This window comes from Zea mays, chromosome 7 (assembly GCF_902167145.1).
Source record: "Zea mays cultivar B73 chromosome 7, Zm-B73-REFERENCE-NAM-5.0, whole genome shotgun sequence".
NCBI lineage: Eukaryota > Viridiplantae > Streptophyta > Magnoliopsida > Poales > Poaceae > Zea > Zea mays.
Genome location: NC_050102.1, coordinates 14,731,590 through 14,803,678, shown reverse-complemented (window position 1 = coordinate 14,803,678; position 72,089 = coordinate 14,731,590). Strand labels below are relative to the sequence as shown.

General features: G+C 47.1%; 1 protein-coding gene across 1 annotated transcript; it reads right to left on the bottom strand.

Annotated features, from left to right (window-relative positions):
* Positions 1-21,293: 21,293 nt before the first annotated feature.
* On the bottom strand, positions 21,294-27,162 carry LOC100216710 (uncharacterized). Its single transcript, NM_001359483.1, has 21 exons — positions 26,986-27,162; positions 26,258-26,377; positions 26,055-26,153; positions 25,795-25,932; positions 25,569-25,703; positions 25,301-25,480; positions 25,005-25,211; positions 24,794-24,913; positions 24,587-24,706; positions 24,369-24,491; positions 24,186-24,290; positions 23,958-24,102; positions 23,632-23,796; positions 23,282-23,520; positions 23,165-23,197; positions 22,987-23,068; positions 22,692-22,852; positions 22,417-22,602; positions 22,147-22,329; positions 21,844-22,022; positions 21,294-21,721 (listed from the first exon to the last, which is right to left on the bottom strand). The coding sequence occupies exons 1-21, from the start codon at positions 27,037-27,039 to the stop codon at positions 21,625-21,627; spliced, it is 2,871 nt and encodes a 956-aa protein (NP_001346412.1). The 5' UTR covers positions 27,040-27,162; the 3' UTR covers positions 21,294-21,624.
* Between the last annotated feature and the right edge of the window lie 44,927 nt (positions 27,163-72,089).

Below are 72,089 nucleotides of genomic sequence, written 5' to 3'. Positions count from 1 at the left end.
TCCTGTTCTGGCGCAGCCGACCGTTAAAGGTTTGGAGCCGTTGGCGCACCAGACACTGTCCAGTGCACACCGGACAGTCCGGTGCCCCCTTCAGACCGTTGGCCCGGCCACGCGTCACGCGCGGATTGCGCGGCTGACCGTTGGCACGGTCGACTGTTGGCTCACCGGACAGTCCGGTGCACACCGGACAGTCCGGTGAATTTTAGCCGTACGCCGCCGACGAATTCCCGAGAGCGGCCTTTTCACCAGAGCCAGCCTGGCGCATCGGACACTGTTTGGTGCACCACCTGACACTGTCCGGTGCACCACCGGACAGTCCGGTGCACCCAGACTGAGCAGAGTCTTGGCTGCTCGAGCCAAGTCTTTTCCAATTGTCTTTTCTCTGATTCTAGCACTTAGACAAATATGTTAGTACACAAAAACCAATGTACTAAGTCTAGAATCATACCTTTGTATTGATTTGCACTTTGTCCACCCTTTGGCATATACTCATTCCCTTAATGTGTGTTGGGCACTTAATCACCAACATCTTATAGAAATGGCCCAAGGGCACATTTCCCTTTCAGTACTCGATGGCCCGGTACATGTTGGGTTCCGAAGCGACAACGTGGCGGTGACGTTGAAGGAGATGGTGGAGTTAGACGCCGGGTCGGCGGGCGCCAGCGCGAACCGCTGCAGCATGGCGTCGTCAACCGTGGCCTTGGGCGGGAACACCATGCCGAAGGCGAGCACCAGGACGGTGATGAGGCTAGGGTTTTTTGGATCCGAACAAGAGAGGAAAAACAAGGATCGCGAGCGGGTGTGCATCGGGGGGAGAGTGTACGCATCGGACGACAGAGGGCTTCTAAGGCGTATCGGACGGTCCAGATCGGTGGAAGGCAGAACATGTTAGAGGCAGCCTACCCCTTACCGCCTTAATATAGTATATATATATATATATATATATATATATATATATATATATATATATATATATATATATATATATATATATATATATAAAGAGCTCTGGGCTTCCAATAATAGAGGAAGCCCAAGATAATCAATATGCACATTGGGTTGAACCAGACCTGGTCAGCATTTCTCAGTCACGGCGTCGTTATCCCCTTTCCGCCATCAGCCCAGCCACGTCTCCCCCGTTTCCCGGTTTCCAAAACCGTCTTCGCGCAATCAACAGAGAGAAACCCTCGCGAATAGGAAGGAAACCCCAGTGGCCGACGTCTTTCCTTGCGGCCGAGGCAACTTGCCAGGCGATTTCCGCCGCTCCAATCCAGCTGAGCTCCTTCAATCTCCGAGCATTGGAGCCCGATTCAAGAGCCATTGCTTTCCCAAGAAGTTCCAGGTAATCCATCCAACTTGAAATACATCGAGGTTTCCGTCGATATTGAAGCATTTTTTCGATTGAAGTGGGTTTGATTGTAACCCTTATTTTTTAGTTGTGCATGATTTATATCTGATTATACATTTCTCTAATTGGCTCATTGCATCGCTCATTGCATCTCTCTTTTGTTCAGTAGCCCCGATCTTAGAGCATCTGCATTCCTTCTAGATCCGCTGTATCGCTCGGCATTCAAAGACCTAGACAAAGGCTGTGGATCAGGTATTTATTCATGAGTTTGCAGAGAGTACCTTTACACAATATTAGTAACACGTATATGCTTATTGGTATTGATATATATGCACATCGTCAATACTGTTTATGCACATTTGTACAGATGTTTATGAACATTGGTCAAGATATTATGCATAATTGCATTGTTCTATCTACTTGAATCATTAGTTTACACACCTATTTTATTATATATAATTACATACAGATACTTTATTTATGCAATAGTTATTTATGTTTGCATATAAGCTAAATGTGTATATTATTATGAACCAGTTATTAAAATATATTGTATAGTTAGTTGATGCAAAATAGACACTTATTTTATCATGCACCAGTTACAATTATATGAAATATTAAATTAATCTTTATGTTTGTATATAACCATGGTTCATTAAATGTTGTCATATAAATGGAAAAGGTAGTTTAAGTTATGTAACTCCATTTAGTATTATGTAGTACGCATTGTAGATAGTTATAGTCAGAATTCGATTTTTTTGCATATATTCATGCATAAATCATTGTATTTAAAAACAATTTTTTTCAACAGATATATTCAGTGTTCAACCATGAGATCTGTTGATCGCACTCCAACTAATGCAAAAAGACTAACCATTGAGTAAAGTCAGGAGGTTTTTTCCGTTGACATTTCCAGACAAACTCGATCTAGCAGCTCAGCACATCAAGCTGATAATCCACATAACCAGCAGCAGACTGATCCACAACCAGCACCAGTTTATCGTGTTCGCAGAAAGGCACTAGCTTGTCATGTAAAAAGAAATCCTCCTTCAGCTCCATCCACATTCTCCGATGATGATTTCATGGATGCTCCATCTTTGAAGCGCCAATTCAGATCAGCCTCACCTTCCCCTTCAGAAAAAAACCGTGCAAAGAAGATAAAAGTCCCTTCCCCACAAGTTCCGATTGTGACAAGCAGTTCAAAGTTTGATATAGATGTCAAGTCAAATATCATTACAAAAACAAGCTCTCCTAAACAGAAGACTCCTAGAAAATCCCAGGTACTATGTATATATTTCTGTTTATTTATGTGTTAATTTTGGTGCACAATCAATTTTGTATTTCTCCCACGTTACATTTATATATATATTATTATTTTTGGTATGTTGTTTATTTTTGTTAGTGTTTTAGACTCTAGTTATTTACAAGCATCTAATAAATATCACTTGTATGTATATATAGTATCCTTAGTTATAACAATATATATACATTGTGTATTAATGCGTATTCATTTATGCTTTCAGAAATTGAATATCTGTATTCCTTATGATGTTATTGTCTCAACTTGGATAATGAGCGATCGACAGCGGGATGCAGTCGCTAGGTTGGGATTTTCCAGTATATTTGATTTGCGAACTGATGCCTTAGAGAGCAGATCTCTCATCAGGTGGTTGATGGATAAGTTGGATTCACATGACATGACCATACACCCAGGTGCTGGCAAGGAACTGAAGATAACAAAAGAGACGGTTCGTCTTATTTTGGGATTGCCAAGTGTTGGAGGGGGCAGGGAGTTTACTGATTGGTATGGTGAAGTGGATGCTGCTGCAAAACTGAGACGTGATCTCAAAATTTGTAAAGAAGAGTTTGATGTTGTCAAGCTTCAGGACAAGATAGTGCTTGACAATAATGATGAATTATCAATCAGATGCTTTTTTCTGATTTTATTCAATCGACTTCTTTTTCCATCTGCTTCATGGGGCATTACAAACAATGAGATACTAATGACTTCAAACATGGCCCGGATGGCTGATATTGACTGGTGTCAACTAGTTTATATTGATTTGTGTGATGCTGCCAGTTATTGGCACAAAAGGAACAAAACAAACATTACAGCAACAATATATGGATGTTCACTCATTGTTCTAGTAAGTAATTATTTGTTTACCAAGCATATATATGATATGCAAATATTTGTTTTGTACTAATTATATATTTTTTGCATTCTTTTTTGTTCAGATTTACTATCTTGATCACTTACATCACCCTGCATCACCTGATAACAAATATGGTACTCACCACATTAAGTTTTTTTATAATGAGACCATAAGAGATTTGGCTAGGGGTGACAGACGTCCCCCCATAAAACTGGTGAACCATTCGGTCATGTAGCGGTTAGACATAAACATTTTTTGTCCAGTTATGCAGATGTTACAATTCCAATAACTGCTAACAGTTGTAACTTGGCTTTATACAGTTCCGTAGCCGTTCAGAAACATGTTATGTCGTTGCACCAGAACGGCCCGTTTCTGACGTTTTCAACATATATGTGCCACATATCAAGCATTTGATTGGCAACAAGCTGAAATGTTTGCCCTCCCAGCATCGACCAATGTTTGAATCAATGTTTGATGCTCATGACAAGGAGGTGGATAAGTACTGTGATTCTCTTCAGCTGAGCCATCAGATGATTGTTTTTAAGCAGATTCAACTATCTGAGACCTTTGGTGAAATGATCGATGAAGTTCTGAGGGCTGCAACGCAGCGCGATACATAGCAAGAAGGTTTTAATATTTATGTTTAATTTTTTAAAAAATTAATCAAGCTCACGGATAATTAAAACTAAAATTATATTTAGGTATACGATTTCAAATATTTTATTTTATGCAACATAGTATACATTACTTATGCATTAATTTATACTAATACATCACCAACACCTTTCAATTGATTTTATTTTGAAAACTCTCACTTATTTTATGCATCCCGATAGTATATTGATGCAGTTTGTGATAATATGTATGTTTAACCATTTTTTTATTACTCTACATTTATATTTCTGGTACATTTCAGCTACAACTAATTTATTATTATATTGTCCAAATGTAGATATCCCACCCACTACCTCAATGCCTTCAACAAATGCTCCAGTATCCACTCCACCTGTTCGAACCCCTGATAATCAGCAACACGATCAGGAAATACATGTTCCTACTGATGATATCAAAGTATCAGAACAGGTAAGTTTTTTCATACAAACTTTATATATAAATCATATATTAAATATAGCATACAAATTATCATTTACTCCAATTTCATATGTTTCTATTACAGATTGTCAGTGGAAACGTTTGTGAAAAAGATTCAGTTATGGATGTCCCAATATTTGACAAGACTCCACAATCAAATGTTTGTTTTACTTTATTCACAGTTATTATACTTTCAGTTACAATTTATGATAGTAACAATAATATATATGCATGTTTTTATTTATTTTATTCACTAGGCTCCCACAACCGACAATCGTGTTGTTTCTGAATTAACACCACCCATAAATATTGTCAGTATTTATTACTTCATCATATTATGTTAATAGTAGTAATAACCTATGTCTGATTACGTATATATTAATAATTTTATTGTTTTTCAGGAAGGACAAAATATTGTTAAACATGATACTCCCGTATCTGGTGCACCATAGTTTGACAAAACCCCATTGATAGAAGTTAGTCATGTCATGTCATCTTCTTATATTTTTTTATATATGTACACTACAATACATAATTATTTATGCCATTGATTACTAACAAATATATATATTAGGCAACTATTGAACTTGTTGCAAGGGATATTTTCTCAAAATCTGCAGTTGCTGAACCTCCCCACGTATCACGTGAAGAATGTGCTCGCCAACTATTTAAGTTTATTTGTTCAGGACAACTAGATCCGAGCATGTATGTATTCGTTAGTCAAACTTCAATTAAGTATAATTAGATGATTTGCAATTAAAGTTTCATTTTTTTCCAGGTCTATCATTGATTTTGGAGGATATGGAGGTTCTGTCCTGAATGTTGTCCAATCGTTTGGCCCTAATAAATGCCTTGAGAACCTTTTCATGCAGGGATTTATCGACTGTATTCGTGATGATGATTTATTATACAATTCAGATACCATAATCAATACACTAATACTAAATGTCAATGTTGGGGTATTTTTTCTCTTCAACTTTGTATCATATTTCAATCCTTATTATATAAATATATAATACTAATCAATATATTTTTTTTGCTAGACCATTTTGAATATCGAGGAGTTCGAACAACACAGTACAAATCCCTAGCCCTTCTCAACATCAGTTCTTAAAGAACAACTAGAACGGACGCTTCCTCCAGATGAAGTTCTGAACCAAATTAAATTGGTGAGCCTCAATTAGTATTATTTGTAAGAATATTTTAATATACATTTGGTCATAAGTTATATTTTACGTTATCTTTATTTTTCCATAGACATATTATTGTTCATTCATAAACTTATGCATATATGTTAACAGATCATGGTTCCTATGCTACGTCGTAGTCACTGGACCCTTTATGCAATCAACTTTCAACTTTGTCGAATAGACATTTTAGATTCAAATCCTTATGGGCCATTGCTTGGAGGCACTTCCTGGAAACAAATCCACAATGATCAATTGTTGATAAATGGAACGAAAATATCTTGGTCCAGATTAATAATGAGAAGACTTAGCATTGCGTTACATGAAGCTCGACCAGATACAAGTCTACCAAAGTTTGGCAACTACAAGATTGGGCTTCTTCCCAATTGTCCAACCATGTTACCAGGAACAAATGATTGTGGTTTTTTTGTCGCAAACTTCTTTCGATGCTACGATTTTGATGATGGCGACTTATCAGAATTTGTTGTTCCGGTATGTTACTAAATTAGTGTTTTGATCATGCATATATTACTACTGCATACATCTTCTTAGCATTAATTCAACTATTATGACAATTTCAGGATGAACCATTGGACCAACGTGCTTTTGTTCTGCATTACCTGACCTTTCATCGCAACAACAGGGTTTACCCCTTCCCTGCAGAACTGATGCCTTTCAAGTATGTTCCAAGGAAACGTCGTGGTTTGAAAGCCAAGACTTAGATATCATAGCTGAACAAGATTCCCTCTGGGATCCCCAAACTGTTTATGTTACTTCTTAAGTCACTTATGTCAAGTGTTGCTCATGTGTATGATACTCCCCATGACACTTATGTTTGTTGTGTCCAGTGTTTATGCTACTTCGTATCAGTATTTATTTCAAGTGTGTAAAATAGAAGTGGTACCAGAATGCCTAGTGATGCTATATGTTATGAACTTCTATGCTTTACATTTCCAGATTGTCAGATTGTTAATCGTTTCCGTCCAATGGCTGGCGTATTTCTATTATCATATTATCCTTAATATTCAAGTTTTATGCAACATATATACTTATTTTATATACATTAGGTTCCTTTTACACATTTACCATGCTAATTATGCTAACTGTGTCCAGTGTCTATGCTACCACCTTTATGGTGTAGATGTAGTGTGAAACCCGAATTATGTACTCCCAATTGTTTAGTTATGTTAAGTGTATTGAGTTTATATACCATTCCTGTCCAGATCGGCCGATTGTTAAACGTTCAATGCCAATTTTTTGTATATATTTAGTTTCATAATTTGTGTAATGGTCTAGTTTTACGCAACATATTATAGTATTATATCAACGCATTATATAACCTAGTCATGCAAACTATTAATTTCCAAAACTAAAACATAGGTCATTGTGCTATTACAAATTTATACTACATCGACCTCTCTTTAGTCACACTTCAAATTATTCACCCAATTCCATATGCTCAGCGGCTTATTCATTTTCTACTTCTTCATCAATACGATGTTTTTTAGCAGTCGATGTTTCATTTCGCTGTGGCGTAGTTGTTTTATTGTTTAGCCTTGATCCGGTCGGTCGTCCTCTCTTTCGATTAGCCAGTTTTGCTAGGCTTGCCCTGTTCTCTTCCACAGACAGACACGTTCTGCTGTTATGTCCATCTGCTATTCCACACAATTGGCATCTCCTATTCTTCTTTTTTTCTCCTTTGGCACCTAGTTTCATAATCCTATCTTCTGTATTTTTTATTGTCCGTCCTTTTGGTCTTGCACGATCCGGCATACTCAGATTTATAACATCCACATTAAAATTCAACCTCTGTATAATAAAAGAAGTTATTAATTAGTATACACATATTTACATAAAGTATTTTTCTACCAATCAGCAAAATCAGTTCTCAATGCTCACCTTCTTAGCTTCTAAGGATGCACCAATCTGTTCCATTTGGTCGTGTGCTACGTGACACGGAGAACTTGTATCACCAACCTCAGGTGGAATTCTCATGTTGTCCACCTATATAGCACAACCCAAATACATCATCATTTCCATGCAGCATAAACATCTATTTTCATTATATACAAATGAACACTAATTTTTGAATATGTACCTGGTTACCAACTGTTATTAATGTTAACGCATGTTCACATCCAATCATGGTGTTATGCTCATCCTACAAAATAAAATTTTTTCTAGTACATTGATTTTATATATTCATTACATACAATACTTCATGCAAGATTATATATTTATCCTTTACATATCATTTTGTGGCATGTAATTGAATTGTCATCTTCCATTCCATCGCCAGCATTATTATTATTTACTTCTCCTTCCTGGTACAAATAATATGTTACCATGCATACTATATGTTCGAAATAGTATAACATTTAAAAAACTGGAATCTTATTACCTGGTTTTCCTCATCATCACTAACATCACATGACTCATTACATCCAATGTCTGGCTCTAATCGGCATAGAATGCCATCGAGCTCATCCAACACATCCATTGCCTTGTCGTACCCTGCTTTTGACATACACGCCTGACGAACAACTTTCATTGTTTTCGTTAGCAACATTTTCTGTCTGTATGATTTAGTAACCCCATCCTTTCCACTGAAGCTCTTATCAATTCTTTCAAACGGTACATCTTTTCTTGATGAGACAGTGTACCTTTGCAATATATACTTTGAAGGTATCTTTTCAACTTGTAGATGCATGAAGGCTCTTAAAAGATGAACACACAATAGACCTTAAAACATGAACACCAACCATTATTTTTTTAATGATATACATTAATTTGTACTACAATCAACAAATTATTTAGTATGAAATTTTATTCTTTTAATCAACACAATATGTACAAACATATATGTTCCCACTATTTGCACTCGCATGTATACTCCCCAGCTTCTATGTCCGCTGTTATCTTGAATTGATGTTGTCCCCACACAATTTTATTAGATCTTTTTGTATGTTGTACGATCCAATCTTTATCACAACTGTCTGTGTCCTTCAATATTCTGTATGCAGTGGCGTATTTCCTTGATTCCTCAAATCTATTCATAACAGCTCTGGTGTATGCCCTAGAGACTCTCACTTCGAACCTATACAATGTATCTGTTGTCCTTGGTCCCTATAAGACGTTAATATCATAATTAAACAACGTATTTACATAAACATGTATGCCATACATTATTGATAACAAACACGACATACCTTGCTCATCAATGCCTCCTTTGATTCTTTCATTTTCCTGCTATGCAACATTTTCATCATTTGTTTAGCGAACTCATGCAGAGGGGTGTTCGCATCTACATGCGATTGCTTCACTAATCTGTTCATGCTCTCACTTCGATGTGTAGATACCATTACCCCACAGAAGTCATTTTTAAAAAATGTTGGTATCCATTCTTTCCTTATTTCATATAATTTGCGTAGAGTCATATCTTCATGAAGATTGAATTCCTCTAGCATCATTTCCCAGGCACATTCAAACTCATGAGGAGTTAATGGATGATGTATAATAGATTGGAATGTTGTTTTAAAATCCTTATCAGCAAACCTTGCATATAATTCATTTAAGAAAGGCATAAATCTGTTATGTACATGCCATAAACACAGTCTGTGAACTGTTTTCGGAAATACAGTTCTCAGAGCAATTGGCATTGCAGGATCTTGATCTGCAATTGATCACAAACTATTATTTTACTTTCACAATAAATTATTTGACTTTTTTGCATAACAAATTCACATACCACATACCTGTTAGCATAACTCTCGGACCCTCGCATCCCATACATGTTTTGAATGAATTGAAAGCCCATTCAAAAGTCTGAACTGTTTCATCTCCCAACAAAACAAATCCAAACATTGTACACTGCAGATGGCTGTTAGCTCCAATAAACATGCCCAGTGGTTTATCATATATATTTGTCTTGTGTGTTGTATCAAATGTCACAGCATCACCATAATCTGCATATTCCCCCTGCATACTTGCGTGTGACCAAAAAATAATCACTATTTTCCCATCATTGTCTAGCTGAAAATCACAAAAAATTGTGGATTCTGTTTCTTGCATTCCGTAAAAAAAGCCAAAAGTTTGGCTACATCATTTGCGCAGTTTTCTCGTCTCCTTGCTGCCCTCCTACATTTGTATGTACAAAAAATGATTATACAAACATTTACTATAGTAATATTTATGGCACTCAATATATACATAGGCAACATAAAAATATTGCTTACATGTTTTTCAGATCTTAGGCAGTTACCGGTACGTTCTCTGGCCTATCATGCATGTCTGATATAAAATCAACTATGCAATGCTGCGGCACTCGGCTATCATGCATTGCATCAACAAAATTTATGAACTCAGCATCCCTACTTTTGTTGCAACGTAAATGTTGTTTCTCTGCTTCGTCAGTTATGAACTCATGGTTATGCTCCAAATTCACCAGTTCAATTTTTGCAGCTACAACCATTTTTTCATCATCATATTTTTTTTAATTTCATTTCAGCCTTACATTGCGCACGCCCCGAATTCCTATTCCTCATCCTAGGTGTATCATTTGATTTTGGTGCACTTTTACCTTCACGTGAACAATTTATCCACTTACTGAATGTCTTCTCTCTATATTTCTTCAATAGAAATCCAACTTCATATGCATACCTTTTATAGAATTTATATGCATCATCAACATCCTTGAAAGTCATCCCTACTGTTGGCACTATATTTGGATCAATGTTTTTTCTGCAATTCATTGACATTGTTGTTTGTACCACGGAATATGATCATAACAATCTAATCAATCAAGAATCAAATACAACATTTGGACTTACATGTGAATGCAGTATTTGAGGCGTATCCATCTCCCTGGAGCTAATATTGGACATCGGAGGTCGAACCCTTTGTTCTCCTTCCTCCCCTATGCTCATCTCGTCGATTACAGGCCCCAGTAGAGCAGGAGGTGGTGTAACCAGTAAGTTACCATCAACTACTCCCTCTGTCTCTGGATCAAGACGAACACCATCTCCTACCATCGTCGGCGATTGTCCAGAGCCGGCCATCTCCACCGCCAACTAGTTATGCAGTCTTGGGGTATTTTTTCGAATGAAAGGAAATCACGGATGCTATACTAAACAAGTAACCGCATCCACGTTTCCAGGGTATTTCCATTATTTCCGAAACCGTACCGATATTATAGCAATGTACATGTAATACAAATATCCCTAACACACTACTTACGCACAATGACTCAATGTTTTACGCCAAACGGTATATACTATATATGCAACATTTATAGCGTATCTGTTTTATGCCATATCTTTCAACATCTTATTCGATGTTATCTTTAACTCTCGCCATTATACCCCATGCAAGATCCATTAATTCCGCGCCTACGTAACAGAGTAAGCACGTTTGCATGATGAATATAATCCCTATAATTCCGCCCACTACCATATGTTTACCGCCTAGCCATTAACCAACCGCGTCATGGCGCCGTCTGTCCTGCATGATGTCTGTCTCGTCTCCATTAAAACACACGCGTGCTTGGTTTAGAGGTCCAGACCCCATAACCGACCCGGGCTCTCTTTAATATCCGAAGTCCAGGGCTCCCGTTATACCTGCCCTATATATATATATATATATATATATATATATATATATATATATATATATATATATATATATATATATATATATATATATATATATATATATATATATATATATGTGTGTGTGTGTGTGTGTGTGTGTGTGTGTGTGTGTGTGTGTGTGTGTGTGTGTGTGTGTGTTCTCCTATAGTGGCGGACCTATAAATTGAAATTGGCCAAGACCGGAGCCAAGCCACCATAAAATCTAATATATAGTACCATGTAAAGAAAAAATATACAGTGAAACAACATTGTCATAGATGTTACATACAAGAGTTATGATGTAGTTCCTTCCAAATGTATCATGTCAACATCAACATTGGTGCTTCTTGCTCGAGAACCTTCAAGGAAATCATATTAAAAACGCGACTTGGAAGATAATGTTGAATAAATTCAATAATACTAGTAATTGATAACATACCACTAGTACGAGGTAGGTTTACCCTGCGGGTTCTCATGCCTTGAAAATAATCCAATGTCTTTGCATCCTCAATGTTTGTAAATATTTCCCTCTCAATATAACACACTATATTGTATGGTTAAGCCATTCGTCTCATGTCTTATTCTGCAACTCAGTTTTAATGACATTCTAGCTGAAAAAGCTCTCTCCACAGATGTTGTTACCACTGGTAAAATCAAAGCTAATGCAATGATACGATATACCAATGGAACAACAACATGCATGTCACTCTCAACCATTCTCACAATAAGATCACCTATAGGTCATTGCAACTTAGAAAATATAGATCTGCTCTCATGTCAGTAATGAATATCAGTGAGGATTAAGTCCATAATCTCACATTGTGGGGACATTTATGCTTCCTAGCAAGTAGATTGCATATTTTCATCAAAATATTTGTTATTTGCTTGCTTTGGTTGTGTTGTCACCAATCACCAAAAAGGGGGAGATTTTAAGGAAAATGGACCTCGACCCATTTGACTAAATGATTTTGGTGTTTAATGATCAACATAATCTGTGGACTAATGTGTTTGCTAGTGTTTGTATTTGTAATTCATAGGATGCTAAAGTTACTTGGACTAGGGCATTGAGAAAGTAACACTTCAAAAGAAGACATTATGAAGACCATAAGAGAAAATCAACAATTATCAAGCAAAGTCCAAGTCTTGAAGTGTAATCACTCGCGGACCGTCCGGCTGAGAACAATAGACTGTCCGGCTGCACACCGGACTGCTCGGTGCCACACAACGGATTGTCCAGTGCACTAGGGAACTGCAACCCAACGGCTAGTTCCTAGTGGCACTGTGGAGGAGAGCCACAGGACTGTCCGGTGCAAGGCTGACATGCAACTACTGCAATGGTCATATCCAACGGCTACAGGGCACTGGAGTGTCCGGTGCCTACCACCGGACTGTCCGATGTGACGCGGAGAGCAGCAGCTTTTCTACAACAGCTATATTTGAGTTAGTGTCTATATATACTTTACCCAACCGGCCATTTGAATGTGTGGGAGCCCAAGCAACATACCAACACATGTTATAAACATTTCCAAGTGCTCATACACTCAAGTGCTTAATAGAATCACTCGGTGATTAGCGTAGGTGCTTTGTAAAGTACTTAGGTTAGTAAGACCACTTATGCGCTTGCTCTAAGTTGTTCCTAGTTAGTTGAGTGACTTTAGAAAAAACCCACAAAACCCCTTGGCTCTTGTGTGAACCATTGTAATTGTACCGAGTGGGGCGAGAGTCTTGCGAAACAGTGTCAATCGCGTTTGTGACACGACTGCCACCATGTACCATAGGGAACGAGGCCCACGACATTTCGTCTAGAAGCTCGATAGTGGAGACGACGGGAGCATCCGAGAGGATCTAGAAGCGGAGCATCACTTGCGCATAGAGAAGACTCGCGGCTCTCTACGGAGTTACTCGTCCATGGTGCTTGGCCCTCGCGTGGGCTACCCATTGCGTAGGGGCACCAACGAGGATTAGTCAGGACCTTGCGTGGTTCTGGATACCTCGGTAACTGTGGATGTTTTTATGATTTATGCAATAAGGAATAGTATTAACTTGTGGTTTCATATAAATGAAGGACAACTCTAACCGACAATATTAACTTGTGGTTCATATAACTGAGATCTCGTTAGAGTATGCATTAATAGAATGAACATGCTAACAGATAGTATTAACTTGTGGTTTCATATAAATGAAGGACAACTCTAAAAAGAAATCATATGTGGCACTAGTCCCAAAAGCATAATACATTGCATCTAAAAATAACATATGTCACAAGTTTTCATGTCCCTCGGTTCCATTGGCGACCATTATTGTAGCCTTCGAGGCATAGTTGTTCGCAATCACGACCAGCCTCCCCGGCAGGTCCCTCTGTTTGCGTTGCCCGCCCCATAGGTCCACTTCTAGCAAAGACAGGGGTGAAGTCGCCCCGCTCAATGATTTACCTGAGGTTTGTCCTGAGGCCCCCTTCTCGTCTAGGTCCCGGAGAAGAAAGAGTGTTGTGGTGTAGCATTTCGCGTAATGCTCTTCCAATGAAGGGTAGGAAAGACTCGAAGCATTTGATTATAGAAGAGAAAAAGTAGCATAGCTGGTTTTGCAATGGGAATTCCCGCTAGTTACTTTTGTCGAGTCTATTGTTCGTTCGTCCTATCTCAATTAGATCCTGGTACGCTTCCTGTTCTAAAACTCACCAAAGGGAAACGAGAAAAGGAAAGAGAAAAGGAGGAAATAGGGAGAGAGAACCAGGGTTCAACCGAGGTCCCTCCCCTGTTTATCGAATTACCGTGTTCGATGTCGAGAGCATTTTTCAAAAGGCATGCTTTATTTACAACTATTCGAGGGTTTTAAAAGAAAGACACGCATCCACTCCGGTTGGGCATCTACTACAGGCTCTTCACCAAAGGCGTTACATCTGACGATCCCTCTGACTCCTACCATGTGTGGCGCCCCACCTTGTCGAGACCACCGGTGGAGCCACGATGGCCGGGCAGCCTTCGTCCCCTTCACCGCCGAAGGGTTCTTCATCGTCGCTTCCGGAGGGAGTCCGTGTAGAGTGCGTCAAAAGATGAAGTCCCCCCCGCAGCCGGTCATCCCTACGAACTCCATGTCGTCGAAGCCACTTCTGGCACTGCGCGAGCGGAGGCGACGGCACGGGCACTCTCCTCGCCGATGCCGCCGGCGCAGTCATCGTCTCCTTCCTGCTGCCCCTTCCTACGCTGACCATCAGCCACGACCGATTCGCCGAAATCATGTCCTATGTCAACAAAACACGATGCGAAATCATGTCGCACAAGCAGTAGGAAACAAATCCGACTGGCCTTTGCTGAGCAGTGCTTGTTGTTTGTTGTGTTTCTGCAGCCACCCTATCGGCAGGATACGCAGTACCGAAACGGCCTTGGACTCCAAGGTGCCCACCGTCGCCTCCTTCTCATCCAGAGGGCCAAACTTGATCAGCCCAGGGATTCTCAAGGTTGTTAATATACAAGCAAATAAAAAAAAGACAACATTGATGCCTTGTATATGTGATGTGCTTTGTTTACATTCCCTGGAATTAATGTGCAGCCCGACCTGTCGACGCAGGGGATCGACACCCTGGCAGCATGAACGCCGCTGTCGCCGGTGTTCGGGAACCTCAAAGACAACAGGTTTGCGGCGTACGTCAAGTCCTTCCACGGTTCCACCCCGACTGGTCATGTCAGCCCTCGTCACAACAGGTAATTAAGCCACACACGTACTAGTCACCGCCCGCCCCCGTTACAACGAAACTGACACCTGCCTACGGCGAACGAATTAAGCTACGCCCATGGACCCGTCGTGCAACTCGGGCAGCGGCGAGCTCGCCTACGGCGCTGGGCAGCTGAACCCGCCGCGGGCGCGCGACCCCGGCCTCGTCTACGACGCGCTCAAGGCCGACTACGTCCGCATGCTGTGCGCGGAAGGGTACAGCTCCACACAGCTCCGGGTATACATGTCCAACGGTTCGTGCCGGGCTGGCCCGGCCCGGGCACGGCTGGGCCCGGCACGGGAGGCACTAGTCCAAGCCCAGCACAGTTCACCCATCGTGTCGGGCCGGGCTGGCCCGTGGGTGTTTGGGTTGCCCAGACCCGGCACGCCAGATATTAGATGGGCCGGGCCGGGCTTAAAGCACGGTAGGCCCATCAGTTCGTGTCGGGCCCATGCCAGAAATACATAGAATCTTATACATAGATCACATAAAAAACATCTTGAATACACATATATTGAATCTTATACATAAATCACAATTCACATAAAAACATATTCAAAACATCACAGAACTCAGAACATCACAGAACATATGCATTTAGGTAATATAAAATCGGAGCCTTAGTGCAATGTTGCCTCATTAAAAACCTTCCTAGGTAAAAACTCACACCTCGTGAGAAAACCTAGGAAGGAAAAGAGTACAGCCAGCTCCTTATAAAATTTATAGTCCAGTTCATAGTCCATGTTTATTACAAAACAACATACATTGATACAAAAACCAAAAGAATTTCAAGCTTTTTCCTTCCTTCTCCCCCCTTGATCATCTTTGCTTCCTTCTTGATCCTTTCTCTTGCTCCCAGGTGATAATTGATGGTCATCATCGAGATACATAGCTTCAAAAGCTGCCTCAAGGTCCTTGGTTTCCTTCTCCACAGTATGTTGCTTGTGTTGGTCAGCTAGTTCCCAATCCTTGATGCATGAGAGCACCTCCACCATGTCCATTGTCAGCCGTCGTCGCCGCTCCTCGAGCACCCTGCTAGCTAGACTGAAAGTTGATTATGAAGATATAGTAGAGACAGGAACAGTCATAATATCTCTAGCAAGTATAGAAAGAATTGGATAAGTTTGATTATGTCGTTGCCACCAGCTAAGTATGTTAAAATCTGGACCAAACTTAGTTTCAGTATCACTATCTAGGTAAGAAGTGAGCTCAGATATAGAAGATGAACCAACAGGCCTAGTTTCTGAAATATTAACAGTACAAGTACCAGAACTAATATTATAAGTTTCATCATCACCTTATATATCATCCCAAGCCTCTGTAGCCTTACCTGAACCAGCACCTAGCATTGGTTGAGTATTCAAACAAACTTCACCGAATTTGGTTTCATAAATCTGAAACATCTTAGTTAGTTTGGTATGAATAGATGATGGGAATCTACTATAATATGTACCATTTAGAGTAGATAACCTCTGAAGAACTTTATGAAACCCTCTCATCTTAGCTCTAGGATCAAGAATGAAAGCAAAGGCATATAGAATGGGTATTTATCTCCAATATTTCAGAAACTTAGATTTCATAGGAACAACTGCATCTCTTAACAATTCATGGTTCTCATATGCATTAAGATGCCCAACAATTTTCAGAATATGATGCAGCATCAAGGGCGAAGTAGGGTAATAAACACCAGATAATGCCACAGTTGAAACATAGAATAATTGAAGAAAAGATAACAATTTTTCTGCAATAGACGAGTGATTATCACTTAGTAAAAATGACCCATCAACTTTGCTAGGATGGTTGGTTGTGACCCAAACAGAGAAAGTACTTTGATAAGGAACCAAATGCTTGAGCATAAGAAAAGTGGAATTCCATCTAACATCCATGTCGACTCCAAATTTACGAGGGCGGACACCAACACTAAGGCAATATTGTTTATAAGATGCAATACGTTGATTTGAAGAATTCAAGAATGTTATTGCAGTTCTAAAATCTTCAAGATATGGTTTCAAACGTTTCAAACAACTCTTAATAATCAAATTAATTATGTGGCATCCACAACGCTGATGCAAGAAAATAGCACTCAAATCATATTCATTTCTACTAGGCATAGGAATCAAATGGCCAATGTAACCAGAAAATACTGGTTTTAGAACTTCCATAGCAGTTTTGTTAGATGAGGCATTATCGAGCACAATAGCAAAGATTTTATCAGTAATTCCATAATCAGTAGCAACCATTTCAACCCGCTCAACAATGTTAAGACCTGTATGAGCTACCTCAATTGGTCTAAGACCGAGCAACCTCTTTTCTAAACACCAATCAGAGTTCACAAAATGAGCAACAACACTGATGTAATCCTCTTTTACCTTTCCAGACCAAATGTCTGATGTAAGTGCAACAGATGAAACAGATTTGAGTACATTAATAAGTTGTTCAGCACGATTATTAAAAAGCCTAATCAAGTCTCTAGCAGTGCTTTGCCTAGAGGACTTAACAAACCGAGGATTATGAGCACGAGTAATGTATTCTTGAAATGCACTAGATTCACCAAAACAAAGAGGTAGGTCTAGTCTAGCAATCATACGACACAGTTCAGTTCTTGCAACAGATGGAGAGTACTCCCAATGCACAACAGATCCATCATCGTTAAACTTAAGCATGGATTGAGATCTACCAGTTCTTTCTTTTTCTTTCTTAGCAGGGCAAAGTTCTAGGTGACGGATCAAATGTCCAGTCCCAGAAGTAGATTTAGCAGGCAGTGTGTGCTTGCAGTGAAGGCAAATGGCGGAAATCCTTACCTCCTTACCTCCCTGCTTCTCAGTAACTTCCTCAAAATGCAACCAAACCTTGGAGGTCGGTCCCCTCCTCCTGGAGCGCTTACCAGAGGCAAGCGCAGATGTGCTAGCATCGGCCGTCGCCGTTGGGCTGGTGGATCCGGTGCGTGTATCTGCCATGCCCGTTGTTCTAGCAGCGGCACCGGTGCCATCAACCTCAATGGCAGCAGCTGAACTGCTACCAAGGAGGAAACATCGGGCATCATCTTGCTCATTCTGAGCTTCAAGTAGCCGTTCCTCAGCCTCTGCGGCTTTGACAAACTCGTCATCCATGGAATCATCATCCATGGACATTGGAACACCCACGCAGTCGGCGTCTCCGGCTCCCTCACGACAAGCGCTGACCTAAGATCTTCATCCAAAAACAATGTATACAAATGAGAGGGACACCACTACACCAGATCTACCTAGTACGGTTCAGTGAATCGAATTAATACCACCTTACCTGCGCTACCGGAGCACCAGATCCACCGACTGTGTGGTTGAGAGATGAGACCGGAAGGGGACGTCGGTACCGGAAGACGAGGGGAGCAGAGACGCGATGATGGAGATGGAGCAGAGACCGGAAGACTAGGGGAGCCGAGAGGGAGACGGGGTGGATGTGGGTGAAATACCTGAGACACGGCGAGCCCGTGGAGCAGCGAGCCAGCGACACGATGTTGGCGATGGAACACAGACCGGAAGACGAGGGGAGCCGGGACCGGGAGGGAGACGAGGTGAAATACCTGAGGCCCGTGGAGGCGGAGCATAGACGCAGCGATGGAGCAGAGACTGGAAGCCGAGGGGAACCGGGAGCCGAGAGGGAGACGGGGTGGATGTGGGTGAAATACCTGAGACACGGCGAGCCCGTGGAGCAGCGAGCCAGCGACACGACGTTGGCGATGGAACACAGACCGGAAGACGAGGGGAGCCGGGACCGGGAGGGAGACGAGGTGAAATACCTGAGGCCCGTGGAGGCGGAGCACAGACGCGGCGATGGAGCAGAGACTGGAGGCCGAGCCGCCGAGGGGATCCAGGAGCGGGAGGGAGACGCGCCGGCGCCGATGGAGCAGAGACCAGGCGGCGGCGATGTACTCTAGGGTTTTCTAGAATCGCCGTGAGCGCCAGGCGATGGAGCAGAGAACAGCCGCCAGACGTTTCTGGAGGAGTGGAGGGTTTTCTAATCGCCAGGGGAGGCCGGGAGGATAGGGTTTTCTCCACTTCAGTCGTGCCCGAGTCGGGCCTGTCCGTTTAACGGGCTCGTGCTCGTGCCTGCACTGTGGGCCGACCTATTGGCCCAAGCACGGCACGAGGGTCGTGTCGGGCTGGCACGGGCACGGATATTGTCGTGCTGGGCCGGGTTTGGGCCGTGCCGATCCGTGCCGGACCTCGTGCCGCCCAACGGGCCGGCCCAATATGGACATGTATAGCTCCGGGCCATCACGGCCTCACCGGTTCCAACGCCACGGCCTGCAGCGGCGGCAGGAGGGGCGCCGCCGGCGCCAGCCTCAACTACCCGACGATGGCACACCACGCCAGGCCGGGCAAGAACTTCACCGTCGGCTTCCCGCGCGCCGGGCTCCGTGTACACCGCCAAGGTCGCCAGTTAGGGGCCGTTCGTCAGAGACGCCGTCGCGCCCAAGAGGCTGGTGTTCAGCAGGCTCCTCCTGAGGCTGTCGTTCACCGTGACGGTCTCCGGCGCCCTGCCGGCTGCCAACGAGTCCGTGTCGGCCGTTGTCGTGTGGCCGGATGGTGTGCGCCGGTTTATGAGTCCGATTATTGTGCACACTGTGCCAAATTGAGGGCACTGCTCTGCTCGGGACACTGGCATTGCTACAGCTAGCAAAATAAACAATAATGCTGGTGACAGTGTTTAGATGTGTCGTTGGGGGGAAAAAATCCGGCAGTCCTAGATGTACCACCAATACAGGTGACGGCAAATCTTGGATTCCCAAGATCTCAAACTGCAATGCATCTGAAGGATTATTCCACTGGCATACATTGGGTACCCGTTACTATTACTATGATAGATCAAAGAAAAAACGCTCGATCAACCACCAGTCACATGGTGAACAAAACCACCTACACACCTTGTTAAACAACCACCAGTAACTTTTCTCCCGGCTTAAAATTGAAAGTAAATGTAACCGTCTGCACGTAAAATGGCGTTCAACCTCTCTTAGATAAGTTTAATAATATAACCACTATAAGAACTTTACGGTCTATCTTATAGTGGATATGTATAATGGTTAGTCTTTTACAATTACTACATGATCTACTTGTTTGATTCTCGGGTATAAACTGTTTGTTAGTTTGTAGACCGCTTCTACTCTATGCTCTCTTTTTCATATCAGCATTTAATCGTCTTATAGCATGTTATTATACTTGTGTCTGTAGCATCGCAGGTTATCATAGTATCATACCATGGGGTTTCCGGCAGCGCGCTGAATCTACAATTTGCGCGGTCCCGCAATTGTTGTTTCGGCTTGATCAATAGGCTTCTAGCTACTAAACGTTTTATTTTTAGTCCACTTCTATACGAATTGTTTATATTAAAATCATCCAAATCAACCAATATAGAATCCACCCAGTTATCTCGACGAAAAGAATATGTCGCTTCCTAAATCCGGACGCCTTCATCTTTATCCACACATAAGTCCGAAGTACCCTATGTAGGGATGATAATAAATCATAATCCAAATATTTCTTCAAAATAAGTTAAGACATTTAATTAATTTTAGTTCAAAAATGAATAGGAATAGAGTTTGATCTTAATCTGATTTGATCCTTACAATTTAGTGTAAAATCTAAAACTCATTACCATCTCTACCCATATCTAGGAAATCTCATCATATCTAGATTATTGTGACAGCTAAATTATCTAGGAATCCAAATTTTCAAAAAAAAAATATTTTCAGAAGAAAAAAAAAACTGTACCAAAGAGGCCCAAAACTAGCCGGGCACGTTGCGCAGGAATCGTCCTAGCGTTCCAATGCTGATACCCAACAAGGCAACGATGCTAGGCGGCCATTGCAGCCACCAAGAGAAAGGACTTGCACATGGGTTCACCAGCACCAGGCCATTTAACAACTGGGCACGGACCGACCAACGAATGAGTGGCAAGCCAAGCCATACCATGACACGGACCATCTCTCCGTCTCAAGCATGTGAGCCACTGATGCTGCCCATGCCGCAACGGTAAACACTGCACATGCTCATGGCATATGCATGCCTGTGCAGCTATCATGCCATCGCTGCTACCACTTCAGATTTAGAGGAATCAGGAATAGCACAAAACCAGCAAGCATCAAAAACCCAGAGAGCAGAACCAAGGAAAACAACAAACAAGAAAGAAAGCAAGCAAGCAAAAATGTACTATATCATCAATTCATCATCATCTACTAGAGGCTACAGACTACTATACCTCATCTCTCAATATCAATGCCTGCCGGTGGTGCCGGGGGTGGTTAATGCCACAGCATACAAGGGGTGAGTTGAGGGTAGTATGGTCGAGAGTTGGCGACAGAAGCACCACACCGACATCATAAATATGACCATCATTCATTTCCCGCGAACCACAGCCAATATATAGGGGTTCCTTCCTTGATCCTTATTGCTACCTAGTACAGATTGTATAGTATAAGAAGAAGAAACCTCTATAAACCCCGTCGTCGTCGGTCAGCCAGTCACACGGTGTAGGACTGCTGGATGGTCTCGATGTCCAGACCCTTCTGCTTCACCACTGACTCCATCCTCCCCTTCAGGGTGCTCACTTCTCGCAACCTGCAACAAAATCACCAAGGGCCGGGCACAGCAGGACAAGTCAGTGGAGACGCTCAAGAAGACTGACTACATTTGAGCTATAGATAGATGGGGTGGAAAGGGGTATCTGAAATGGCATGTACCTCGCCATCTCGGCTCTCCTGCGGGCCTCTTCCGCGAGCTGGTTCAGCTCATTGAATGTCGTCTTGTTCTCGAAGATGGATGCCTCTGGCGGCTGGAGCCCATGGAGAGTCCTCTGCGCATGCGCCCACTTGCGCTCCCTTTCTTCCGTGCCAAAATTCTTCTTGCTCGTGAACGCAATCTGAACGTGTACACCAGCAAGACAGATGGTTACACACGTTTGTTTGCAAGGCAACAAAGCACGGATAAGCACGCGCATTTGACAGCCAGAAAACTGAGCGTCGGAAGTCAACAATTGTTCTTACCCTCTGCTCAAGGACGAGGTTCCATGCCCTCCCACTCAGCGCATAGCGGATGAGGAACTTGATGATGTCCAGCGGGAAGTAGAAGACGATGTTGTAGAGCCAGATGACACCGGCCCAACCCCATCCAATGCCCTTGATCGCAGCGAACGCCCAGTTGGCATATACAGCGATCAGAGTGGCAATCTGCAAGCACCACAAAAATGTGAACGAAACTAGACGCGGAAAGACGGCATGTGCAGTAAGGCGTGGAGCTGGGATCGGATCACTCACCAGCTGAGCCACCAAGAAAGCAAAGACCAGCAAGAACCCAGGACGCTCCACAAACGACCAGCTGCGCGACCGCGTCACGAAGATAAGGGCCTGACTGATCGTGCTGACTTGAAGGTACACGGCAGAGGCGAGCTTCTGAAAGTCATCCTGGGCGGTCTTCTCGAGGCTTTCGACGTGGAACAGTCGCTGCAAATTAGCAACCATGACAAGGATGAGCGCACCGCAACTATCCCACGAAACTTTAAAATAATGCTAAACCAACCACCGGTCCATACCGGGAAGAAGTCAGTCTTGTATGCAGCCCAGAAGAAAATGACAGTCATCATGGCCAAATAACCACCAAGAACTACTCCAGTTGCAAAAATCTCAGCTAACTTCCAACTGTCGGGTTGTGGAGATGGTTTTACTCTGTCCTTCGAGATAGTCATAATGGTACCTACTCATGTCGCGAGGTTGATGTAGTTAGGTAACCTAATATGCTACTTACACTAACAATATGAACCGAAAAAAAAAGATCAACTACATATTTTACTCTCATCATGAACTGTGACTAACTAAACCGAGGCTTACCGTCATTGAGGATGGCAATGATCAGGACCATAAATGGTGGGAAGTCAAACTTCCATATCAGCGCAAGAAGCATAAAACCAAGCTGTTACAACAAAGTATCTAGGGGTCAGATATATTATTTGTCCAATCAGTCAACCGAACATCATTTTCTAAAAATGAAGCAGAAGTACATACATACCACAATACGGATGGTAATCGATACAGCATAGATCTGCGAACAAAAATAAACTTTGAAAATACTGGACACAGAAATGGAATGCTAAAATACTAAAATGGAACTGCAGAATTGACATACCGTGTAATTCTTCATCCTTTGGAAAATTGCCCGACTCGTCAGCACAGCACTAATAATCACACTAAGGCCAGGTTCAGTTAGGACAATGTCAGAAGCACTACGAGCTGCATCAGTAGAATCTGCTACTGCAATACCAATATCAGCCTTCTTCAAAGCTGGTGCATCATTTACACCATCCCCAGTCATGCCACATATATGTTTTCTTGCTTGCAAGCGTTTCACGATCTCATACTTGTGTTCTATCAAGCAATAATAAAAGAATTAGACATAAGTACTGCATATAGATGCTGAAGAACTGTTGAGCCTATCAAACAAGAGTTATCGAGAACAGGTAATCTGCATAGTTGTACCTGGAAAAACACCAGCAAAGCCATCAGCCTTCTCAATCAAATCATCAATTGGCAAGGAAGCAATTGACTCATCCTTATTCTGTCCGAGTAAAGCAGAAGAAGGGTACATATTAGTACCCATTCCCAAACGACGTGCAGTTTCCTTCCCAATAGCAAGTTGATCACCTGAGGCGGGGAAAAAAGGTCAGTCAGTATTACAGTACAGCGGTTCAGTAGCACTAGCCAAATTTGCAAACATATTACTACCAACAAGCTGGAAAGGAATGGGATGAAACTCCAGATTTAGAGCAATCAACAAAAGGTGGACAGTGATAAATATGGCAAACCTGTAATCATCTTGACATTGACACCAAGATTGAGTGCCCTTCTGATAGTTTCTGCACTATCATGGCGCGGGGGGTCAAAAAGAGGCAAGAGCCCAATGAACTGCCATGGTCCTCCAGGACTCTCTTTCCTACCATCTGGCACTTCCTGTACATGAATTTTTGTCAGTCAAGTACAATAGACATCTAGTCAAAGAGTGTAGCAATAGTGCACGTCAAAGGGTCATAAACCTGGTAAGCCACACCAAGTGCTCGCAGACCACGCTCAGCAAATTTGTCGATCACAGCTCTGACCCTTCTTTCAATATCCGACTTGTTGTGGGCAAGATGAAGGATCTGTTTAACTTCCACAGTTAATAACAGAACGATTGTCACAAATCTAGAGTTCCCAATATGTTTTAAGGAAAATAGTACCTGCTCTGGTGCTCCCTTGCTAACACGATGCATTCTCCCCTCTCCATCAAGGTAGGTTAAAGCAGTTCTTTTATCAGTTGGGTTAAATGGAAGAAAATGGATCTCTTGAACACCAGCACGAGCCTTTTCTCAAACAATCAGAAGAAAGAGAAATAGTTAGAATAAAAGTAAAATTAGCTGCAGCCTACACACCACCAACTCCTGACAAATCTGAGTACCTCCTTTGGATCAGCCAGCATACCAACTATTGTGGCATCTATGGCATCCTGATTTTCTGTGCGAGAAGCTCTAGCAGCCATCAAAATTACTGTATCTTGGTCAACACCTCTTTGGAAAACCTGATACAGTTAACAAGCAGTTTACAATGGCTGCAATGATCCATACGAAGAAAAGCTATTGAACTTCTACTAGTAACAACAGCCTACCTCAACAAGACTCTTGTCCACAGTCAACTTGTTTAAGGTTAATGTCCCAGTCTTGTCACTACAAAGAACATCCATGCCAGCCATTTCTTCAATTGCTGTCATTCTCTTAGTGATTGCTCCCTAAACAAGCATGCAGAACTTCAGTATCCAGTTCCTTTATTAGATCACATGAGAAACAAAGATCATTTTCCCCCATTGTACATGTGCATACCTGTTGAGCCAAGCGATGAGCCCCTATTGCCATGGTCACAGAAAGGACAGTGGGCATGGCGATTGGAATTCCTCCAATCAGAAGCACCAATAGATTGTCGATTCCGGGTCGGTAAGCCCTGTGTTGGATAGCGTACATGACGACAAGCTCCACGAGCATTCCCACAGCAATTGAACAGATGCAAAAGTTCCCTATGGCAGTGAGAACCTGTATAGTGAAACAACAAATGTTCGTCACGTCAAAAAATTACAATGACCAAATTGAGCAAGTTCTGAAAAGCAGGATTAGAAGCTTGCCTTCTGAAAATGACCAACTTGGTTTGTTGAATCGACAAGATGTGCGGCCTTGCCAAAGAATGTGTGCACACCAGTGGCAATGACAACGGCCTCAATCTCACCCTGTTTGCAAGTGGAGCCAGAATACACTCCATCACCAGGGCCTTTGGTGACTGGAAGGGATTCGCCGGTGAGTGCAGACTGCGAGCAACTCAGAAGTCAGGAGAAGCACAATTTAATATCAACCCAAAAAAATCCACATAGAGAGGAACGCTTCAATTTGCATTACCTGATCGATTTTCAGTGGATCCCCTTCAAGCAGACGAGCATCAGCTGGAATGATGTCCCCAAGCTTCACACTGATGATGTCTCCTGGCACAAGGATAGCCGATTCCTCCTCGGTCCACCGGCCATTTCTGAGAACCTTTATCACGGCAAAACCGAAATCAGTATATAGCCTCCAGGCAAACAACACAACTTCGCAACCACACAGCAAAACAGGATCCTGTCAGTACCTTGGCCTTGGGGGCGAGGCGTGCCATGAGAGCAGCAGCGGCATTGCCCGCATTGTTCTCCTCAATGAAGCTGATTGTGGAGTTGATAATGAGCAGAGTGATGATCCCCACGAAGTCCTGCCAGTCGGGCGGCTTGTTCTGAAGACAAAAATCAGCAGAAACAAACATGAAAACCTCTGACGCCAGTCTCCAGAACGCCCGCTCTGAGGGCTGAAGGCCATGTCCACACGGTGTGGAAAAAAAGAAGCGGCAGAACTTACTCCCCCATTCGCGAGCGCGATGGCCATGATGGCGGCCGCCTCCATGACCCAGGACAGCGGGTTCCACATGAAGCCCAAGAACTTGAGGAACTTGCTCTCCTGCAGACACATAGACACACGCACACATCCATCATGTAAGCTTGGTGCGAGACGGAGCACCAGGAACAGAAACGCATGGAAGCCAAGGCGGCGGGTCCCTTCACCTGCTTCTCCTCCAGCTTGTTGGGCCCGAAGATGGCGAGGCGCTGCTCCGCCTGCTCCGTGGTGAGACCCTGCGGGCTGCATCGGAGGTTCTCGAACACCTCCTCGATCGGTATGTTCTCCTGCGCAGGCGCAAAACAGCACCGCAGCAAAGTGGTGAAGCAACAGACAAGAACCACCCGAGTTTAGTGTTATCGGGAGACCCGCGTAAAAGAAGATCAAGAATTGGTGCGTTGAAGCGGCGGAAAACCACACGCACACAAAACAAAAGGCAGACATGACGGTAAAAAGAAAGAAAGAAAGAAAGAAAGAGACCACAAAAGTAACAGCCGAGCAACTGGGAAGAAGAACCTGGGTCGAACGTAACCGCACTACCGCAGCGAGATCAAGCGCCGAAACGCCTCGTGGACGGGGGGGCAACCGGGAGCGAATCGCGGCCGCCGAGTAGATCACGGAGCCCCGCCGAGATCGAGCGGGGAGCACGAACGGGAAGAGAAGCCAGTAGTACTAGTTCACCGCCAGCGCCAGGCACCCAAAAAGAAAAACTCCATCCATCCGCACTCCGCAAGCGAAAACGAAATCCGCGAAACGAGGGATGCAAGAACGGAGCAGGGAGCACCTAGCAGAGCAGCAGCGGGCGGCGGCACTGAGCCCGAGAAGCAACCGCGAGAGCAGAAGAAGGCAAAACGGGGAAGGAGGAAGGGAGGAGGGATCAGAGAGTGGCGCGTACGAGATCGACGGCCTCCTTGAGCACGGCGTCTAGGTTGGACGCCTTGTCCTCCATCCTTTCCCCTCTGCTCGGCGTCCCGGAGCCCGGAGCTTCGTCTTCTCAGTGCCGCGGGCAGGCGGGCGGCCGGGCCGGCAGGCGGGGCAGGCTGGCGACTGTCGCACAAGGCACACCACAGTCCACGAGCGCACGCGGCGGCACGGTCCTATATAGCAGCGCAGCGGAGGGACGGCGAGCGAATCAGTGGGGGATCTCTGCAGACTGCAGGCGGTGGTGGGCACTGCTGTGGAGACCGGGCTGGACAGGAGGTGGGTAGTGGGGCCCGGATCCGGTGTGAGCGCCAGCCGAGTGGCAGCCGCTGTGGCCGTCTGCGTGTCTCCCTCCCTCGATGGACGGACGATGCACGCACCCTAGTACTAGAAGCGGTGCGGAGACTGCGGGTCATCAATGCAGGAGACGAGAGGGGTGGTCAGTGGTGGATGCATAGGTCGCGGGTCGCCAGAGCAGAGAGGGTTCTTGATAAAAAAAAAGTTACTTTTTTCGGATGGAAATCCAAACGCCTCCTTTATTGCTACTGATTACATTTAGGCTAAATATACTTAGGTCTTGTTCGGTTCTTTTAGGACCTATTTGAAACCACCCGGTTTTTAAAAAATTAGTTTATAAAAATTGATGTAGTCCTAAACATACTAATTTATGGTTTAGTTTATATAAATTGAATTCATTGTTCATTAAAACCGAAAAGCTAGTCTCTCCTACCTAAAAAATAAAAATTGATTTCTTAAAAAGTTTGGTTTCGGTTACTAAAGTTGACTAAAAATCATTAATTGGTGCGAATAATGACTGCATTACCTCTATTAGTTAGTGGATGTATGCTGCACTAAGAAATAGTAGAGCGCAAATGAGGTAAAAATCCTACTTTAGTCCCTTTTAGTCACTTCTTGTTGACTAAAGAATTTAAGTTTAGTCACCGAACTTTAGTCACCATGTTTGCTTCTTTAGGGACTAAAAGTGACTAAAGTTAATAAACTTTAGTCACCCAAACCAAACAGGCTTTATTAAAAATTTCATAACATACTTTCTTACACCGTAACATAAAAATATAAAACTAAAGCGACATAATAAGTAAAATTTTACTCCCTATTTTATAGTGTAACTAAATAGTCATACATAAATTAGTAAAATATTTGGTTTTACACGGTTTTCAAGACCTTCAAAACATATTGACATATGGTCTTCAAAATATATTGACATATGGTTTTCATCCTTGTAAAATCCATTTCTCCTAAATGCTTTGTGATGTTATTTAAAGTTGTGATGTGACATATTGTCTGCGTTTCGACCCCGGGGGGTCCTTGACCGACGAGTAAATTGTCGCTACGTGTCCCAGCCCAGATGGGTCGGCGCGAGACGGAGCACGAAGGGAGGCAAAAGAGAAGAGACAGGCAAAAGGGGAAACCTGCGGCCTTCGTGTTGCCCTGCGCCCAGGTCGGGTGCGCTTGCAGTAGGGGGGTTACAAGCGTCCGCGTGGGAGAGAGCGAGAGACTTTGCGCGTCGTCCCGTTCCCCGCGTGGCCAACCTCCTCGTAAGAGAGCCCTGGACCTTCCTTTTATAGGCGTAAGGAGGGGGTCCAGGTGTACAATGGGGGGTGTAGCAGTGTGCTAACGTGTCTAGCAGAGAGGAGCTAGCGCCCTAAGTACATGCCGTCGTGGCAGCCGGAGAGGTTTTGGCACCCTGTTCATGTGATGTCATGACCGTCGGAGGAGCGCTGGAGCCTTGCGGAAGGACAGCTGTCGGGGCTGTCGAGTCCTTGCTGACGTCTCCTTGCTTCCGTAAAGGGCAAAGAGCCGCCGTCGTCACGGAGCACGCGGGGCGCCATCATTATTTATTTACCGGGGCGAGCCAGATGGGACGCCGGTCTTGTTCCCCGTAGCCTGAGCTAGCTAGGGGTAGGGTAATGATGCCCCCCTGTGACGTGGTCGGTCCGAGCCATGGGTCGGGCAAGGCGGAGGCTCCTCCGAGGTCGAGGTCGAGTCTGTCTTCCGAGGTCAAGGTCGAGTCCGAGCCCCGGGTCGGGCGAGGCGGAGACCATCGTCTGAGGCCAAGGCTGAGTCCGAGCCCTGGGGTCGGGCGAGGCGGAGTTCGTCGTCTTCCGGAGCCAAGGCTAAGTCCGAGCCCTGGGGTCGGCGAGGCAGAGTTCGTCGTCTTCCGGAGCCGAGGCTGAGTCCGAGCCCTGGGTCGGGCGAGGCGGAGTTCGTCGTCTTCCGGAGTCAAGGCCGAGTCCGAGCCCTAGGTCGGGCGAGGCGGAGTTCGTCGTCTTCCGGAGCCGAGGCCGAATCCGGGGGCCGAGCCCTGGGGTCGGGCGAGGCAGAGCTTCCTATGACGCCCGAAGCCGGACTTGGCTGCTGTCAGCCTCACTCTGTCGAGTGGCACAGCAGTCGGAGCGACGCAGGCGGCGCTGTCCTCTTGTCAGGCCGGTCAGTGGAGCGGCGAAGTGACTGCGGTCACTTCGGCTCTGTCGACTGAAGGGCGCGCGTCAGGATAAGGTGTCAGGCCATCCTCGCATTAAATGCTTCTGCGATACGGTCGGTCGGTGTGGCGATCTGGCCAAGGTTGCTTCTTGGCGAAGACTGGGCCTCGGGCGAGCCGAAGGTGTATCCGTTGCTTGAGGGGGCCCTCGGGCGAGAAGTGAATCCTCCGGGGTCGGCTGCCCTTGCTCGAGGCTGAGCTCGGGTGAGGCAAGATCGTGTCCCTTGAGTGGACCGAGCCTTGACTTAATCGCACCCATCAGGCCTTTGCAGCTTTGTGCTGATGGGGGTTACCAGCTGAGATTAGGAGTCTTGGGGGTACCCCTAATTATGGTCCCCGACAGTAGCCCCCGAGCCTCGAAGGGAGTGTTGGTACTCGCTTGGAGGCTTTTGTCGCACTTTTTTGCAAGGGGACCGGCCTTTCTCGGTTACGTTTCGTTCCGATGGGTGCGCGCGAGCGCACCCGCCGGGTGTAGCCCCCGAGGCCTCGGAGGAGTGATTTGACTCCTTTGAGGTCTTAGCACGTTTCGTGATGCTTCGGCCGGTCTGGTTGTTCCCTCATGCGAACTGGCCATAGCCCGGGTGCATAGTCGAGTCCCAAGCTCTCGGGCTGGTATGTTGACGCTGTCAACGGTTTAGCCGGAGCCGGGTTTGCGAGAGCAGCCCCCGAGCCTCCGCACAGAGCGAGAGGACGGTCAAGGACAGACTCGACTTTTTTACATACGCCCCTGCGTCGCCTTTCCGCAAGGAGGAGGGGGGGGGGGGAAAGCGCCATGTTGCCCTCGGAGGGCGCCGAACATGGTGTCTCCAGTGAGTTGCTAACGGGTAATCCGAGTGGACGCTCGTGCCCCATTCGTTAGGGGTCGGCTAGTGGCCCGGAGGCGCGCTCCAAAAGTACCTGCGGGTGATTTGCCGGACCCGGTCCCCTTTTGACGGGGTCCGAGGGCTCGATGCCTCCCTCTGGTGGGATTCCGTTACAAGATCGTTCCCGTTGGTCTCGGAAATGTCCTAGGGTACCTCGGGAGCATAGCCCAAGCCTTGGTTATGTATCGAACGTACCCAGGGTCATCCCTCGCTCTGCGTCTGAGGCGGCTGTCGAACCCTTCGGGGGCCAGCCTACGAACCCCTGATAAGTAGTGGGCGCGGAGCCCGAGTGGCCTGAGGCAGCCGTTGAACCCTTCCGAGGGGCCAACCTTCGAACCTCTGACCAGTAGTGGGCGCGGAGCCCGAGTGCTCTGAGGCGGCTGTTGAACCCTTCCGAGGGGCCAGCCTTCGAACCTCTGATCAGTAGGGGGGCTCGGGGCCCGCTTCCTTCGCGGAGAAGGATCCCTTTTGGAGTATCCCCTTTCCCGATCCCTGAGGCAAGAGAGAGAAAGAGGAAGTGGAAAAGGATACGAAATCGAATGACGTGGCACACCTTTTTTGACGCGGTCATTATGGTGGAGGTGAAGCGTCGCCTGCTTCGTCTGCCAAAGGTGCCGCCTGTCCTGCCGCAGAGTTAATGCGATGGAACGAGTGGCTCGCAGGGCTGCCGTTGTGCGTGCGCGAGCCGTTCGAGGAACGGAACATGGGCGCGTCGTCTTCACGCCGTGGGAGTGGGTTCTCTCACTGTCCCAGGAGGGGACGTGAGCTTGCTGACGACTTGACCGCTGCTTCCGCCCGCCTGCCACCGCCATTACTGTCGGCCCATTTTTGGCCGTATCGACCGTCGCGCCTTCTCCCGCGGCTGACTGACCCGTGACCGATGTGCTCGGTTGGCACTGTTGGGCCGTGCGCAGGGTCACCTCGAGTCGCGGCACTGGTTCCGCAGTCGAGGAGGCGCGGTACTGGCGCAAGTGGCGGTGCAGTTTCTCGCACGTAGTAACCGGCGCGCCGGTTACATGACGTGTGGGCCTAGGCCTCCACGCTGGACGCGTCAAAGTCGAAAGGGTGCGCCCCCTTGGTGCGGTTGCACGTTGCCTGCATGGAGGTCTGCCCTTTCACCCGCTGGTCTGGGCGAAAGTGGAGGAATGCTCGTAACCGCTGGGCAGTTGCGCGCATCGCGCGCGGCGGTTTTGGCTTCTTCTGTCCTAGGCCAGCTTGCACGATGCGTGGGGCCCAGCCCCCGTGTCGTAGGGGGAGGACCTTGGAGCGTGTTGGAGAAGACTCAGTCCACGACGGCTGAGGACGCAAGTGGGGAGAGTTGCCTTTAAAAGGAGGGTGACCCCCTTGAAAGGCAACCATGTCTTCGCGCTCCCCTCATGCATCGCGTCTTTCCATCTTCCGAGCCCCCGGATGGGGGGCGCCCGCAGTTCTTCCGCCTTGTCGTCGTTGGAGGAACACAACTTCGTGGAAGTTGGTACCTTTCAGCCATCGTTCGGCTTTAAGGATTTTCATCAGGCAGCCCGGCCGCATCCCCTCGCCGGTGGTCACCCAAGACGGTGACAACCAGTTCGATGGTGGGGAGAAGCGAGCCGGGCTGCGATCTTGGTCCCGCCCTCAGCTTCAAGGATCTTCATCATCCTTGCTGGGGCGGAGAGCAAGGTGAGCCGGGGCTCTACCTCCCGCACGGGTCGGCTGGCCACCTCTTCTTCCAGCTTCTGGTGGTGGAAACCATCCTCCAGCTCTGCGGAGGAGGCGTCCTCCAGCCATGCCGGGGAAGGCGAATTATTGTTGCCCAGCTAGGATGCAACATTCCGTCCTCTGTCCTCGCTTTCGCGGCGAGGACGGGAGCGAGGACCTGCCGGTGCGCTTTGGAGCGGCCTGTGCTCGCTGGTGCGGCGTTGGTGGACAGGCGGACGCCGCCGTCGGTGCTGACGTGGTGGCAGCTGGAGAAAGCTTCTCCGCCGTCGAGGCCGTCAGCGCCGCCTACGGACTGACCTCCGGCTCTTTGGCTTTAATGTCTGGTTCGCGTCCCTTGAGTGGGGACGTGAACGAGAGCCTTCCGGTGGCTGCGTCCGTCTTGGGACCATGGCTGCTGCTGCAGAGGTCGCTGGCGAGTCGCCTGGAGCTTGTTGCCCCGCAGGCTCCCCGGTGTGGAGGTTGTTCATACCCGCATGGACGGAACCAGAGTTCCGTTTGTAATGGCACCTTGAGTGTCGGTGTTTGTTCATTATGGCTGTCGGGGCCTGAACACGTATGTATTTTTGGCACGGAGCCGTGTTTTTTTTCTCATTTCGAGCACTAGGACTCGCCTGTCGGCTAACTGAACCACTTCACCAAGCGTGAGTTGCCTCGTGCGAAGGTGACAAGTGAGGTATCCGTATCCCGGAGGCGTAGGAGTCCCTCGGCTCGGTCGGCCTTGCCGCCCGAGGCTTCTCTTGCTTAGTTAAGGGAAACCCTCGGTCGCTCTTCGATGAGCCGAAGCCGGAGGCAGCGGTGTTAGCATGGACAGAGGCAGAGTTGGCTCGAAAAGAAGACTTCGTCGGCCGGAGCCTGGCCGGGCCGTCCACTGGCGGGACCGATGCCGGAGTCGAGTTGCCGAGGCTACGAGCCGGGCCGGTGTCCTCGGGGGGCAGCTGGCTGAGGCTTCGGGGCGGCTGGCCGAGCCGTCTGCTCGAGCCGGATTCCTGGAGGAGACCCTAGCGGCGATGGCCCGGGCGTGGTGCTGACGTCGTCCTTCGGAGCGGAGATCCTCCGACCGCGTTGCCGTCTGAGGCTCGGTCGGACTTTGCTGAAGGTGGAGATGACGCCGAGGGTGCTGCTGCTCCCCCTCCGTCGACGTCCGAGCCTGCAGGATCGGTTCATCTTGTAGTGTGCGTATGTTTTCTGCGGCCGCCGAGGCCCAAACATACTGTCGTTGTGTTGTAAAGCTGCGTTTCTTTTCCTCTTATTTCGAATATCAAGACTTATTTGTCGGTAACAGAATTGTTTGTCCGAGCGAGAGTTACTTTTCACGGAAGGTGATGAGTGAGGTATCCGTATCCCGGAGGCGTAGGAGTCCCTCGGCTCGATCGGCCTTGCCGCTTACGTGTACTCTTACTCGTCCGTAGGATTCTGCTATCGATGTAGTCGAGAAGGCACGAAAAATCGTTTCTGCAGGAAGGTTCCCGAGCATTAAGACTTGTTCGGTCAGCGGAATCGCTTATCCGAGCGTGAGTTACTTATCGCAGAAGGTGATGAGTGAGGTATCTGTATCCCGGAGGCGTAGGAGTCCCTCGGCTCGGTCGGCCTTGGCTGCTTACGTGTACTCCGTCGTTTTTAGGATCCCACTTTCGAAGTAGTCCAAAAGCACGAAAGACGTTCTGGCAGAAAGACCTTTTCCGAGGAAAATTTTGACGCAGAGGGGGTGCCCCCCTTCTAGCCACCGAGGGAGGGTCGGGCTTTGCCGAGGCAAGGCTGACCCTTCCTTGATGGTTAGACTTTGTATGTAAACTAGGTGTATGAACGACTTGAAAGCATCTTAAGGGTAGAAGCGACGTAGCTGTCGGATGTTCCAAGCGTTGCTGTAGACCTCGCCTTGACTGTTGGCCAGCTTGTATGTCCCGGGCTTCAGAACCTTCGTGATGACGAATGGCCCTTCCCAGGGAGGCGTGAGCTTGTGCCACCCTCGGGCGTCTTGTCGCAGCCGAAGCACCAAGTCGCTCACCTGGAGGTCTCGAGACCGAACCCCTCGGGCGTGGTAGCGTCGCAGGGACTGCTGATACCGCGCCGAGTGTAGTAAGGCCATGTCCCGGGCCTCTTCCAGCTGGTCCAGTGAGTCTTCTCAGTTTGTTCGATTGCTTTGGTCGTCGTAGGCCCTCACCCTCGGGGAACCGTATTCTAAGTCTGTGGGCAAGATGGCCTCGACCCCATAGACTAGAAAGAACGGTGTGAAGCCCGTGGCTCGACTCGGCGTTGTCCTCAGACTCCAGACCACCGAGGGGAGCTCCTTCATCCATCGCTTGCCGAACTTGTTGAGGTCGTTGTAGATCCGTGGCTTGAGTCCTTGCAGAATCATGCCGTTGGCACGCTCTACTTGCCCATTCGTCATGGGGTGAGCCACAACGACCCAGTCCACCCGGATGTGGTGATCCTCGCAGAAGTCCAGGAACTTTCTGCCAGTGAACTGGGTGTTGTTGTCGGTGATGATGGAGTTCGGAACCCCAAAGTGATGGATGATGTTGGTGAAAAACGCCGCCGCCTGTTCGGACCTGATGCTGTTTAGGGGTCGGACTTCGATCCACTTGGAGAATTTGTCGATGGCGACCAGCAGGTGCGTGTAGCCCCCGAGTGCCTTCTACAAGGGACCGACGAGGTCCAGACCCCACACAGCAAACGGCCAGGTGATGGTTATTGTCTGCAGAGCCTGAGCGGGCAGGTGGGTCTGCCTTGCGTAGAATTGACACCCTTGGCAGGTGCGGACAATTCTAGTGGCGTCGGCCACCGCGGTTGGCCAGTAGAAACCTTGTCGGAAGGCGTTTCCAACAAGGGCTCGAGGCGCTGCGTGATGACCGCAAGCCCCCGAATGTATTTCTTGTAAGAGCTCCTGGCCTTCGGCGATGGATATGCATCGCTGGAGGATGCCCGAGGGGCTGCGGTGGTAGAGCTCCTTCCCGTCCCCCAGCAAGAGAACGACTAGGCGCGCCGTGCCAGTCGCCGAGCTTTGGCTCGGTCGAGGGGCAGCTCTCCTCGGTGAAGATATTGCGGGTATGGGGTCTGCCAATCTCGATTAGGCGGGACCCCATTCTGCTCGTCCTCGACGCGCAGTGCCTCACCTTCAGGGGCTGAGGGTGCCTCGGGCTGAGCCGAGGGCGCCTCGGGCTAAACCGAGGGCGCCTCGGGCTGAGTCGAGGGCGCCTCGGGCTAAGCCGAGGGTGTCTCGGGCTAGGCCGAGGCCTTCTCGGGCTCAGGCGTGTCGTCGGTCTTGACTGAGGGTTGATGTAGGTCTCGGGAGAAGACGTCCGGGGGAATCGTTGTCTGCCCCGAGGCTATCTTAGCCAGCTCGTCCGCAGTCTCGTTGTATCGTCGGGCGATGTGGTTGAGCTCGAGCCCGTAGAACTTGTCCTCCAGGCGCCGAACCTCATCGCAGTAGGCTTCCATCTTCGGGTCGCAGCAGTGGGAGTTCTTCATGACTTGGTCGATGACAAGCTGCGAGTCGCCGCAAGCGTCGAGGCGTCGGACCCCTAGCTCGATGGCGATGCGCAACCCGTTAACCAGAGCCTCGTACTAGGCCACATTGTTGGACGCCGGGAAATGGAGGCGCAGCACGTAGCGGAGGTGCTTCTCGAGGGGCGAGATGAAGAGCAGGCCCGCGCCTGCCCCTATTTCCATCAGCGACCCGTCGAAAAACATGGTCCAGAGTTCCGGTTGGATCGGAGCTGTCGGGAGCTGGGTGTCGACCCATTCAGCCACAAAGTCCGCCAAGACTTGGGACTTGATGGCCTTCCGAGGGGCGAACGAGATTGTCTCGCCCATGATTTCCACCGCCCACTTTGCAATCCTACCCGGGGCCTCTCAGCACTGGATGATCTCCCCCAGGGGGAAGGATGACACCACAGTCACCGGATGAGACTCGAAGTAGTGTCGCAACTTCCGCCTTGTCAGAATCACCGCGTACAGCAGCTTCTGAATTTGTGGATAGCGGATCTTGGTCTCGGACAGCACTTCACCGATGAAGTAGACCGGCCTCTGGACGGGCAATGCATGCCCTTCTTCTCGTCTCTCAACCACGATCGTGGCGCTGACCACCTGAGTGGTAGCGGTGACTAGATCAAGAGGGCTTCTCCGGCAGCGGGGGGAACCAAGATGGACGCGTTCGTGAGGAGCGCCTTCAAGTTCCCGAGGGCTTCCTCGGCCTTAGGGGTCCAAGTGAAGCACTCGGCCTTTCTTAAGAGACGGTACAGAGGTAGGCCTCTTTCGCCGAGGCGCGAGATGAAGCGGCTCAGAGCCGCAAGGCATCCCATGACCCTCTGTACGCCTTTCAAGTCTTTGATGGGCCCCATGTTGGTGATGGCCGTGATTTTCTCCGGGTTGGCCTCGATGCCCCGCTCGGAGACGATGAACCCCAAGAGCATACCTCGGGGGACTCCGAAGACGCACTTCTCGGGATTGAGTTTTACGCCTTTCGCCTTGAGACACCGGAATGTCGTTTCAAGGTCGGAAAGGAGGTCGGAGGCTTTCCTCGTCTTGACTACGATGTCCCGACGTAAGCCTTGACCGTTCGACCAATGTGTTCACCGAACACATGGTTCATGCACCTTTGGTACGTCGCACCCGCATTCCTCAAACCAAATGACATAGTAATGTAGCAGTACATGCCAAAAGGTGTGATGAAAGAAGTCGCAAGCTGGTCGGACTCTTTCATCCTGATTTGGTGATACCCTGAGTAGGCATCGAGGAAAGACAGAGTTTCGCACCCAGCAGTGGAATCCACGATTTGATCGATGCGAGGCAGAGGGTAGGGAACCTTCGGACATGCTTTGTTTAGACCAGTGTAGTCTACACACATCCGCCATTTCCCTCCTTTCTTTCTCACAAGAACAGGGTTGGCAAGCCATTCGGGATGGAATACCTCTTTGATGAACCCTGCGGCCATCAGCTTGTGGATCTCCTCGCCTATGGCTCTGTGCTTTTCTTCGTCGAATCGGCGTAGAGGCTGCTTCACGGGTCGGGCTCCAGCTCGGATATCCAGCGAGTGCTCGGCGACATCCCTCGGTATGCCAGGCATGTCCGAGGGACTCCACGCGAAAACTTCGGCGTTTGCGCGGAGAAAGTCGACGAGCACTGCTTCCTATTTGGGGTCGAGCTCGGAGCCGATCCGGATCTGCTTGGAGGCATCGTTGCTGGGGTCGAGAGGGACGGACTTAACCGTCTCTGCTGGCTCGAAGTTGCCGGCATGGCGCTTCACGTCTGGCGCCTCCTTGGAGAGGCTCTCCAGGTCGGCAATGAGGGCCTCGGATTTGGCGAGGGCCTCGGCGTACTCCACGCATTCCACGTCGCATTCGTACGCGTGTCGGTACGTGGAGCCGACGGTGATGACCCCATTGGGGCCCGACATATTGAGCTTAAGGTAGGTGTAGTTGGGGACGACCATGAACTTGGCGTAGCATGGCCTCCCCAGCACTGCGTGGTAGGTTCCTCGGAACACGACCACCTCGAACGTGAGGGTTTCCCTTCTGAAGTTGGAGGGAGTCCCGAAGCAGACAGGCAGATCGAGTTGTCCGAGGGGCTGGACGCGTTTCCCGGGGATGATCCCGTGAAAAGGCGTCGTGCCCGCCCGGAGCGAGGACAGATCGATCCGCAGGAGCCCGAGTGTCTCGGCGTAGATGATGTTGAGGCTGCTGCCTCCGTCCATGAGGACCTTGGTGAGCCTGACGTTGCCGATGACGGGGTCGACAACGAGCGGATATTTCCCCGGGCTCGGCACGCAGTCGGGGTGGTCACCCTGGTCGAAGGTGATGGGCTTGTCGGACCAGTCTAGGTAGACTGGCGCCGCCACCTTTACCGAGCAGACCTCCCGACGCTCTTGCTTGCGGTGCCGAGCCGAGGCGTTCGCCACTGGACCACCGTAGATCATGAAGCAGTCGTGGACCTCGGGGAACTCTTCTGCCTTGTGATCTTCCTTCTTGTCGTTGTTGTGGGCCCTGCCACCTTCCACAGGTGGCCCGGCCTTGTGAAAGTGGCGCCGAAGCATGGCGCACTCCTCAAGGGTGTGCTTGACGGGCCCCTGATGATAGGGGCATGGCTCCTTGAGCATCTTGTCGAAGAGATTGGCACCTCCGGGATGTTTTCGAGGGTTCTTGTACTCAGTGGCGGCGACAAGGTCCGCGTCGGCGGCGTCGCGTTTCGCTTGTGACTTCTTCTTGCCTTTCTTCTTGGTCCCGCGCTGAGTGGACGCCTCGGGGACATCTTTCGGCTAGCGGCCCTGGGGCTGCTTGTCCTTCCGGAAGATGGCCTCAACCGCCTCCTGGCCAGAGGCGAACTTGGTGGCGATGTCCATCAGCTCGCTCGCCCTGGTGGGGGTCTTGCGACCCAGCTTGCTCACCAGGTCGCGGCAGGTGGTGCCGGCGAGGAACGCGCCGATGACATCCGAGTCGGTGACGTTGGGCAGCTCGGTGCGCTGCTTCGAGAATCGCCGGATGTAGTCCCGGAGAGCCTCTCCCGGCTGCTGGCGGCAGCTTCGGAGATCCTAGGAGTACCCAGGGCGCATGTACGTGCCCTGGAAGTTGCCAGCGAAGGCTTGAACCAGGTCGTCCCAGTTGGAGATCTGCCCCGGAGGCAGATGCTCCAGCCAGGCTCGAGCGGTGTCGGAGAGGAACAGGGGGAGGTTGCGGATGATGAGGTTGTCATCGTCCGTTCCACCCAGTTGGCAGGCCAGCCGGTAGTCCGCGAGCCACAGTTTCGGCCTCATCTCCCCCGAGTACTTTGTGATAGTAGTCGAGGTTCAGAACCGGGTCAGGAACGGCGCCCGTCGTATGGCCCGGCTGAAAGCCTGTGGACCGGGTGGTTCGGGCGAGGGACTCCGATCCTCCCCGCTGTCGTAGCGTCCCCCACGCCTGGGGTGGTAGCCTCGGCGCACCCACTCGTTGATGTGGGTTCGACGGTTACGGTGGTGGTGCTCGTTGCTGAGGCGACCCGGGACCACAGGCGCTGTGTTGCGCGTGCGTCCGGTATAGACCGAGGCTTCCCGCATGAATCGGGAAGTCGCGGCGCGATGCTCCGAGGGGTATCCCTGCCTTCGGGATGCAGAGCTTTCGGCCCGTCTGACCGCAGCATCCTCCAGGAGATTCTTGAGCTCTCCCTAGATACGCCGCCCTTCGGTGGTCGATGGTTCCGGCATCGCGCGGAGTAGTATTCTGCCGCAGCCAGGTTCTGGCCGACCCCACTAGAAGCCGGTGGCGGCCTTGCCCTGACGTCGTCGGCAATGCGGAGCTGGATGCCCTGGGGCAGATGACACGCTTCTCCGGCCAGAGCTTGGTCTGCCCATTCCTGCCCGATGTTCCGGCGGAGCGGCTCAAGTGTCCCTGCTCCCTCTTCGAGCCTGGCCTGCATCTCGCGGATTTGCTCGAGCTGTGCGTCCTGACCCCCCGCAGGGACTGGGACCACAGCTAGCTCCCGAAGGATGTCAACGCGAGGCCCAGGCCTAGGGGATCACCGTTTTCCGGTTTACCAAGATGGTTGCCTTCGCCGGGACCCCCTAGATCGACGTGGAAACATTCACGACTTGAGCCACAGTCCTCGTCGCTGAAGCTGCGGCTACCGTCGGAACAATCGGAAAGGCAGTAGTCGCATGCGGTCATGAAGTCCCGCATGGCACTGGGGTTACCGAGTCCGGAGAAATCCCAACAAAAGTCGGGCTCGTCATCTTCCTCGGAACCCGAGGGTCCATAGGTCGAGACGGCCGTCAGTCGGTCCCAGGGTGACCGCATACCGTACCCCGGAGGGTTTGGACATGCCTCTATGAAGGCTTCCACCGAAGCGAAGTCGCTTGGTGGGTCAAGGCTGAATCCAAAAGGCACGAGATGGGGATCGGTCGGTACCTCTTGGTCGACGGGCGGTGACAAAGTCGCGTCAGGGATGGACTGCACCGTCGTCTCAGGTACGAGGGTGACGCCCAGCAAGTCCCCTTGCGAGCATGCTGGCGTCGTCCGTTTGCTCGGAGTTGGCGTGTTGTGGGGAAACGGCGATCGTCTTCGTCTCAGACGCGAGGTCGACGCCCGACGTGTCCCCCGTTGGGGCACCGGCGCCGTCGACTCGCTCGACAGCCGATGAGGTGCCACCTCCTGCTTGGCCTTGGTTGCCCCGCCTCCTCCTCCATCGGCGGGGGAGGCGATGGGACAAACCCGAATGTTGTTCTTCCGCCACGTGGGGAAGACGTCGTCGATTCCACCGCCGGCGGACGGGTTGTCGGCCGCCATTGTCGCTGTCGCGCGGCGGAGGAAGGAGTATCATGTCGCAGCTCCCGTTGAGGGACATAAACTCAAGACTCCCGAAATGGAGCACCGTCCCGGGTTGGAAAGGTTGCTGGAGACTACCCATCTGGAGCTTGACGGGAAGCTGTTCGTCAACACGCAGCAGGCCCCTACCTGGCGCGCCAACTGTCGGCGTTTCGACCCCGGGGGTCCCTGGACCGACGAGTAAATTGTCGCCGCGTGTCCCAGCCCAGATGGGTCGGCGCGAGACGGAGCGCGAAGGTGGGCAAAAGAGGGGAGACAGGCAAAAGGGGAAACCCGTGGCCTTCGTGTTGCCCTGCGCCCAGGTCGGGTGCGCTTGCAGTAGGGGGTTACAAGCGTCCGCGTGGGAGAGAGCGAGAGACTTTGCGCGTCGTCCCGTTCCCCCGCGCGGCCAACCTCCTCGTAAGAGAGCCCTGGACCTTCCTTTTATAGGCGTAAGGAGGGGTCCAGGTGTACAATGGGGGGTGTAGCAGTGTGCTAACGTGTCTAGCAGAGAGGAGCTAGCGCCCTAAGTACATGCCGTCGTGGCAGCCGGAGAGGTTTTGGCACCCTGTTCATGTGATGTCGTGGCCGTCGGAGGAGCGCTGGAGCCTTGCGGAAGGACAGCTGTCGGGGCTGTCGAGTCCTTGCTGACGTCTCCTTGCTTCCGTAAGGGGCTGAGAGCCGCCGTCGTCACGGAGCACGCGGGGCGCCATCATTATTTGTTTACCGGGGCGAGCCAGATGGGACACCGGTCTTGTTCCCCGTAGCCTGAGCTAGCTAGGGGCAGGGTAATGATGGCCCCCCTGTGACGTGGTCGGTCCGAGCCTTGGGTCGGGCGAGGCGGAGGCTCCTCCGAGGTCGAGGTCGAGTCTGTCTTCCGAGGTCGAGGTCGAGTCCGAGCCCCGGGTCGGGCGAGGCGGAGACCATCGTCTGAGGCCAAGACTGAGTCCGAGCCCTGGGGTCGGGCGAGGCGGAGTTCGTCGTCTTCCGGAGCCGAGGCTGAGTCCGAGCCCTGGGGTCGGGCGAGGCGGAGTTCGTCGTCTTCCGTAGCCGAGGCTGAGTTAGAGCCCTGGGGTCGGGCGAGGCAGAGTTCGTCGTCTTCCGGAGCCGAGGCCGAGTCCGAGCCCTGGGTCGGGCGAGGCGGAGTTCGTCGTCTTCCGGAGCCGAGGCCGAGTCCGAGCCCTGGGTCGGGCGAGGCGGAGTTCGTCGTCTTCCGGAGCCGAGGCCGAGTCTGGGGGCCGAGCCCTGGGGTCGGGTGAGGCGGAGCTTCCTATGACGCCCGAAGCCGGACTTGGCTGCTGTCAGCCTCACTCTGTCGAGTGGCACAGCAGTCGGAGCGACGCAGGCGGTGTGTCCTCTTGTCAGGCCGGTCAGTGGAGCGGCGAAGTGACTGCGGTCACTTCGGCTCTATCGACTGAAGGACGCGCGTTAGGATAAGGTGTCAGGCCATCCTCGCATTAAATGCTTCTGCGATACGGTCGGTCGGTGTGGCGATCTGGCCAAGGTTGCTTCTTGGCGAAGACTGGGCCTCGAGCGAGTCGAAGGTGTATCCGTTGCTTGAGGGGGCCCTCGGGCGAGACGTGAATTCTCCGGGGTCGGCTGCCCTTGCCCAAGGCTGGGCTCGGGTGAGGCGAGATCGTGTCCCTTGAGTGGACCGAGCCTTGACTTAATCGCACCCATCAGGCCTTTGCAGCTTTGTGCTGATGGGGGTTACAGCTGAGATTAGGAGTCTTGGAGGTACCCCTAATTATGGTCCCCGACACATATTAAATATGTATAAAAGATATGAAATTAGCTATTTAGAGTAGACTTACAGCCACTGCTGCAGCTATAGCGAGTAGGATCAAATGTTTGTTTTTATTTTTTATGCCTAGATAGATATAGTATAAAACTAGAATTAATTTAGTTATTATTATAAATACTTATTGTCATAAATAACACTGTCTTTTATGTGTGTGTTCTCAAAACCAGGGTAGATTTAGGGCCCCTTGAAATACAGGGATTTTATAGGAACCGTACAGAAATTTTACGAAATTAGTTCATTTTTGCATTAAAAATATAGAAAACGGAAAAAAATTCGTATTCCTAAGGGGCCCTTGCTCGGTAGAGTTGCATTTTTTAGATGTAGAGGATATTATTTTATAATTATAAATTTTGTAGGCCAACTAAGAAGATAGTCAAACCCAATCATCTTGATTTGGCTCTCCAACTTAGAACGGGTGCTTGAGTTTATATATATCCAATCATGTTTTAAAATATTAAACGATATGTCCGTGGTGATTTTGTTAATCTTAAAATTAATAAACGCAGCATTTTCTGGACGTACAAACAACTAGGATCAAATGCGCCTACGGATTTTTTTAAGTAGTGGACATATAATCTATTTATGAGTTGTTGAAATAAGAAACGATTTTTTCGTGGTTTCAGAAACCAGGTGACAATAGGATTTGTGTTCGGAGGAAAAGCTAATAGACTCACTCTACATGGTGAACCATTGGGACTCAAACGATGAGCTTGAGACGGTGGGTTAGCGGGTTTATACTGGTTCAAGCTTGTACCCTAGTCCAGTGCAGTGCTGATCATAGTATTGTTGGGAGGTGTGTTACAACTTGTGTGCTCATGTGTCAAGAAAGGAGGTCCTATCCTCTTATATCTCAAGAGTGGGACTTTACAGTTACGGACTTGTATTCCTCCTCACATCGGCCATGTTGCCCGTAGGTGGTGTAGTCCTCCTCACATTGTATATAGGGTCGTGCGCTGCCGTAATCCTAGTATGGCGTACCACCTCATCCGTCTAGCATATGGGTCCCTATAGCAAGTTCGATGTTGATGCATGTAGCAGCACTTGGCAGGTCTCGCAGGGTAGACTTATGGTGGGGTTTAGGGATGCTTTTGGTACGACTTCGTCTTTCGTCATGAACCTGGCATCACCATCCCGTATGCGTAGGTATACCCTCGGTGTGGTATATCGTCACGTCCTTTCCAGTACTTGGGTCACTGTAGATACTCCGGTGTCGAGGTCCCCAGGACTAGGGTTGGCTAGCCCCACAAGTCAGCGGGGATACGCCTGAGGTTGAATGTAGGGGTGTACCGTCGTGTTTGACAAGGACCTTTTTGCACCAAACTCATGGTTCGAACGTGGTTTTATGGTGACACGTCTTGTCGTGGTTCAACAGTGTCGGATCGACCCTTCCCCTGCTCAGGTTTGCTCGGCACGGGACCTGGTTGTCCACTCCGCCTTGCTGGATTGCTCGGTAGAGAATCCTGGTCGTCCGCTCCGTCTCGCGAGGTTGCTCGACAGCGGGCTGGCCAGCTACTCCGCCTCATGGGGTTGCTCGGCAGAGGACCTAGTCGTCCGCTCTGTCTCACAAGGTTCCTCAGTAGAGGGTTGGCCACCCGCCCTGCCTTGCGGGGTTGTTGGTCGGCGGTCGGTTGGTCGGCTATGTTGCCCCGCAGGGTTGCTCAGCAAAGGGTCGGCCAGTCGACAATTGGGTCGTTTAAGAAGTTTTGGGGCCTCCTTTAGGCACCCGATTCTTGGGTACTCGACAACAGACCAGAGCCTTTGTGTGACTTCTTGGAGTTGTGCAGAGGCTTTCGTTGAGAAGTTACCTTTCTAGGTGACCGCAAGTGCATTTGATGAACGTAGCCCCCGAGTAATCCATGCAGACTGCTTGGGGTCTCTTGCTAGCTTTACTAAGCACTTAGAGAATAAGCATGAGAAGGAGAAAGCAATCTAAGCAACAAGAGCAACTAAAACGGAAATAGGCTAAAACCTTTTTCTAATTGATTTTGGTGGTTGAATTGCCCAACACAAATAATTGGACTAACTAGTTTGCCCTAGATTATAAGTTCTACAGGTGCCAAAGGTTCAACACAAACCAATAAAAAGTCCAAGAAAGGGTTCAAATAAAAAGGAGCAAAGAAAACCGAAGGCTGCCCTGGTCTGGCGCACCGGACAGTGTCCGGTGCACCAGGAAGATCAACTCCGAACTTGCCACCTTCGGGTTTCTAGAAATGCCCTCAGCTATAATTCACCGGACTGTCCGGTGTAGCACCGGGCTGTCCGGTGTGCCAAGCGGAGTAACGGCTACAGCGCCAACGGTCGTCTGCAAAAGGTGAACAGTGAACTACAGTGTGCGGACTGCGCGCGCAGAAGTTAGAGCAGGCGCAGATGGCGCACCGGAGAGTGAACAGTGACTGTCTGGTGCACCACCGAACTGTCCGATGGCCCCACTTGTCAGAGCTCCAACGGTCGAACCCTAATGGTTGGGTGACGTGGCGGGCGCACCGGACTGTCCGGTGCGCCCTTCGACAGCAGCCTTCCCCAACGACCACTTAAGTGGTTGGGGCTATAAATACCCCCCAACCACCACACTTCAGAATATCCAAGTTTTCAGTCAACACATTCAATACAAGAGCTAGTACATTCAATACAAGACACAATTAGAGTGAATCAAAATCTCTCCAAGTCCCAATTCCACTCAAAGCAATAGTGACTAGAAGAGAGAGTTTTGCCGTGTTTTTTTGAGCTTTTGCGCTTGGATCGCTTTTCTTCTTCCCATTTCTTGTTGCTAAGATCTTTGTAATCAAAGAAAGAGACACCAATTGTGTGGTGGTCCTTGTGGGGACTAAGTGTCCCAAATGATTGAGAAGAGAAGCTCACTCAGTCTAGGTGACCGTTTGAGAGAGGGAAAGAGTTGAAAGAGACCCGATCTTTGTGACTACCTCAACGGGGAGTAGGTTTGCAAAAACCGAACCTCGGTAAAACAAATCATCGTGTCACTCTCACTATTTACTTGTGATTTGTTTTTCGCCCTCTCTTTTGGACTCGATTATATTTCTAACGCTAACTTCGGCTTGTAGTGGTGCTTAAAGTTTATAAATTTCAGATTTGCCTATTCACCCCCCCCTCTAGGCGACTTTCAATTGGTATCAGAGCCCGGTACTTCATTAGAGCCTAACCGCTCGAAGTTATGTCGGGAGCTCACGCCAAGGAGATGGTGACCGGCGAGAAGCCCGCCACAGGCCACAGGAAAGCTCCATCGGGAGAGTCCGGCAACAAGAAGAGTGAGGAATCACCTCCCCGCGTCAAGTCGCACCGGAGTGGCGACAAGAAGAAGAAAATGAAGAAAGTGGTCTACTACGAGACCGATTCTTCGTCGCTTTCCACCTCTAGCTTCGACACGCCGTCCGTCACTTCTAAGCGCCAAGAGCGCAAGAAGTTTAGTAAGATCCCCTTACGCTACCCTCGCATTTCTAAACGTACTCCATTACTTTCTGTCCCATTAGGCAAACCACCGGTTTTTGACGGTCAAGATTATTGTATGTGGAGTGATAAAATGAGGCACCATCTAACCTCACTCCACACTAGCATTTGGGATGTTATTGAGTTTGGAGTATAGATACCATCCATAGGGGATGAAGGCTATGACTCGGACGAAGTTGCCCAAATACGGCACTTCAACTCCCAAGCCACTACTATACTCCTCGCCTCTCTAAGTCGAGAGGAGTATAATAATGTGCAAGGGTTGAAGAGTGCCAAAGAAATTTAGGACATGCTCAAGACCGCGCACGAAGGAGATGAGGTGACCAAGATCACCAAGCGGGAAATGATCGAGGGGGAGCTCGGTCGCTTCATGCTTCATCAAGGGGAGGAGCCACAAGCGATGTACAATCAGCTCAAGACCTTGGTGAACCAAGTGCGCAACCTCGGGAGCACAAAATGGGATGACCATGAAATGGTCAAGGTTATTCTAAGATCACTCATTTTTAATAATCCTACTCAAGTTCAATTAATTCGTGGTGATCCTAGATATAAACTAATGTCTCCCGAGGAAGTGATAGGAAAGTTTGTGAGCTTTGAATTGATGATAAAAGGCTCCAAACAAATCATTGAGCGAGGCGCCACCTCCACACCCGAGGTGCAACCCGTCGCATTCAAAGCGACGGAGGAGAAGAAAGAAGAGTCTACGTCAAGTAGGCTCCCCATCGACGCCTCCAAGCTCGACAATGAGGAGATTGCTTTAATCATCAAAAGCTTTCACGAAATCCTCAAGCAAAGGAGGGGGAAGGACTACAAGCCCCGCTCCAAGAAAGTTTGCTACTAGTGTGGTAAGCCCGGTCATTTTATTGCAAAATGTCCATTATCCAGTGATAGTGACAGGGGCGACGACAAGAAGGGAAAGAGGAGGCAAAAGAAGAAATACTACAAGAAGAAGGGCGACGATGCCCATGTTTGCCAGGAGTGGGACTACGATGAGAGCTCCACTGACTCCTCCTCCAACGAGGACGCCGCAAACATCACCGTCAACAAGGGTCACCTCTTCCCCAACATCGGCCACAAGTGCCTCATGGCAAAGGACGGCAAAAAGAAGGTAAAATCTAGAGCCTCCACTAAATATGCAACATCTAGTGACGAGGATAACTCTAGTGATGATGAAGTTAATTTCCTTGCTCTTTTTGCCAACCTCAACATGCAACAAAAGGAAAAATTAAATGAATTGATAGGAGCTATTCATGAGAAGGATGAACTCTTGGATAGCCAAGAGGACTTCCTTATTAAGGAAAACAAGAAGCATGTTAAGGTTAAAAATATTTATGCTCAGGAAGTAGAGAAGTGTGAAAAAATGACTAGTGAGCTAAGCACTTGCCATGATACTATTTTCAACCTTAGAAATGAGAATGCCAAATTAATTACTAAGGTTGAGAAATCAAATGTTTGTGATGATTCTCTTGTCAAACTTAAATGATAATACTAATTTAATTGCTAAGATTGACAAGTTGAATGAATCCATTGCTAGCCTTAAGATAGAAAATGATAAATTGATTGCTAAGGCTAAAAATTTAAATGTTTGCAATGATATTATTTCCAATCTTAGAAATGAAAATGTCATGTTGCATGCTAAGTTTGATGAATTAAATGATTGCAAACCCTCTACATCTACCATTGAGCATGTTACTATTTGTACTAGATGTAGAGACATTAATGTTGATGCTATTCATGATCACCTAACTTTAATTAAACAACAAAATGATCATATAGCTCAACTTAGTGCTAAAATTAATGAGCATGACTTAGAAAATGAAAAATTTAAATTTGCTAGAAGCATGATCTATAGTGGGAGACGCCCAGGCATTAAGGATGGCATTGGCTTCCAACAGGGAGACAATGTCAAGCTTAATGCCCCTAAGAAATTGACTAACTTTGTTAAGGGCAAGGCTCCCATGGCTCAGGATAACGAGGGTTATATTTTATATCCTGCTGGTTATCCGAGCACAAAATTAGGAGAATTCATTCTAGGAAGTCTCACTCTGGCTCTCATCATGCTTTTATGTATAAGAGTGAGGCATCTAGTTCTAGGCAATCCACTCATGTTAAATTGCCTAAGAAGAAAACTCCTATTGCATCAAATGAACCTATTATTTCATTTAAGACTTTTGGTGCTTCATATGTTTTAACTAACAAATCAGGCAAAGTAGTTGCCAAATATGGTTGTGTTTGGGTACCCAAGGTGCTTGTTTCTAATGTCAAAGGACCCAAGACCGTTTGGGTACCTAAGAACAAGGCCTAAAATTGTTTTGTAGGTTTATGCATCCGGGGGCTCAAGTTGGATCATCGATAGCGGATGTCAAAGGGAAATGTGCCTTTGGGCCATTTCTATAATGTTTTGGTGATTAAGTGCCATCGCATAATCTTTGAGTTATTATGTGCCAAACAAGCAAAAAGTGCAAATCATGTGACAAGGTACGTTTCTAGACTTAGTACATTGTTTTGAGTACTAGCATATTGTGTCTAAGTGCTAGAAACATGAAAAGAAAGAATTGCAAAAGACTTGGCTGAGTACAGCCAAAGTCCAGTTCGGTCTGGCAGAACGGATTGTCCGGTGGTGCACCGGACAGTGTCCAGTGCACCAGGCTAGCTTCCAGTGAACTGGCCTCTCTCGGGAAAAATCGGCGGCGTACGACTATAATTCATCGGACTGTTCGGTGGTGCACCGGACTGTCCGGTGAGCCAACGGTTGCCAGCGCAACGGTCGGCCGAACAATCCGCGGGCGACACGTGGCCCGCGCCAACGGTCGGCAGGGGGCACTGGACTGTCCGGTGCGCCAACTACCACGAATCTGCAACGGTCGTCTGCGCCAGAATAGGAAGGAGATCCGCACCGGACCGTCTACAGTGACTGTCTGGTGCACCACCCGACAGAAGGCAACTTTGGCCTTCCTTGTTGGCCTCCAACGGCTCCTAGCTGCCTTGGGGCTATAAAAGGTGTAAGGAAAATGGACCCCGGGCCTTTTGGCTAATTAAGTTTTGGTGTTTGATGAACAACACAATCCGTGAACTAATAAGTTTTCTAGTGTTTGTGTTTGTAGTTCACAGGATGCGAAGAGAATTGGACCAAGGCAATGAGGATGCAACACCTCAAAAGAAGACATAAAAAGATGCATAGAAGTCCAAGACTCAAGAACAAAGAAGCCCGAAGAAATCAGCAAAGAAAACCAAGAAAGGGCTGTCAGCCAGCTCCAGGTGGCGCACCGGACATCGGTGTCCGGTGCGCACCGGACTGTCCGGTGAGGCACCAGACAGTCTGCGCAGAGAGGCCGCAGGAAGGCGCTCTCTGGCTGTAGCACCGGACTGTCCGGTGTGCACCGGACTGTCCGGTGTGCCAACGGGCAGAAAGGCAACGGTCGGATCCAACGGTCGACTGCTACAAGCGCCAACGGTCGGCTGACGTGGCGTGCACCGGACACCTACTGTTCAGTGTCCGGTGGTGCACCGGACTGTCCGGTGCACCCGACGACAGAAAGCTGCTGCTTTCTGTTCAACGGCTAGTTGGGGGTGTGGAGGCTATAAATACCACCCCAACCGGCCATTCTCAAGTGTGAGAGCCCAAGCAACATACCAAGGCATATATTGCACATTTCCAAGAGCTCAAACACCCAAGTGCTTAATAGAATCACTCGGTGATTAGCGTAGGTGCTTTGCGAAGTGCTTAGGTTAGTTAGACCGCTTTAGCGCTTGCTCTAGGTGAATCCTAGTTAGTTGAGTGAGTTTAGATAAACCTCACAACCCCTCGGCTCTTGCGTGAGTCGTTGTAATCGTACCGAGTGGGGCGAGAGTCTTGCGAGACCGTGACAACCGCGTTTGTGTCACGGCCGCCACCGTGTACCGGAGGGAACGAGGCCCGCGGCGTTTCGGCCGGAAGCTCGATAGTGGAGACGGCGGGGAGCGTCCGAGAGGAGCCGGAGGCGGAGCACCACTTGCGCGTGGAGAAGGCTCGCGGCTCTCTACGGAGTTACTCGACCGTGGTGCTTGGCCCTCGCGTGGGCTTCCCTTTGCGTAGGGGCACCAACGAGGATTAGTCGGGACCTTGCGCGGTTCCGGATACCTCGGTAAAAATACCGGCGTCATCCACGAGAGTTTGCTTCTCTACTTAGCTCTTTACATTCCGCATTTATATTAAGCATTTAAGTTTCAATCTTGGAGTCATACTTATTCAGTGTAGATTGAAACTTAGCCTTTTGCGGTAGAGATAGCAACACTTAGACAAAACCTAGTTTGCACATTCTAGTTTGATTATTTGCTTAGGTTTTGCTCTAGGGATTTAATTGTGGCCTAATTTAGTAAAAGTTTTAGAAGTCCTAATTCACCCCCCCCTCTTAGGCGTCACCCGTTTCCTACAAGTGGTATCAGAGCCCGGTTTGGCTCATTTGAAACGTTTTAGCTTCACCGCTAAAAGAGCCGACGCTTTTTAGAGGAAGGGATGGATACCCATAGGCCACCACACTTTGACGGCACTAACTTCCCATATTATAGTGCTAGAATGGCTTGTTATCTAGAGGCCGTTGATCTAGGTGTTTGGAGAGTCACTCGTGACGGGATGAAACCCCTCAAGAATCCCGAGAAACCCACCACGAGTGAGGAAAAAGAAATCCATTTAAATGCTAGAGCCAAAAATTGCTTGTATGAATCTCTTAGCATGGATATTTTCAACCAAGTATTTACCTTGAAAACTGCTAATGAGATTTGGCTAAAATTGCATGAGCTCCATGACGGCACATCAAATGTCCGTGAGCAAAAACATTGCCTAGTCTTAAATGAGTATAATTCTTTTGCTATGAAAGATGATGAGCTTGTTAGAGACATGTATTCTCGCTTGAATCTAATAATCAATGAGCTCAACTCTATTGGCATTAATAAGCTAGGTGATGCGGACATTGTGAGGAAGATTATCTCCCTGCTACCACAACAAAAATATGGAAGCATCATCACCATCCTTCACAACATGGAGGACTTGAGCAACATGACCCCGACTATTGTGATTGGGAAAATCGCGGCCTTTGAGATGTCGCGAAAAATGTGTCGGGGAGAGGAGCCAACTTCCTCAAGGCCATATGCTTTTGCATGTGATGAAAGGAAGGGCAAAAAGAAGGCTCCCACTCCAAGTTCCTCAAGTGAAGAAGAGGAAGAAGAAGAAAGTGATGATGATGAAGATAATCAACCATGCTCATCATCCTCTGAGGACGAAGAAACAATCCGACGGGTCGGAAAGGTAATGGGGATGATCCGCAAGATTAATCTAATGGGTGTGCCCTTGCAGGTCGAAGATCTTCTCTTTAACATTGACAGGAAAAAGCAAAGGAAGAGAGGATGCTTCGCATGTGGGGAGAAGGGCCACTTCAGGGACAACTGTCCAACTATGGCCGAACCCAAAAAGGAGAGGAGCAAAGGCAAGGCGCTAACAAGTGTTAGAACTTGGGATGATTCTTCAAGTGAAGATGAACCTCCAAGGACGCGCAGTCACCGATCCTCATCACGCTCATCACACAAATGCCTTATGGCAAGAGGTAACAAAAGCATTCCATCCTCTAGTGATGAAAGTAGTAGTGATGATGAAGGCGAGGGAAAGGCCTCTCTAGATGAGCTTGCGGAAGCCGTAGAATTCTTCCAGGATGTTTGCACTAAGCAAAAAGCTCAACTTAAAACCTTGAAAAGTAAGTTGATTAGCTCCCAAAATGATTACAAAGGTTTGCTAGAAAAATTTGAAACTTTTGCAAACTCAAATAGTGAGCTGTCAACTAAAATTGAGCTATTAGAGTCTAGTGCTCCATCCATTGCTACTGATGATGGCCTTATTAAAAAGAATGAAAAACTTAAGGCTAAGTTAGCTAGCTCACAAGACACTATTGAAAATTTGCTAGAGAAAATGGAAATTCTTAGCATACACAATAATGAGCTAACTACTAAGCTAGAAAACATTGGTAGTACCCCAGGAGCATCTTTTGTTGAAATTCCTGAAATTATTAAAAAGGATGCTTCTACTTCTTGCTTTGATTTAATTAATGATTCTAACCCCTGCAACCAAGTTCTTGTTGAGAATATTGTTGTAGAAACATGTCTGGATGAGGTTGCAAAGGAAAATGAACAATTAAGGCAAGAAGTGGCTCGCCTTGGCAAGGCTTTGTATGATAAGAAAGGCAAAGCCAAACAAATCCGACCTCCACAGGATAACACCACTGCGGGAGTGAACAAGCCTATGGAGGAAGAAACTGTGATTTGTAGGTTGTGCCACAAGGAAGGCCACAAGTCTTTCCAATGCAAGGCGATGACCGGGGATAAACAAAGGCAAAAGCTCAAGCAAAAGCCATCAAGCAAAATCTCCAACACCTACATCAAAAAGGTGAACAAAAAGGATGCTACACCATATTTGATCAAGAAGAAAAAGAACGGAAAGGTGATAGCAATCAAGGCTAACAAGCAAGCCAACAAAGGAAAGGGGGCCAAACGCATCTGGGTGCCAAAGGAGATAATTTCAACCATGAAAAGCACCAAGAAGGTTTGGATCCCCAAAGGGAAGTGAGTGGACCGAAGGTCCTCGGGAAATTTGGAGACTTGGCAAAGTTGGGATGTATATCATGGGATACATCATATTGGATCAAGTTTAGTGCCAAGTGGGTTAGTGAAAACTTTGGACCCAAATTTCCCACCCATGACTAAGGTAACTAGTTTTATTGTATTCATTATTTTTTACAATTGGTACCTATTTATCTTTTATCTAGTTTACCTTTCTTGCCTAGTATTACATTTGTTATGTACTTTTGTTCAAAATCATGCATACTAGGTAAATCATATGGTAGGATTGCTTGTTCTTAATTCATACTCTTAAGCAAACCTACATGGCTTAAAATGTTTATTTAAGCATGGCACATAGCTTTTATATCACTCCATAGTAAATGATGCATCAATTGAAAATTTTTGATTTCTACAAGTGTATCATTTAACTTATATGTGCCAAAGTTAGGATTATGGATAATTTGCCCCTCTTGATATCAAATCAAAGTGCATGTCTCCTACAAGTATTCAAAACTTGTATGCACACCTTTAGGGGGAGGTTACTCTATAATCTAACACCTTGAGACTAACACCTTTTCAAGTCTATTTCATGTGATAGTCTCATTGTAAGGAAAAAGAAGTCCCCGGAGAAAGACAAAAATCTTCCACTGCAAAATCTCCAAGAACTCTCATGTCTCTCAAGTTCGCCATCGACCTACAGTTGGTCTTCAATTGGTATCTTTTGAGACTACATTTAATATCATTTACATGTCTTCTCCAATAGTTGATTAGACTATATTTCATATCATATGCTTCCTTGTTGCTAAAAAATGCATAAGTGGTTAACTCATATTCTGTTACCTATGCATAAGGGAAGTTAGTCTTTTCAAATCATGTCTTGCACCTCTAATTTTCACATGCTTTTTCCTAAGTAGAGGATCTCTGTCAGGGGGAGTATTTCTTCATCTCTAAAGGGGGGAGGGGGGAAAAACTCTTTCCAAAGGAGAATACTCATTTAGGGGGAGTAATTTTTTGAGAAACTCCTACTCATGGTATCTTTCATGATCTACAAGTGGTATCTTTCATGGCTTAATTTAATATCCTTCTAGTGATATCATTTGTTGAGGGCAAGCTTTTACTTCCTACATGCTTTTAATGTCTTCCTTTTCGGTGGTTGATGACAAAGGGGGAGAAGTTTAGGGACCAAAGCAATGAAAACTATATCAAACACCAAACACCACCAATTTAAATTTTTATCTTAAAATGGCTTTTTAAGTGGTTTTGGTTATTTGGTCCAAAAATAGGAAGTAAGTGAATTATGGAGTTAGGGGGAGGCTTAAGTCCATAATATCACATTGTGGGGACAATCATGCATCTTAGCAAGTAGATTGCACATTTTCATTCAAATACTTGTATTATTTGCTTGCTTTGGTTGTGTTGTCATCAATCACCAAAAAGGGGGAGATTGTAAGGAAAATGGACCCCGGGCCTTTTGGCTAATTAAGTTTTGGTGTTTGATGAACAACACAATCCGTGAACTAATAAGTTTTCTAGTGTTTGTGTTTGTAGTTCACAGGATGCGAAGAGAATTGGACCAAGGCAATGAGGATGCAACACCTCAAAAGAAGACATAAAAAGATGCATAGAAGTCCAAGACTCAAGAACAAAGAAGCCTGAAGAAATCAGCGAAGAAAACCAAGAAAGGGCTGTCAGCCAGCGCCAGGTGGCGCACCGGACATCGGTGTCCGGTGCGCACCGGACTGTCCGGTGAGGCACCGGACAGTCTGCGCAGAGAGGCCGCAGGAAGGCGCTCTCTGGCTGTAGCACCGGACTGTCCGGTGTGCACCGGACTGTCCGGTGTGCCAACGGGCAGAAAGGCAACGGTCGGATCCAACGGTCGACTGCTACAAGCGCCAACGGTCGGCTGACGTGGCGTGCACCAGACACCTACTGTTCAGTGTCCGGTGGTGCACCGGACTGTCCGGTGCACCCGACGACAGAAAGCTGCTGCTTTCTGTTCAACGGCTAGTTGGGGGTGTGGAGGCTATAAATACCACCCCAACCGGCCATTCTCAAGTGTGAGAGCCCAAGCAACATACCAAGGCATATATTGCACATTTCCAAGAGCTCAAACACCCAAGTGCTTAATAGAATCACTCGGTGATTAGCGTAGGTGCTTTGCGAAGTGCTTAGGTTAGTTAGACCGCTTTAGCGCTTGCTCTAGGTGAATCCTAGTTAGTTGAGTGAGTTTAGATAAACCTCACAACCCCTCGGCTCTTGCGTGAGTCGTTGTAATCGTACCGAGTGGGGCGAGAGTCTTGCGAGACCGTGACAACCGCGTTTGTGTCACGGCCGCCACCGTGTACCGGAGGGAACGAGGCCCGCGGCGTTTCGGCCGGAAGCTCGATAGTGGAGACGGCGGGGAGCGTCCGAGAGGAGCCGGAGGCGGAGCACCACTTGCGCGTGGAGAAGGCTCGCGGCTCTCTACGGAGTTACTCGACCGTGGTGCTTGGCCCTCGCGTGGGCTTCCCTTTGCGTAGGGGCACCAACGAGGATTAGTCGGGACCTTGCGCGGTTCCGGATACCTCGGTAAAAATACCGGCGTCATCCACGAGAGTTTGCTTCTCTACTTAGCTCTTTACATTCCGCATTTATATTAAGCATTTAAGTTTCAATCTTGGAGTCATACTTATTCAGTGTAGATTGAAACTTAGCCTTTTGCGGTAGAGATAGCAACACTTAGACAAAACCTAGTTTGCACATTCTAGTTTGATTATTTGCTTAGGTTTTGCTCTAGGGATTTAATTGTGGCCTAATTTAGTAAAAGTTTTAGAAGTCCTAATTCACCCCCCCCTCTTAGGCGTCACCCGTTTCCTACAAAAGGGACCCCTAGGTGCATGGAGGAGTCACCCAAGCTTTCACTAATCATTCTAAGGCATCAAGACTCTGCTCTCGCGCATTCGCTTTGTTGTGTTAGAGATTTGAGCTCCATTCGAGTCGAGAACTCCCTATGTGTCATTTGAGCTCAAGTCTTCACTTGTGTGCGTTGGTGGGCTGCATTTTTGAGTCTTGTGTGCGTTTCTCTTCCCAACCTTACTCTTGTGCATTCTTTGTGATCAATCTTGTAAGGGCGAGAGGCTCCAACTTGTGGAGATTCCTCGCAAACGGGAAAAGATATAAGGAAGAAAAGTCGTGGTATTCAAGTCGATCATTGGATCACTTGAAAGGGGTTGAGTGCAACCCTCGTCCATTGGGACACCACAACGTGGAAGTAGGCAAGTGTTACTTGGCCGAACCACGGGATAAAATCGTGTGTCTCTTGTGATTGTTCCTTCTTTAATTGTCTGTGTTCGCAACAGCTCGTCTCATTGACTTGATTAACCCGCACTAATATTTTCATAATCAAGGTTGTTGGAATTTAGTGTTGAATTTTACAGGATCACCTATTCACCCCCTCTAGGTGCTCTCAATTGGTATCAGAGTCGTTCTCTTCATCTAAGGGACTAATCGCCCGAAGAGATGGATCCTAAGGGAAAGGGGATGGTGGTCAACGACAAGGAGAAGGAGTCTCCCTTCAACGAGCCAAGGGACGACAAGCCCACTGACTCAGGATCGAGTCACAAGAAGAGGGACGAGAAGAAGAAGAGGCGGATCAAGAAGATCATTTACTACGACAGTGACGACTCCTCTTGTTCACCAAGAGACAACGACGACGATGACTCGTCTAAAAAGAAATCAGTTAATCAAAACTATTCATTTGATTATTCTCGTATTCCGTTCAATTCCAATGCTCATTTGCTTTTAGTTCCTCTTGGTAAACCTCCACACTTTGATGGAGAAGGCTACTCTTTTGGAGTCACAAAATGCGTAGTCACTTATTTTCTCTCAATCCTAGTATTTGGGAGATAGTTGAAAATGGAATGCATTTCAAAAGTACGGATAACCCTGTGTTTATTAATGAGCAAATTCATAAGAATGCACAAGCTACCACTGTTTTGCTAGCATCTTTGTGCAAGGATGAATACAATAAGGTGAGCGGCTTGGACAACGCCAAGCAAATTTGGGAGACCCTCAAGATATCACACGAGGGAAACGACGCCACCATGATCACCAAGATGGAGTTGGTGGAAGGCGAACTAGGAAGATTCGCGATGATCAGGGGAGAGGAGCCAACACAAACATACAATAGGCTCAAGACCCTGGTCAACAAGATTAGGAGCTATGGAAGCACAAGATGGACGAACCACGACGTCGTCCGACTAATGCTAAGGTCATTTACGGTAATTTACCCCCCATCTTGTCAACCTTATTCGTGAGAATCCCAGGTACACCAAGATGATGCCCGAGGAGATTCTTGGGAAGTTTGTGAGCAGGCGCATGATGGTGAAGGAGGCTCGATATGTGGACGATGCTCTAAACGATCCACTAACCGTCCACGAGTCTCAAACCGTTGCCCTCAAGGCAACCAGCAACAGGGAGACGCTACCAAGCAAGGTGGCACAAGTAGAGGCCGCGGGCCTCAATGAAGATGAGATGGCGCTTATCATCAAGTGCTTCAAGACCGCACTAAAAGGACGCAAGGAGTACCCCAACAAGAATAAGACAAGGGGAAAGCGCTCCTGCTTCAAATGCGGTAAGACATGTCATTTTATTGCTCAATGTCCCGATAATGAAAATGACCAGGGGGAAGAAAGACATGGGAATAAGGATAAGAAGAAAAACTATAGAAAGGCGAAAGGCGAGGCTCACCTTGACAAAGAATGGGATTCAGACTGCTCTTCATCCGACTCCAATGATGAAGGACTGGCAGCCTTGGCCTTCAACAAGTCCTCTCTCTTCCCCAACGAACGACACACTTGCCTCATGGCCAAGGAAAAGAAGGTAAGTGTTCGTGATACCCCTAAATACACTACTTCTAGCGATGATGATTCTAGTGATGATGAAGTAGATTACTCTAGCTTATTCAAAGGTTTAGATAGAGCTAAGGTAGATAAGATCAATGAATTAATTGATGCTCTAAATGCAAAGGATAGATTGTTAGAAAAACAAGAGGATATTTTATATGAGGAGCATGATAAATTTGTTAGTATGCAAAAATCTCTTGCTTTAGAAACTAAAAGAAATGAAATGCTATCTTCTGAGTTATCTGCTTGCCATGAATCTATCTCTAGTTTAAAAACTTTGAATGATGATTTAAATGCTAAGCTAGAGGTAGCTAATAAATCTAGTTCATGTGTAGAACATGTTGTAATTTGCAATAGATGAAAGGATTTTGATATTGATGCTTGTGATGAACATCTTGCGTCCATTACTAAATTAAATGATGAGGTGGCAAGTCTTAATGCTCAACTTAAGACTTGCAAGGTTGATTTTGATAAGTTAAAATTTGCTAGGGATGCCTACACCGTTGGTAGACACCCCTCAATTAAGGATGGACTTGGCTTTCGAAAGGAAGCCAAAAACTTAATAAGCCAAAGGGCTCCCATTCCCAACAAGGAGAAAGGGAAGGCCCCTATGGCTATTAGTTCTAAAAAATGTCATGCTTACATTTATGTTAGAAAATTTGCTAGAAATGCTCATTATAATAGGAGTTATGATGCGTTTAATTCACATGCTATGTTTGCTTCTAGCTCTACTTTTGTGCATGGTAGAAGTAAGCCTAGGAGAAATCATGTTGTGCATCATGTGCCTAGGAGAGTATGTAATGAACCTTCTACTATTTACCATGCTTGTAATACTCCTTTTGCAATCTTTTGTAAGAATGAAAAAGTAATTGCTAGGAAGTTGGGATCCAAATGCAAGGGAGATAAGACTTGTATTTGGGTTCCAAAGGCTATTGTGACTAACCTTGTAGGACCCAACAAGAGTTGGGTACCTAAAACCCAAGTGTAAATTACCTTGCAGGTTTATGCATCCGGGGGCTCAAGCTGGATTATCGACAGCGGATGCACAAACCACATGACGGGGGAGAAGAAGATGTTCACCTCCTACGTCAAGAACAAGGATTCCCAGGATTCGATCATATTTGGAGATGGAAACCAAGGCAAGGTTAAAGGATTGGGAAAGATAGCCATTACATCCGAGCATTCTATATCCAATGTGTTCTTAGTTCAATCGCTCGGGTACAACTTATTGTTTGTAAGTCAATTATGTAACATGGGTTATAATTGTCTATTTACAAATATAGATGTTTCTGTCTTTAGAAGGAGTGATGGTTCATTAGCGTTTAAGGGTGTATTATATGGCAAACTCTACTTAGTTGATTTTTTGAAAGAGGAGGCCGATTTAGATGCATGCTTAATAGCTTAGACTAGCATGGGCTGGCTGTGGCATCGCCGTCTAGCACATGTTGGGATGAAGAACCTTCATAAACTTCTAAAGGGAGAACATGTGTTAGGACTAACCAATGTCTGCTTCGAGAAAGACAGACCTTGTGTAGCTTGTCAGACAGGGAAACAGGTGGGAAGCACTCATCACAGCAAGAATGTGATGACAACATCAAGACCTCTGGAGCTTCTTCACATGGACCTCTTCGGACCCATCACCTACCTTAGCATCGGGGGAAGTAAGTATGGTCTTGTAATTGTAGATGACTTTTCTCGCTTCACTGGGGTGTTCTTTTTGCAGGATAAATCAGAAACCCAAGGGACTCTAACATGCTTTCTAAGGAGGGCTCAAAACGAATTTGAGCTCAAGGTGAAAAAGATAAGGAGCGACAACGGGTCCGAGTTCAAGAACTTACAAGTTGAGGAGTATCTTGAGGAGGAAGGTGTCAAGCATGAGTTCTCTGCTCCCTACACACCACAGCAAAATGGTGTAGTAGAGAGGAAGAACAGGACACTTATCGACATGGCAAGGACGATGCTTGGAGAGTTCAAGACGCTCGAGCGGTTTTGGTCGGAAGCTGTGAACACAGCTTGCCATGCCATAAACCGGCTCTATCTGCATCGTCTCCTCAAGAAGACCTCCTACGAACTCCTTACCGGTAACAAACCCAATGTCTCTTACTTTCGTGTATTTGGGAGCAAATGCTACATTTTGGTGAAGAAAGGTAGACATTTAAAGTTGCTCCCAAAGCAGTAGAAGGGTTTTTACTAGGGTATGACTCAAATACAAAGGCGTATAGGGTCTTCAACAAATCATTGGGTTTGGTTGAAGTCTCTAGCGACGTTGTATTTGATGAGACTAATGGCTCTCCAAGAGAGCAAGTTGATCTTGATGACATAGATGAAGATGATGTTCCAACGACCGGAATATGCACCATGGTGATTGGAGATGTGCGACCACAGGAACAACAAGAGCAAGATCAACCTTCTTCCTCAATAATGGTGCATCCCCCAACTCAAGATGATGAACAGGTCCCTCAAGAAGAGGCGCGTGATCAAGGGGGAGCACAAGAAGAACAAGTTATGGAGGAAGAAGCACCACTGGCCCCTCCAACTCAAGTCCGAGCGACGATTCAAAGGAATCACCCCGTTGACCAGATTCTGGGTGACATAAGCAATGGAGTAACTACTCGCTCAAGATTAGCTAACTTTTGTGATTATTACTCGTTTGTCTCTTCTATTGAGCCTTTCAGGGTAGAAGAGGCCTTGCAAGATCCGGGCTGAGTGTTGGCCATGCAGGAAGAGCTCAACAACTTCAAGAGGAATGGAGTTTGGAGCCTGGTGCCACGTCCAAAGCAAAATGTTGTGGGAACCAAGTGGGTGTTCCGCAACAAACAAGACGAGCACGGGGTGGTGACAAGGAACAAGGCTCGACTTGTGGCAAAAGGTTATGCCCAAGTCGCAGATTTGGATTTCAAGGAGACTTTTGCTCCTATGGCTAGGCTAGAGTCTATTAGAATATTATTAGCCTATACTGCTCACCACTCTTTCAGGTTGTTTCAAATGGATGTGAAGAGCGCTTTCCTCAACGGGCCAATAAAAGAGGAGGTGTATGTGGAACACCCCCTGGCTTTGAGGATGACAGGTACCCCGACCATGTGTGTAAGCTCTCTAAGGCGCTCTATGGACTTAAGCAAGCCCCAAGAGCATGGTATGAATGCCTTAGAGATTTCTTAATTGCTAATTCTTTCAAGGTTGAGAAAGCCGATCCCACTCTTTTCACTAAGACTTGTGACAGTGACCTTTTTGTGTGCCAAATTTATGTCGATGACATAATATTTGGTTCTACTAACCAAAAGTCTTGTGAGGAGTTTAGCAGGGTGATGACTCAAAAGTTTGAGATGTCAATGATGGGCGAGTTGAACTACTTCCTTGGGTTCCAAGTGAAGCAACTCAAGGACGGCACCTTCATCTCCCAAATGAAGTACACTCAAGATCTTCTCAAGCGGTTTGGGATGAAGGACGCCAAGCCCGCAAAGACACCTATGGGAACCGACGGACATGTCGACCTCAACAAAGGAGGTAAGTCCATTGATCAAAAGGCATACCGGTCTATGATAGGGTCATTACTTTATTTATGTGCTAGTAGACCGGATATTATGTTTAGTGTATGCATGTGTGCTAGATATCAATCCGACCCAAGGGAATGTCACCTTGTGGTCGTCAAGCGGATTCTTAGATATTTAGTTTCTACGCCTTGCTTCGGGATCTGGTATCCAAAGGGGTCTACCTTTGACTTAATTGGATATTCAGACTCCGATTATGCTGAATGCAAGGTTGTTAGGAAGAGTACATCAAGGACGTGCCAATTCCTAGGAAGGTCCCTGGTGTCTTGGAGTTCAAAGAAACAAACCTCTGTTGCCCTATCCACCGCTGAGGCCGAGTATGTTACCGCAGGACAGTGTTGCGCGCAACTACTCTGGATGAGGCAAACCCTCGGGGACTTTGGCTACAATCTGAGCAAAGTCCCACTCCTATGTGACAATGAGAGTGCAATCCGCATGGCGGATAATCCTGTTGAACACAGCCACACTAAGCACATAAACATTTGGTATCACTTTCTGAGAGACCACCAGCAAAAGGGAGATATCGAGGTTTTCCATATTGGTACCGAGAACCAGCTAGCCGATATCTTTACCAAGCCATTAGATGAGAAAACCTTTTGCAGGCTGCGTAGTGAGCTAAATGTCTTAGATTCGCGTAACTTGGATTGATCTATAGCATACATGTGTTTTATGCCTTTGATCATGTTACTTATACATTTATGCAATTGTTGCCTATTTATGGTGCTCAAGTTGTGCAAGGGATCCCCGGACCTCAAAAGTCCATGTGTGAATGATGCACATATTTAGGGGGAGAAGTGCTACAACTTAACCCTTTGAAACTAACCCTTGTGTTTGAGTTACTTGATGTAGTCTCAAAGGTGCATTGAAAAGGAAAGGTGAACTTGGAACATGCAAAGACTTCCACTGCACTCCGGTATTAGTGTACTCACCTCCAAGTTCATTCTTATGCTCTTATTGCCTTTGTGCTCTTAATTGACATTTTTGGTGAGGCATTGGGGTGAAGGGCCACAAATGATCCTGTTTTGGTGCTTGATGCTAAGGGGGGGGGAAATTAAGGCCTAAGCAAATGGATCAGCTACCACTTGAGAATTTTTTAAAACAATAGAGTTAGAACTTTTGATTTGTCAAAATACTCTTATTGCAAAATTTGGTCTATTGTGGGGAGATTTTATGATTATGGGAAAAAGTGGGAGTTTTTGGATCTTGATCCATTTCACTCTTGGAATATCTCTCTTTATACCCAAACAAGTGAGTTTAACTTAGAGATAGGAAAATAAATTTTATTTGCAAAAACAAACCAAGTGGTGGCAAAGAATGATCCAAATATGCCAAATTAGAGTCTAAAACAATTTAGTCCTCATTTGCATTGATATTGCACTTATTTTGATTGCTTTTTGATGTGTTGGCATAAATCACCAAAAAGGGGGAGATTGAAAGGGAAATGTGCCTTTGGGCCATTTCTATAATGTTTTGGTGATTAAGTGCCAACACATAATCTTTGGGTTGTTATGTGCCAAACAAGCAAAAGGTGCAAATCATGTGATAAGGTACGTTTCTAGACTTAGTACATTGTTTTGAGCGCTAACATATTGTGTCTAAGTGTTAGAAACAGGAAAAGAAAGAATTGCAAAAGACTTGGCTGAGTACAGCCAAAGTCCAGCTTGGTCTGGCACACCGGACAGTGTTCGGTGCGCCAGGCTGGCTTCCGGTGAACTGGCCTCTCTCGGGAAAAATCGACGGTGTACGGCTATAATTCATCGGATTGTCTGGTGGTGCACCGGACTGTCCGGTGAGCCAACGGTCGCCAGCGCAACGGTCGGCCGCGCAATCCGCGGGCGACGCGTGGCCCACGCCAACGGTCGACAGGGGGCACCGGACTGCCTGGTGTGCACCGGACAGTGTCCGGTGCGCCAACTGCCACGAATCTGCAACGGTCGTCTACGCCAGAATAGGAAGGAGATCCGCACCGGACCATCTACAGTGACTGTCTGGTGGTGCACCGGACTGTCCGGTGCACCACCCGACAGAAGGCAACTTTGGCCTTCCTTGTTGGCCTCCAATGGCTCCTAGCTGCCTTAGGGCTATAAAAAGGACCCCTAGGCGCATGGAGGAGTCACCCAAGCTTTCACTAATCATTCTAAGGCATCCAGACTCTGCTCCCGCGCATTCGCTTTGTTGTGTTAGAGATTTGAGCTTCATTCGAGTCGAGAACTCCCTATGTGTCATTTGAGCTCAAGTCTTCACTTGTGTGCGTTGGTGGGCTGCATTTTTGAGTCTTGTGTGTGTTGCTCTTCCCAACCTTACTCTTGTGCGTTCTTTGTGATCAATCTTGTAAGGGCGAGAGGCTCCAACTTGTGGAGATTCCTCGCAAACGGGAAAAGATATAAGGAAGAAAAGCCGTGGTATTCAAGTCGATCATTGGATCACTTGAAAGGTGTTGAGTGCAACCCTCATCCATTGGGATGCCACAACATGGAAGTAGGCAAGTGTTACTTGGCCGAACCACGGGATAAAATCGTGTGTCTCTTGTGATTGTTCCTTCTTTAATTGTCTGTGTTCGCAAGAGCTCGTCTCATTGACTTGATTAACCCGCACTAATATTTTCATAATCAAGGTTGTTGGAATTTAGTGTTGAATTTTACAGGATCACCTATTCTCCCCCCTCTAGGTGCTCTCAGGATGCACAAACCACATGACTGGGGAGAAGAGGATGTTCTCCTCCTATGAGAAAAACCATGATCCCCAAAGAGCTATCACATTCGGGGATGGAAATCAAGGTTTGGTCAAAGGACTTGGTAAAATTGCTATATCACCTGACCATTCTATTTCCAATGTTTTTCTTGTAGATTCTTTAGACTATAACTTGCTCTCAGTTTCTCAATTATGTAAAATGGGCTACAATTGTCTTTTTATGGATATAGGTGTTACTGTCTTTAGAATAAGTGATGATTCAGTAGCATTTAAGGGAGTGTTGGAGGGTCAGCTATACTTAGTTGATTTTAATAGAGCTGAACTCGACACTTGCTTAATTGCTAAGACTAACATGGGTTGGCTCTAGCATCGCCGACTAGCCCACGTTGGGATGAAGAATCTTCACAAGCTTCGAAAGGGAGAACACATTTTGGGACTAACAAATGTTCAGTTTGAGAAAGATAGGGTTTGTAGCGCATGTCAAGCAGGGAAGCAAGTTGGTGTTCATCATCCACACAAGAACATCATGACGACTGACAGGCCGCTTGAGCTACTCCACATGGACCTATTCGGCCCGATAGCTTACATAAGCATCGACGGGAATAAGTACTGTCTAGTTATTGTGGATGATTATTCTCGCTTCACTTGGGTGTTCTTTTTGCAGGATAAATTGAGAGCACCTAGAGGGGGGGGTGAATAGGTGATCCTGTAAAAACTTGAAACTTAAAGCCACAAACTAGATTAAGTGTTAGCACAATTAAATCAAGTGGCTAATGAGAGCTCTTGTGAACCACAATTAACGCAGTGAGAACAAGCACAAGAGACACAGAGATTTATCCCGTGGTTCGGCCAAGTACAACACTTGCCTAGTCCACGTTGTGGCGTCCCAATGGACGAGAGTTGCACTCAACTCCTTTCAAGTGATCCAATGATCAACTTGAATACCACGGTGTTCCTTTTCCTTTACTCTTTCCCGTTTGCGAGGAATCTCCACAACTTGGAGCCTCTCGCGCTTACAATGAGATGATCACAAGGAAGCATAGATGTAAGAGTGGGAAAAGCAACACACACAAGTCCACAGCAATACGCACACACACAGCCAAGACTTGAGCTCAAATGAATAACACAAGGTTCACCACTAACACGGAACTTAAATCACTAAGAATGCCAATCGAGTGCGCAAAGATGGAGTGTGAATGATCAAGAATGCTTAGAGTGTGCTTGGTATGCTCCTTCATGCGCCTAGGGGTCCCTTTTATAGCCCCAAGGCAGCTAGGAGCCGTTGAGAGCAATCCAGGAAGGCAAATCTTGCCTTCTGTCGACTGGTGCACCGGACAGTCCGGTGCACCAACGGACACTGTCCGGTGCAGATCTCTTTCCTATTCTGGCGCAGCCGACCGTTGAAGATTTGGAGCCGTTGGCGCACCGGACAGTTCGGTGCCCCCTTCTAACCGTTGGCTCGGCCACGCGTCACGCGCGGATTGCGCGGCCGACCGTTGGCTCACCGGACAGTCCGGTGCACCACCGGACAGTCCGGTGATTTATAGCCGTACGCCGTCGTTCAATTCCTGAGAGCAGCCTTTTCACCAGAGCCAGCCTGGCGCACCGAACACTGTCCGGTGCACCCCCGGACAGTCCGATGCACACAGACTGAGCAGAGTCTTGGCTGCTCGAGCCAAGTCTTTTCCATTTGTCTTTTCTCTGATTCTAGCACTTAGACAAATATGTTAGTACACAAAAACCAATGTACTAAGTCTAGAATCATACCTTTGTATTGATTTGCACTTTGTCCACCATTTGGCATAGTTTAACACATAACCATTTGTGTTGGACACTTAATCACCAAAATACTTAGAAATGGCCCAAGGGCACATTTCCCTTTCAATCTCCCCCTTTTTGGTGATTTATGCCAACACAACAAAAAGCAACATATAGAAGTGCAACATCAATGCAAATGAGAACAAGAATTTGTTTTGATTCAAATTTGGCATATTTGGATCATTCTTTGCCACCACTTGGTTTGTTTTTGCAAATCAAATTCAATTTTCTATCTCTAAGCCAAATTCACTTGTTGAGGCATAGAGAAAGGTATTCCGCGAGAAAATGATCAATGATTCAAAAACTCCCCCTTTTTCCCATAATCAAACATTCTCCCCACAAGAGACCAAATAAGAGACTATAAGAGTATTTTGACAAAACAAAAACTCTAACTCTACTATTTTCAAAATTCTCAAGTGGTAGCTGATCCATTTCTTGCTTTGGCCTTAACTTCTCCCCCTTTGGCATCAAGCACCAAAACGGGATCAATCTTGGCCCTTAAACCCCATTACCTCACCAAAATCTTCAACTTAGAGTAAAGAGGCAATAAGAGCCTAGAAATGAACTTGGAGTTTGTTACCCTCTCATCGGAGTGCAGTGGAAGTCTTTCATGGTCCAAGTCCATCTTTCCCTTTCAATCCACCTTTGAGACTAAATCAAGCAAGCTCAAACACATGGTTAGTCTCAAAGGGTCAAGTTGTAGCACATCTCCCCCTAAATATGTGCATTGCTTGCAATTGGACTTGTGAGGTCCGGGGAGTGCTTGTACAACTTGAGCACCATAAATAAACAACAAAATGCATGATCAAATGCATAAAACACATGTATGCTATAAATCAATCCAAGTTCCGCGAATCTAAGACATTTAGCTCACTACGCAGCCTGCAAAAGGTCTTCTCATCTAAAGGCTTGGTAAAGATATCAGCTAGCTAGTTCTCGGTGCTAACATAAAACACTTTGATATCTCCCTTTTGCTGGTGGTCTCTCAAAAAGTGATGCCGGATGTCTATGTGTTTTGTGCGGCTGTGTTCAACAGGATTATCCGCCATGAGGATAGCACTTTCATTATCACATAGGAGTGGGAATTTGCTCAGATTGTAGCCAAAGTCCCGGAGGGTTTGCCTCATCCAAAGTAGTTGCGCGCAACACTGTCCTGCGGCAACATACTCAACCTCAGCGGTGGATAGGGCAATGGAAGTTTGTTTCTTAGAACTCCAAGACACCAAGGACCTTCCTAAGAATTGGCACGTCCCTGATGTACTCTTCCTATCAACCTTACATCCAGCATAATCGGAGTCTGAATATCCAATTAAGTCAAAGGTAGACCCCTTTGGATACCAGATCCTGAAGCAAGGCGTAGCGACTAAATATCTAAGAATTCGCTTCATGGCCACAAAGTGACACTCCCTTGGATCGGATTGAAATCTAGCACACATGCATACACTAAGCATAATATCTGGTCTACTAGCACATAAGTAAAGCAAGGAACCTATCATAGACCGGTATGCTTTTTGATCAACGGACCTACCTCCTTTGTTGAGGTCGACATGTCCGTCAGTTCCCATTGGAGTCTTTGCGGGCTTGGCGTCCTTCATCCCAAACCGCTTTATCAAGTCTTGCGTGTACTTTGTTTAGGAGATGAAAGTGCCGTCCTTGAGTTGCTTCACTTGGAACCCAAGGAAGTAGTTCAATTCGCCCATCATCGACATTTCAAACTTTTGAGTCATCACCCTGCTAAACTCTTCACAAGACTTTTGGTTAGTAGAACCAAATATTATGTCATCGACATAAATTTGGCACACAAATAAGTCACCATCACAAGTCTTAGTGAATAAAGTTGGATCAGCTTTCCCAACTGTGAAAGCATTAGCAATTAAAAAGTCTCTAAGGCATTCATACCATGCTCTTGGGGCTTGCTTAAGTCCATAAAGCGCCTTAGAGAGCTTACACACGTGGTCGGGGTACCGTTCATCCTCAAAGCTAGGGGGTTGCTCTACGTACACCTCCTCCTTGATTGGCCCGTTGAGGAAAGCGCTCTTCACATCCATTTGGAACAACCTGAAAGAATGGTGAGCGGCATAGGCTAACAATATGCGAATTGACTCTAGCCTAGCCACAGGAGCAAAAGTCTCCTCAAAGTCCAAACCTGCGACTTGGGCATAACCTTTTGCCACAAGTCGTGCCTTGTTCCTTGTCACCACCCTGTGCTCATCCTGTTTGATGCGGAACACCCACTTGGTTCCCACAACGTTTTGCTTGGGACGTGGCACCAGTGTCCAAACTTCATTTCTCTTGAAATTGTTGAGCTCCTCCTGCATGGCCAACACCCAGTCCGGATCTAGCAAGGCCTCTTCTACCCTGAAAGGCTCAATAGAAGAGACAAAGGAGTAGTGCTCACAAAAATTAACTAATCTAGAGCGAGTAGTTACTGAAAGGAAAATGTGCCCTTGGGCCATTTATAAGTATTTTGGTGATTTAGTGTCCAACACAAGTGCTTAAGTGATAAACTATGTCAAATGATGGATAAGGTGCAAATCAATACAAAGGTATGATTCTAGACTTAGTACATTAGTTTTTGTGTACTAACATGTTTGTCTAAGTGTTAGAATCAGAGAAAATGCAATTGAAAAAGAGTGGCTCGAAGCAGCCAAGAGTCTGCTCAGTCTGGGTGCACCAGACAGTGTCCGGTGCGCCAGGCTGGCATCCGTCAACTAGCTGCTCTCGGGACTTCGTCGGCGGCGTACGGCTAAAATTCACCGGACTGTCCGGTGGTGCACTGGACTGTCCGGTGAGCCAACAGTCAGTCGGGCCAACGGTCAGCCGCGGAATCCGCACGCGACGCGTGGCAAGTGCCAACGGTCGGAAGGGACACCGGACTGTCCGGTGTGCACCGGACAGTGTCCGGTGCGCCAACGGCTCCAAGACTCCAACGGTCGGCTTTGCCAAAGAAGGAAAGAAATCCGCACCGGACAGTGTCCGGTGGTGCACCGGACTGTCTGGTGCGCCAGGCGACAGAAGGCAAGAATTGCCTTCCTGGAATGCTCTCAACGGCTCCTAGCTGCCTTGGGGCTATAAAAGGGACCCCTAGGCGCATGGAGGAGTATACCAAGCATTCTCCAAGCATTCCTAAGCACCAAGACTTCGATTCCGCGCATTTGATTCTTTGTGATAGCAACTAGAGCTCCATTTGAGTTGTGAACTCGCCGGGTTGTGCTGTGAGCTCTTGTTGTGTCTTGTGTGCGTGTTGGTACACTGATTTCGTGTCTTGTGTGCGTTGCTCATCCCTTCCTTACTCCGTGCTTCTTTGTGAACATCAAAGTGTAAGGGCGAGAGGCTCCAAGTTGTGGAGATTCCTCGCAAGTGGGATATAGTAAAGTGAAAGCAAAACACCGTGGTATTCAAGTGGGTCTTTGGACCGCTTGAAAGGGGTTGATTGCAACCCTCGTCCGTTGGGACGCCACAACGTGGAGTAGGCAAGTGTTGGACTTGGCCAAACCACGGGATAAACCACTGTGCCATCTCTGTGTTGATTTCTTTGTGGTTATCGTGTTGTGCAAGTTCTCCTCTCTAGCCACTTGGCTTATTCGTGCTAACTCCTAATCAAGTTTTGCGGATTAAGTTTCAAGTTTTTACAGGATCACCTATTCACCCCCCCTTCTAGGTGCTCTCAATTGGTATCAGAGCCATTCTCTTCAAGAAAGGGACTAATCGCCCGAAGAGATGGATCCTAAGGGCAAGGGGATGGTGGTCAACGATAAGGAGAAGGAGTCTTTTGTCAATGATCCAAAGGAGGACAAGCCTACTGACTCGGGCTCGAGCCACAAAAGAAAAGATGGGAGGAAGAAGAAAACAAGGCGCATCAAAGAGATAGTCTACTACGACAGCGACGAATCCTCTTCTTCCCAAAAGGACGACGACAACGACTATGAGAAAAAGAAGACGGTTAATTCAAACTTCTCTTTTGATTATTCTCGCATTCCTCAAAGTACCAATGCTCATTTACTCTCCATTCCACTTGGTAAACCTCCTCATTTTGATGGAGAGGACTACGGATTTTGGAGTCACAAAATGCGTAGTCACTTGTTCTCTCTCCATCCTAGTATATGGGAAATAGTAGAGAGTGGAATGAAATTTGATAGCTCGGATAGTCCCTTGTTTATCATTGAACAGATTCATAAGAATGCACAAGCTACTACTGTGTTGTTAGCCTCATTGTGCAGGGACGAGTACCATAAGGTGAGCGGCTTGGACAATGCCAAGCAGATCTGGGATACCCTCAAGATCTCACATGAGGGGAACGACGTCACCATGCTCACCAAGATGGAGTTGGTGGAAGGCGAACTCGGGAGATTCGCGATGATAAGGGGGGAGGAGCCAACCCAAACATACAACAGGCTCAAGACCCTCGTCAACAAAATAAGGAGCTATGGAAGCACGCGATGGACGGACCACGACGTCGTTCGCCTAATGCTAAGGTCCTTTACTGTACTTGATCCACATCTGGTAAACAATATTTGTGAAAATCCTAGGTACACCAAGATGTCGCCCGAAGAAATTCTTGGGAAATTTGTAAGCGGGCGGATGATGATCAAGGAGGCGAGATACGTGGATGATGCATTGAATGGCCCAATCCACGAGCCTCAAACCGTTGCTCTCAAAGCGACAAGGAGCAAGGAGGCACTACCTAGCAAGGTGGCGCAAGTTGAGGCGGCCGGGCTTAATGAGGAAGAAATGACCCTTATCATCAAGCGGTTCAAGACGTCGCTAAAAGGTCGCAAGGAGCACCCCAACAAGAACAAGACGAAGGGGAAGCGCTCCTGCTTCAAGTGTGGTAAGATTGTTCATTTTATCGCTAATTGTCCCGATAATGATAGTGACCAGGAAAAGAAGAGTGGAAAGTGGGAAAAGAAGAAGAACTACAAGAAGGCGAAGGGCGAGGCACATCTTGGAAAGGAGTGGGATTCGGATTGCTCGTCGTCCGACTCTGACAACGAAGGACTCGCCGCCACCGCCTTCAACAAGTCATCCCTCTTCCCCAACGAACATCACACATGCCTCATGGCAAAGGAGAAGAAGGTAAGTACTCGAAACAATACTACTTATGCTTCTTCAAGCGAGGATGAGTCTAGTGATGATGATGAAATAGACTATTCATGCTTATTCAAGGGCTTAGATAGAACTAAGATTGATAAGATCAATGAATTGATTGATGCTTTGAATGATAAGAATAGATTACTAGAAAAACAAGAGGACCTTTTATATGAAGAGCATGATAAATTTGTTAGTGCACAAAATTCTCTTGCTCTAGAAGTTAAAAGGAATGAAATGCTTTCTTGTGAACTATCTACTTGTCATGAAACCATTTCTACTTTAAAAGGTGTTAATGATGATTTGAATGCTAAGTTAGACATAGCTCATAAATCAACATCTTGTGTAGAAAATGTTGTAATGTGCAATAGGTGTAAAGATTTTAATGTTGAAGCTTGTGGTGAACACCTAGTTTTAATTTCTAAATTGAATGATGAAGTGGCCAGTCTTAATGCCCAACTTAAGACTAGCAAGAGTGAATTTGACAAACTAAAATTTGCAAGGGATGCCTACACAATTGGTAGACACCCCTCAATTAAGGATGGTCTTGGCTTCAAGAGGGAAGTCAAGAACTTAACTAGTCATAAGGCTCCCATTCCCGCCAAGGAGAAAGGGAAGGCCCCTATGACTAATAGTTGTCAAAAGAACTATGCTTTCATGTACCATGATAGGAAATTTTCTAGAAATGTTCATTATGATAGGAGTTGTAATGCCATGATTGCTTCTAGTTCTTCTATTATGCATGATAGAAATTTGACTAGGAAAAATGTTATGCCTAGAAGAAATGTTGTTCATGTTTCTAGGAAAGTAAACAATGAACCTTCTACAATTTATCATGCTTGCAATGCTTCCTTTGCAATTTGTAGAAAGGATAGAAAGGTGATTGCTAGGAAATTAGGGGCAAAATGCAAGGGAGATAAAACTTGCATTTGGGTCCCTAAGGATATTGTCACTAACCTTGTAGGACCCAACAAGAGTTGGGTACCTAAGACCCAAGCCTAAATTTGCCTTGCAGGTTTATGCATCCGGGGGATCAAGCTGGATTATCGACAGCGGATGCACAAACCACATGACGGGGGAGAAGAAGATGTTTACCTCCTACGTCAAGAACAAGGATTCCCAAGATTCAATAATATTCGGTGATGGGAATCAAGGCAAGGTGAAAGGGTTAGGGAAAATTGCTATTTCATCCGAGCACTCTATTTCTAATGTGTTTTTAGTTGAGTTGCTTGGATATAATTTGTTATCTGTTAGTCAATTATGTAATATGGGATATAATTGTTTATTCACAAACATAGATGTGTCTGTCTTTAGAAGAAGTGATGGTTCATTAGCTTTTAAGGGTGTACTAGACGACAAACTTTATTTAGTTGATTTTGCAAAAGAGGAGGCCGGTCTAGATGCATGCTTAATTGCTAAGACTAGCATGGGCTGGCTGTGGCATCGCCGCTTAGCACATGTGGGGATGAAGAACCTTCACAAGCTTCTAAAGGGAGAACACGTGATAGGTCTAACTAATGTTACTTTCGAAAAAGATAGACCTTGTGCAGCTTGTCAAGCAGGTAAACAGGTGGGAAGCTCTCATCATGCCAAAAATGTGATGACCACATCAAGACCTTTGGAGCTGCTTCATATGGACCTTTTCGGACCCGTCGCCTATCTAAGCATAGGAGGAAGTAAGTATGGTCTTGTTATAGTCGATGATTGTTCCCGCTTCACTTGGGTATTCTTGAAAGGGAATTAGGCTTACACCTAGTTTCTAAATAATTTTGGTGGTTGAATTGCCCAACACAAATCTTTGGACTAACTAGTTTGCCCAAGTGTATAGATTATACAGGTGAAAAAGGTTCACACTCAGCCAATAA

Coding starts and splice junctions, on each gene's coding strand:
- LOC100216710 (NM_001359483.1), bottom strand. CDS start 27,039: ATGGAGGACAAGGCGTCCAACCTAGACGCCGTGCTCAAGGAGGCCGTC. Junction 23,521..23,631: donor CTTTGCTGGTGTTTTTCCAG/GTACAACTATGC, acceptor ATTGCTTGATAG/AACACAAGTATGAGATCGTG. Junction 22,330..22,416: donor CTTTCTTGGTGGCTCAGCTG/GTGAGTGATCCG, acceptor TGGTGCTTGCAG/ATTGCCACTCTGATCGCTGT.